Below are 72,089 nucleotides of genomic sequence, written 5' to 3'. Positions count from 1 at the left end.
CACACAAAACTGATTACCCTTGTATGTAAGTGGTTACTTATGTGATGTTTATGGCTACCCACTCTTCATGAAAAAAAAAATCATTTTTTTTTAATAAGAACCATATATTTTTTTTAACCGGTGTAATAACCCTACCAGAACTATCCAGCCATAGGTTCCTCCACATATACTGGCACATGCAAAACTGGTTACTCATGTGTCTGTAAGTGGTTACCTATGTGACGTTTATGGTCACCCATTCTTCATGAAAACAAATCAATTTTTTTTAATAAAAAACATATATTACATCAGTTAGATGGTTTAACCGATGTAAAAATCATATATTACATTAGTTTGATTGCTTAACCGATGTAGGTTTCTCCACATATATTGGTACACACAAAACTGGTTAATATGGGTCATATATTACATCGGTTAAATTATTTAACCAATATAATATGGGTTATTCTGAGTAAAAAAAAATATATTACACCGGTTGTGTCTGAGAATCAATGTAATATATATTTTTTTACCCTATTTTAGAATATATATCATGACTCTAAGATTTTTGTTGTTTTAGAATATAAGATAATAAAAAAATACACATTTTTGTTTGTCTTTCATACTAATTGAATCGAAAATCATCCAAATATCTAGAATAGAGAGCCTTGTTGTAGATGGTAGCTAATATGAGGAAAAGGCGACTAATACTTTTAAGCTTTCTCAGTTTGTTTTGATTCCAGACTGTGGGCATTTGAATTGTCGCTTTTCATTTTTTATTATTGAGTTTGATATGCAGAGAAATATAGTGTTATAGAAGGTGACAGTGACACTGCTATCTCTGGTCTTTTTTTTATTTTACTTTTATTTGTACCTTTTATTTGTGAGTATAATCGTGGATCTGATAGATCTTTCTGCTGTATCTGTAGTGTAGTGTGATGCGTCCCTAATTTGGCGTCGCGTTCTCCATTAAATGGACGTGGTTCTGAAGGCAAGCTACAATAATAGTAGGGCATCAAATTTTATTAATTTTTATAACACATGGTGGGACTCTTTGATATTCTATCAGTCTCTGGCTTTTGAGGGGTCTGATTCTGATGTGTCAGTCTCTACTTAGCACATGGCTCTGCTAATGCCCAACAACACATCTACCATTACCCACCTCATATTTGGCTACTTCTAGTTTTGCCACTTTCCATACACCTAATTCCAACAATCCAACCTATTCATCAATTCTACCTCCATTATGGAGGTAATCTATCATCCTGTCAATTACCAAGGGCCCATCTCCTTCTTCATCTTTTTAAGCTTCTTCTCTATAGCAACTAATAAATATCATCAACTTTCACAAAAGTGATTATTGATTGAACTAAGATCACCCCAAGTGGCACCCAACATCTTTTTTAAGCAACTTTAAAAACCTAAGACTTTGCAAAGCCTTGTTTTGTATTGAGATAATGGATAGGAGAAAGTGAGGCATGTGAATGAGTGGTTGAGTGAATAATAGTGTATTTTATTCCTTGTGCGCAAACCTGGATTTTATTCCAAAGAAACATGAATGTGGTGGTGGACTGAAAAGAGAAAAGAATGAAAAGGCAATTGAACAGGAAAGTGGGAAAAAAAGATGGAAGAGGTTTATGACATTTCAATCATTCCATTCCAATTGAGAACAGAAGTACAGCTTAAACCATGCACAACTTTCTTTTCTTTTGGTGACAGACAAGTCACAAGAGAAGATTATGTATTGGGAAAAGATAAAGTTATGAAATACTTCTGACAAAGAACACTCTCTTTGGATCTCTGGTTTATCAATAAACATGTGGGTCACTCGACCCACATCAAAAAATAATAATAATAAACTAGTCTATAGAAGGATACGTAAGATGCAAACTAAAGTGTTTACCAGAGTAAAAGTGTAAAATTGATATAAAAGTGACTAATTACCCAGTTGTAAGTGAAACTTTTAAGTATTAACGAGTAGAATTTGTAAATCTATGATGAGCATGAAAATAACTACCATACTTTGTGGATGAAATTTGGGATGATATTGGTTTTTGAATTCTCAACTGCATCGTTTAGGAAATTATCTTTTGTTCTTAGTTTCGTAAATAAATCAAATCTCACGTGCAGCAAGCCATGAATAACTCTGTAACCAACAGAAAAATACAAAAATGAGCAAAGCTCAACACCTTAATGGAGCTTTTAAAGGTGACAATCAATCACCCTATTCAGTTTACTTAAAAAACTAGTATTGGCACAAACAGTAACTAACATGGCTTTAAAATATTTGAAGTAATTTAAGTTTGGTTTTACTACTCCTATTATTATTATTATTTTATTTAATTAAAACAGTAAAGCAAGCATTATTTTTCATATACAACAATTACTTTATATTTTGGAAGTGGGTCCCAGTCCCCGCCTAAACAATTTATACTTACCGTTATTACTTTTTCATTTGGTAAAATAAATGTTAAGAAATAAAATTTAAAAGGTTTTGGAATCATTAGTTAAAGGCTTATTTAGAGAAACAAAAATAAGAAAAAAAACTAATATTAAAAATATTTATGAAATAAAAAGTTTAGTGTTGTTAGTTATTTTTCATTAAATACTTAACTTTTAGAGAAAATTACATTTATTTGAGATTAGGATAAATAACACACGAATCACATGTAGTTTTAAAATTAAAATAGATTTTTTTAAGTTTTAATCGAAAAATATTTTCTTTAAACTTATTTATTCTATTTAAAAGTAATATTAACTAAAATATAAATAAAATATATGAAAATATATTGAATTTTAAAACAAAAAATAAAAATATCATAAATAAATGAGTAATAAATAAATTGTTATTAAAAATATAAAAAAAAATTAATGACACAAAAATATTAATGTGTATTTAAATATTATAATTATAAAATAAAAAACATTAATGTAAACATTATAAGGAATTTAGATAATATTTGATTAAAGTGACAAGTGTGAAAAATAGTTAAATCTAGAAGATGGGAGTATCATTTAACATTATTAAATGATTATACTTAAGTATTTGATCTACTGAAAAGGTTTATACTTAACCATTATGCTTATTCTATTGGATGCATGAAGGGAGAATAAAGGTTAATGGTATTGGGAAGGTGGTACAAGCAATAGAGATCCTTTTTGTGAATGTGGAAGAAGGAATTGTAAGAAAAGAAGGGAAGAAGTAAAAGAGTGGGAAAAAGAGAAGGGCAAGTAAGAGGGAGGAAGCATCCCCTGGTGGTGGCACAAGAAAGAAAATGATGGGTATTGGTTATTGGACAATGGAAACTTTATATAAGTATGGTTGGTCGAGTTGTGTTATGATGACTTCTCCTGCAGAGTCATCTTCAGTGTGCAGCACCAATAGGGACTTATCTTTGTTTCCTTTTCACTCTCATTGCTTTCCCTTTACAGGGATATTAGGTCAGTCCCAACTTTTCAGACTTTTCCTACTAATTCAACCAACATAATCAAACCAAACAAAGGGAAAACACACATCACCAATTCATATCAAAGCAAACAAAACAAACCACTCATCGCCAATTCATACCCGTTTCCGGAATCGATGCCCACTTCTGCTGGTGACCATATACACACCACCTTTGACCTGTTCCCTTCGCCATTTCACACCCATCATCACAACAAAACAACTTTTTTACTAGTGGGATGGATTCCTCTCCACTTTTCTCATCCAACAATTCATTCACACAAAGTGGGGGACACACACCTCTTGCTTCCTCTGTTTTTCTCCTCCCATTTAATTACTTTCCAACCACTTTACATGTCAACTCAAAACAAAATATCATATACCATTCCTTTCTTAAAGCCACAATAAATGACGTTCACATACAAACAAAAATTCAAATTTCCTTTCTATTCAAATTTTCTTTCATTCAGATTAAAACAAATAATTTCAACTAAGGTATAAACAGATTCTAGAAAGAACAAGAGAATGCAATTATACTGTATGAAAACAACAAAAGAATTCTACCGTCTACCGTTTCTGATCTGTTTCTTCCTCCTTACAGTGGCTGTCCTTTGGACAATGGACAAAAAAAATACTGTAACTATTTTCCGTTGGGTGTAAAGGTAAAATGGGGTATATGGAAAATGCAATAAACTCCTAAGAGTAATTGACATGAACACTGGCATTAATGCCAGAGTGACAAAGAGGGCAATTGTGAACGGTGGACCCACACATTGTGCACAGACACAGATGCCTACATGGCAACAACAACACTATCGATTCTCTTACCCCACACTCATTGCACATCCTTCTTCCCGAAACGCCACCGTTTTGGTTTCCGTTTCTGTTTCCGCAGACTTCTTCCTCCCCTTCCTCCCTGCCGCGGTTGTTGCTCCCGCAACTCGACTCTGCGGTGGAGGCGCCGCCGTGATGGCGGTTCTCCTCGCTAACGTGAGCCAAAACCTGCTCCAGATTGTTCCTGAGCGAATTCGCGGTGGCCTCGTTGTTCTGCGCCAACTCCCTCCAAATCTGATTCTCCACGCTGAGACTCTTAACTCTTTCTTGAAGCACCCAATTGAGCTTCCCCACGCGCTGAATCTCCTCGTCTTTTTCCTTGAGTTTCTTCGCCACGGCCTCTTGTATCGCCTTCACCAACATTCTTGATTGCCTCACTCGCTGCTCCTCGAGTTCCATCCAAACTCTCTCTGTCTGAAAACGGAAAAGAAATCCATGAGCCACGCATTTTCATTGAGCTTATTTAAAGAGATTGGAAAAAGATAGAAAGCAGAGAGAAATTACGTGTTGCGCGATGAAGCGGTCGATCTCCGATTGCTGGTTCTGGAAATGGAAGACGAGGTCTTGGTCGAAAGAGGAGAGTTTGATTTTGTGCGAGACAGGAGGAACGTTGGATTCGGTTATGGAATCTCTGGAGCGTTTCCTCGGGAGGGGGATGTTGTAGGTGAGGCCGCTATCGGAGTTGTTGATGGAGTTGGGGTCACAGAGGGTGGTGTGGTGAAACGGAACCAGCGTTGAAGGAAGAGCCACAGCACCTTCGATTTGGGCGTTGTAGAAGGCGCGATTCGGTTTCGTCATTTCTCTGATTGAAAGTGAAAAAAGAAGGCCTGAGTGAGATATGTGGAAATGAAGAAACAGAAAGAGAAGAAAAAAAAAAAGGAAATGGTTTGGTGCGTTACCTGGCGGTTAGTAACTGCGCGGGGAAGAGATTCATGTGCTGAGCCTCAACTGCCATGATTGCGAGAGTTGGTTGTGACTTGTTACTGCTCCTTGCCCCGTTGGTTGGGTTCTCTTATAGTAGTATCAAGTTTTTGTGTGGTTTTGGTTTTCTTGCGAATGAATGAATGAATGAATGAATGCTGTGACGAGAAGAGTGAAGAGGAAATGAGGGAGAGAATAACTAGGCATGCAAATGAGGTGGCGACTACAAGGGAGCCTCAATGAATGAGTCCCGTTTATTTAAGGCTTTGGCTCTTGTGCCATTTCTAGAGAGAGAGCAACAAAGTCAAAACTCATACCATTTTCTCCCCCAAAATCTAAGCATAAATTAATTCTTTTTCACTTTTTCCTCCATTGCCAAACGCAATTTATTTAATATAACATTAAATGTACGTAATCAAAGTTACTACAACACACTGTAACGCGTGTGGAAATGGGAATCACTCCCCTTTCACTTTTTTCTTAACCTTTTCTTCTTTCACTCCTTTTGCAATTTGCTTCACTAAATAAATCAATTTTTTTATGTTAGGATAATGGCGTGGCGTATCGTATTATACAATCCACTTTTCGAAACCATACATCTTGACTCTTTTTGGCAATAAAAAATAAGTAAATAATTATCCTTAGGGTTCAGGTACTGAAGAGGTGCGGTTATTTTAGTGGTGGGAATGTGAATAACGCGCGGCGTGTGTGGCACGACGTGGCGTGCGGTGTGAAGAAGTGCCCTCGTGATAACGCACGTGCGAGGTGCGTGAATGGAGGTGGGGACATCAGAGGCTGACCCCTCAGCCACGTAGCGGTGGGACCCACCTCTGTTCTGGAGCGGTTTTCTCGCTGTGTTGCCTCCTCATTTCTTAAACTGTTGTGTCTGCGTACGGACCAATTGTCTGGGTGACTTATTCGGTGCGGTGCGGGTCCACGCTATCTGAACGGAGGACATATTCGTCAACGTTCATCCGTTTCTCACCTTCTCACCTCATCAAACGGACAAAACAAAACCACTCAACTTTCTTTTCAAACCTTAGAATTGGAAACGTTTTGAAGTTTATTACGGAAATCAGCTAACAGTTATGATATTTCCAATGGACCACATGTTTTTAACTCATTACTCTCTATTTATTTCAATTCTACTAATATTTATTACATTTCTTAACTTTTCACAATTTCAACAGTTTTTTTTTGTCAACTTTTTTAATCTTAAACAATTTAATTCTCTTTATTACTGATACTTAATACCATAAAAAACTATTTGGTACACTCAAATAACTCCGTTCAGTAGTTTTAATGCATATTTTTTAATTTTTTATTTCTATTTACAATCATAACCAATTATAATTAAATTATATATTCTATTTAAAAATCTATTTTTGTAACAGTTTTTGAAAGTTACACTCCACGATTACCAAATCTGTTTTGAATTCTGATAATCTAAATTTTGACTTTAAAAGCAAAACAGAATTTATAAAAAAAAGTTAATAATAGTAGTTTATCAGTTACAGTAAGCAAGAAACCAACATCACCCCTAACACACTTGTTGATGACAGGGTAAATCATATGATAATAAAAGAATGATGAATAATTTTATAATGTCAGAAGTTATATCATCTAATAATTCCACAAAAATTATAATCCACAGTGTGTTATTGTATTTTAATCAATTTGGACATATTTTAAGTTTTACAACATTTTCATATAACATGAAAAGCCATGGCTTCTACAGTTTATGAAATAAAACTGCACTAACCCTATTTTATATGATTGAAGGAGAGTGGTCATTAAATTTAAAAAGACAGAAGCGCAATCTCAATTAATTAAGACATTAAATTTTTTTTCCTTTGAAATCTGACCTAAACCATGTGCAGGGTAATAGATACATAACAGAGAGTTCTTAAGTTTGTGTCTCATCGTGCTACTTTTGTATGAATAACAAAAGTGGTAATAAAGAAGTGTAGTTTAACTTTCCAAAATAATAGAGAATCTGAAACTATTATATAAAATCAGGTACACATTTGCAAATAGATGCACACATTGCTAAAGGTTCTGTCCCTTAGTAGTCACAGTTACATATGTCTGTACGTAGATTTAGTCTCAAATTCTCTCATCATAACACCTAGACTCATTAATATTCAATTAACAATTAAATAAGTAATTAAAAACTGTATGTTTAAGTTGTTTCCCTATGCAACTTCCACTTGAGTAGGCATGTGGGTTTATTATTTATTGCTTAATGTTCAACTTTAGTATATAGTTATTCAATCCAAGAAACTTTGGGGCTTAATAAACTCAAGTGCATCATCCACTTCTACTTTTCTTTCGGCCTTAAGAAACAGGTTTGGTGATGCTACCATTTTTTTAAAATGCAACCTATTTCGATGGTCATGTTTGTCTTTTTACATCAAAATGTGCTTGGTATAAACCTCCATACAATGAAGCAGAATCACTTTTGTGCAAATAAAAAGAAAAGGTAGAATAAATTAATGTTACCTAAAACAATTGTATAGAGGAATATATTTTAGTTTTTATTGAAAAATATCATGTTGTTGGAGTGCTCAACATAGTTGTTTGTTTTCAGTTTTCATATATAGCTTTTTTTTTTTTTTAGTTTTTCTCCTTTTCTTTTTTGCTTTTTACATAAAGTCTTGGATGTATCAAGGTTTTTAGTTTTTATGTAAGGTTATCAGATTTTAAAGTCTACTCAGACTTGTGGGAAGTCCAGTGAACCCAACTCATAGACTCGTACTTCACATAAAAAATTTAACCAAAAAAAAATTCATGATACCAATTCCATAATATTGAAATAAACAAGTTCATACACCAACAAAATAACTAAATCAACACAAATGTTATCAAGTTTAAAAGTCTCAATCATCTAATCATCTAAGGAAATTATCTCCAAGATCTCCATCATCATCTTCATCACCATCTTCATCATCATCACCATCAACATCATCATCAAAAACTATATTATCAAAATCAATTGCATCTAGAATTGAATCATTTAAACTTGTTCCTCCAGCTAAGTCAACATTGATATCCCCAAACATCTTCCACCATTCTCCAAGGAACATAACTTTCATACACGCCTTTGCATTGTCCAAAGAAAATGTTCCTCTTGAATAGTGAAAATCAGTAAGTTGCAAATTCATTTTTGTCATTTCTACAACGTCATTAACCAATCTTCTTAGGCATATGTACAACCCCTCCTTCACCTCAGCATCATCATTTCTAAAGTTTGGTTCATAGTGTAATTGAGGGTTTAGGTAATAGGCAATTGCATGCAAAGACCTATGAAGCTGATTATTCCACCTTTGATCAATGATTTTCCAAATAGGTTCATAACTACGTACCAATTATGTTATATTAGAAATATTTACACAAATAAATAAGTATTTAGATTTAAAATGGAAGAAAGGTAGAAATGTTACCTTTTCTTGATATTATTAAAGTTGCTTTTAATCTTCTCTTTGGCGCAATCCATCTCCTCATATATAAATCTGATTGCGGGTTTTACATCTGAATCTACCAATCGAAGGATCAACATAAGAGGGGCAACAACTTTTAAGCTTATAGTTACATTCTTCCAAAATTGACTATCTAATACAATATTTTGAACTTTTTCCCTTCTTGTAAAGTTCCAAACTTGCTTGTTTTCCATTCTTCAGACTTAAACATAGTCATCAATGGTGTTTTCATTTCATACATACAAGCTAGAGTCAAGTATGATATGGCAAATCTAGTTATTCTAGGCCTTATCAAGTCCCTTCCCTTTGTAAATTGTTTCAAAATGGCAATTAGCATTGCTCTTCTATAAATGTAGGTAGTGATCCTTCTTCCCTTCTTGATAGTAGTTTCATGGACCTTTAATTGCTTCTCAAAATCTTCAAAGATTAAATCAATACAATGGGCAGCACATGGAGTCCAATATAAGTGTTCCCATTTTTGCATCAATAGTTCTCCAGCTGCCTTGAAATTTGCAGCATTATCAGTAACTACCTGCATTACATTTTCCTCACTAACAAATTCTACCGCATCATCCAACATTTTAAATACTTTTTCTGCAATTTTTGAGATGTCGGAGGTATTTAATGAATAGAGAAACACAGTTCCTTTAGGACTGTTCACCAAAAAATTACAAATTGAACATCTTTTCTTATTTGTCCATCCATCAGACATAATGGTACAACTTGTTCTCTTCCATTCATCCTTATACTCTTGAAGTTCTATATCAGTTCTGTCCCAGCTTGTTTCAGAAGCTTTTCTCTAATATCATGATATGTTGGAGGTTTATAGCCAACACCATATCTACCAATCATGTCAAACATCTTTGCAAAAGCTGGATTTTTAATAACGTTGAACTGGATGGCACTTGTGTAGAAAAATTCAGCAATTTGAGCATCAACTTTTTCTTTATCACATCTCTTGTATATTTGATTCATAGTAGATTGAACACCATCAGGAGATGTAGATTTACTTTTAAACATCTTGCTAGTAATACTTTCATTGTCTTCCTCACCATCAATTTGTCCAAGACTATTGAACTTTCTTTTCATTAATGAGGCATTTTTAGCTTCTCTGACAACTTTCAACATTAAAACTTTGATTTCTTCTGGTACTGATACACAAGGTTCAGAGTCATATCTTGTTCTGGCAAGATGATGTTTGAATCTGAAAAGGCCTCCATTAAATGTTTTTAAGTAGTACGTACCTGAAGACGAGATGCACGGCGAGATTTGACGAGCACCGGCGCGTGCAACGATGATGCACGCGAGGGGTGACGAGCAAGAGTGCAGTGCGACGAGCCACGAGCAGCAGTGCGGTACGACGACAAGCAGTGAGGAAGATGATTGTGAGCGTGAAAAATGGAACCAAGTAAGAAACCCTAAAATCTAACCTTATCACAATGAAACACACCGTTTTCGACCATTTTTTCGCAACTCGGTGACTCGGTCTTAAACTCGCGATTTTGACTGAGTCAACTCTGAGTTTACTAAAAAACGAGTTTACTCCTGAGTCGACTCGTCAAACCTCAGCAAACCCTTAAACTCGAATGGGTTTACGAGTTAACCTTAGGGTTTGATAACCTTGTTTTTGCCTATTTTTCTTGTCAGCAAAAAAATAATTAAATTAAAAGGAAAGACTTGAGGAGTGCTCCAAACCGTATTTTAACTCTTATATAAAAAAAAGAATTATAAGAGAACCAACAAATCCAACCTGAAACCCAAAAATAGTTGACCAATTGTGAACAGAAAAAATAGTCCAAAAAATATTACAAATAACACATTTCCATGGTACCCAAAACATAAATACATCAGACTTGAATCTGTGAAGATAATATGTGATCGTATATTGCCAAACAAGCATTATAGTAATATGTCTTGCACATTTGCCCTTCATGGTTCTTGTTTGCCTTACCTATGCCCCCTTATAATCTTTTCCCGCAATATGTTCAACTTTTCACTTCATGTTTTTTACACGTTTTTTTTTTTGCAGCCTTCCTTGCTACTGGTAGAGTCTCACCCATAACATTTAATCCAACAAACATCAACATCTTCCCACAATTCGTTTCTCTGACCGAAGATGTTGAACTACAACATTTTTTCTCCTTGCATAATATTCCACCTGCATGTTATAACTAACTGCCACCATCCTGACTTACCAACTTGCAAACCGGTTAAATTTCAAGAAAAGATTATAAATTATAGCAACTAGTTTACTTCTTTAATCTTGTTTTTTTAAGGTTTGTCGACAGCTTATAGGGTCCATGAACCAATTGGAGTATGAAAAAGAAACATTTTCATTTCCAGTGATCCAGAACAAACTTTTAATTGTGCTAGAACAAAAATTTCAATAGGGTCTAGTCTATCATTGTTAAAAATAATGTTGTTTCTCTACTTCTAAATTTCTCACATAATTGCAATCCACATACACCTTTAAACATTGAATTCAAAATATGATAACCTTATTACACTAAACTGCCAAAAATATTTTTTAACATATTGTTGTGTCGTACAATATATTTGACCTGTTAATGAAAAAGTTTCTTTAATTCTCTCTTTCTTTTGTTTTATGTTTCCTTCTCAATGCACATTTCCTTACACAAAAATGGATTCTGACATTTGTGCCATTGTGATAGGTTGTGCCTTCATTCCGATTTGTTTTCCTTGGAGATTTTGGAGGAGTGACGAAAGCTTGGTGTAGGAGATGGAATAAGGATGACTTCAGTGGAGCTATGGGTTACTTGAAGGTGCATGAAGAGTAGGGAGAGTGATTGGTTGGGCCATATCACTTGGAGAGGTGAAGAAGAAGACCAGAGATGTCTATCCTAAAGAGGTTTAGACAAAAGAGTGTAAGAGCTAGCAACATGGCAACATAACACTCAAAATTTATCTTATTAATTCATAAGCCAAGAACCCATTCAAATAGGTTTGAGGTTTGGCCAAGGCTTACAAGAAAGAAAGGGAAAATTCAAATGGAAATGGTTTGAAAGTGGTGCCTAAATGAAGTTACATTGCAAGCATGACCTAAGTGTGCTTCATGTGACTAATTTAGGTCTAAATGACCGGCCTAGGTTAATTAGGAGTCTTAATGAAACCCTAATTTAACCTAGATTGATTTTTAGAAGCCTAATTTCAACCCTAATTCAAAATAATGAAAATTACAACTAAATTTCTTACTATACTTTTAGTAAGAAAATAAATTCTACTTTAGAGAAATTACACTAAGTTGTGACATTTTTGAACATATATATAAGGGTGTCTCTACCTTCAGTAGTAGAGTCTCAATCTTCTTGAATCTTCCTTGCCATTGAACTAGTGATTGGTTCTAAGTTGGGCCTTTTGCCATCACATTTAGCTTTATTATAAGAGTATCTCATATCAGAGCATGTTGAATGACCTGTTACACCTTCATATGCTTCTTACTCTTTCTTGTTTCTTGCTAGATTTAGGTTTTGCTTTGCGTGTTGCTTTCTTTATGTCCATCTTATCATCTTTCTTGTTGCTTTCTTCATTTCTTTTTTTGAAACATCACACATAGAGCAAGGTTTTGTTATGGTTCATTGCACTAATCTCACAAGTCCATATTACTTACATCTTGGAGAGAATCCCATAACTATTTTTGTTTCATCTAAAATTAACGAGATAAATTATCATTTATAAACATGCGACATGCTCTTCTATCTAAGAATAATTGAAGTTTGTTGATGGCAATCTTGATGTTCCTGATCATGAAACTCATTTCTATGAACCCTGGGAATGGTGTAATGTTATGATACTTTATTGGACTAATCACACATTATCTCCTAACATTGTTGAAAGCATGACATTGATGTGGCTAAACATCTTTGGGAAGATTTATGGAATAAATTTTCAAAAAGGAGATCATTTTTGCTTGTCTGACCTTCTTCAAGAAATTCCTTCTATTAAACAAGGTGAGAGAAATGTCAAACATTTTTATACTTATTTGAAGATCATTTGGAAGGAACTCAAATCTCTCAAGCTCATACCAAGATGTGTTAGAATATATGGCCTTAAACGAGAGGGGGGTGAATTGTTTAAGAGGGATTTTCGCAAACTTTGAAGGTATAATGAAAATCAATGTTGAATTACAGAGAAAGAAATCAAGGAAACAAAGAACCAAAACTGTTTTAAGATGATATCAGAAAAACAATCGGTTGTTTTGTTGAAACAATCGGTTATTTTAATCAGCAGTTTATAAAAACAACTTAAAAACAGAATTTAAAGAGTTAAGGGTAAGAGATAAGCACACAAGCAGTTTATACTGGTTCACTCTTACACCAAGAGCTACATCCAGTCCCCAGAAACCACTGGGTATTCCACTATGCAATCAAAACCAGATTACAAACACCACACACCAAAGTAGTGACCTTGAACCCCTCAAGAAACACACTACCTTTGGCAAACCACACCAAGAGTGTTGATCTTGAACCCCTCAAGAACACACAACACTCCTTGGCAACACAACTACAAAAATACAATAATCAAGGAAGAAGGGAATAGAATACACCTGGGTATTACAAAGCTTAAAGTTCATAATTACAACCCAATCCTATTCCACACACTTAAGAATGATCCAAAGCTCTTTCAAATCTTGGAAAAACTGTTTTGATAAATTCTTTCTGTTACTCCAAGATTAGGAGCGTAAAACCACCTTTATATAGACCCACCAAGTGGTCAAAAGCATTTAATAAAGGAGCCAAGTTAGTTAGGATCATTTAAAACATATTAAAACCGCTTAATAGAATTCTGTTAAGGTTTGCAGGAAAACAATCGGTTGTTTTGTCGAAACAATCGATTGTTTTGGTTTGACAGCAAAGTCAACCAAGTTTTTCAAAAACAGCTAAGGTAAAACAACCTGTTGTTTTGAAAAACAACCTGTTGTTTTGAAAAACAACCTGTTGTTTTGAAAAACAACCTGTTGAATTTTGTACAGCTTTTTAGAAAACACATATTTTCAAAAGGTTAAAGATTCAAATGAACTTGGATCAACTTAAGGAGTGAATTAACAAGTTTCAAACAACTAGACAACACACACACACCCAGCAGCAAGGTCTTCAAGCTTTCCTCTTGGATTTGGAGACATCAAAGCATCTTGTTCAACAAGATGCACCTGTGACATTGCCTATAACTGTAATATGTCTAAAGTTACTAGTAAATATGGAGATCATGAATATGTTATGTGTTTTTTTGAAAGGTCGATGAGAATTATAGCACCATAAAAACTCAGGTTCTTCTCGTGGAACCTTTGCCTACCATTAATTGGATGTTTTCTTTAGTCATCCAAGAAGAAAGACAACTCGTTGACAACAATTTTATCGTTGAAAATAAGATGGTCATTGTACTATTAATGTTGCTGAAAAAAAAAAACAAAATTGGAATAATGCTCACAAGAAAAACTCTTGGAAATTGCAAGATCAAATTTCATGGAAAGCTCAAGGTAGAGGTAAAAATTGGAGAGGTCAAGGTAGGGGAAGAGGAAGATATTCAACCTAATGAAATCAATGCTCATATTGTCATTAACTGAACTATATTGTTGGTGAATGTTATTTCAAGCATGAATTTTTCCCGTGGTATAAGCAAAGAACAAAAGGTAATGCTGAGAAAAATAATGAATATGTATCCAACCTCAACTTCATAAACGAATATGCACAAGATAATAATAAGGATCATAGACAAGATTCAAATTCTTTTACCAGTGAACAAGTTCAATCGCTCTTGAGATTGCTGTAAAAATATATTGAACACACTATTAATCAGGTTCAACATCTTGGAAATGGTGAGCTAAAAAATCAGAAAGGTAATTTTTCTTGGATCTTAAATAGTGGAGCTACAAATCACATTACTCGTGATAAGTCTCAATTTTTTACTTTGTTTAGAATTAAATAAACTCATATCAATCTGCCTAATGGATCTTGTGTCATTACTAATTATGCTAGAACCATTCAATTTGACAAAAAGTCACATCATTTGCACTGTGTTATATATACCTTAATTTTTCTTTTAATTTGGCATCTATTGAACATTTGATTAAAAATTCAAATTGTAAACTAATATTTTTTCAAGACAGTTCTTCATATAGGATGATTGGTCATGTTGACTTGAGAGACAAATTCTATTACCTATGTAAACATGTGTTGTTCCTATAAAAAATAAATTTCCTCCCAATCCTGTAGTGAGATATGAGAAAAAAAAATATTTTTTGAAAATTGTAAAAGAATATGATATGGACCTTCAACATTGTAGATTAAGACATCCTGTTGAAAACATTATTAGACACATTTGCAAGAATTTTCCTTATATTTCATTCGACTTTTGATAAATCTTGTGATATATACCATTTAGCCAAACATCATTAAGTTTTTTTTTCCAACAAAGTGTTATTGTTTCTTTAAGTATTTTAAATCTTATACATGTTGATATATGGGGTTCTCTTGTTGTTACTTTTGTGCATGGTCACAAATATTTCCTCACCATTGATGATAATTTTTCTAGGCATATATTTTTCTTATGAAATCTAGAGCTAAAGCCAAATCTCTTTTACTCAATTGTGTTACTTATGTTAAGAATCAATTTAATCATAACATCAATATTATTAGATCTGACAAAGGAAAAGAATTTAATTGTGATAATTTGTATAATAAGTTAGGCCTTATTCATCAAAGATTTTGTGTTGAAACTCTTCAACAAAATTCCATTATTGGAAGGAAACATCGACATATATATAAAATGTTACCCGAAACCTTTTTTTTTCAATCGGGATTGCCAAAAATTTATTGGGTTTATGTTGTTATTCATGTTATCCATATTATAAACAAACTCCCTTCAATCACTCTTGATAAGAAAAATCCATATGCATTGTTGTATAATCTACCACCTACACATATTTGAATTTTTAGGACTTTCGATCTTTATGTTTTGCTACCACTTTAGAAAATGATAGGACAAAACTTGAACCAAGATCCAAGAAGAGTGTTTTTCTTGAATACAAAACTGGAATCAAAGGTTATGTGTTACATGATGTTAAATCTAGAGATATTTTGATTATAAGAAATCTGATCTTCTATGAAAATATTTTCCCTTATAAATTTAATAACAGTAACTCGAATAATAACATTAAATGCAATATTGAGTCGGTTCAATATAGTTAATTTTTTTGCTTAAGCCTATGAATGATTACATAAAGTATAGTAGTTAGATTGAGGACCCTGTCGCTTGCAATAATATTGATCATTACATTAGAGATGTTGTAGAACCAACAAATGCTCATAATACTGATGTAAGCAGTGGGCCTAGATGGTCCAATAGAGTTAAGAAAATTCTTGCATTCCTCATGAACTATCATCATCAAGTAAACACTTCTTCTAAGACTAGATTTCCTTAAAATATTGTTAGTATCCTATATTTTCACACAGTGAGCTATAAACATATCAAGAAGTGAATCAACATTCTGAGTGGATCTTGGCTATGAACAAAGAAATCAAAGTCATCCAAGATAACAAAACATGGTATTTAACTGACTTGCCTCCTAACAAGATTCTCATTGGATGCAAATAGAGAGACTCAAATCGTGTTTGGTTACCAAAGGTTGCCCGTTTGGTTGCTTTGGAAATTCTTGATGATTCTAGAAGGCTTGCTAACAAGCCTTACTCTACACCCCTCATGTGTGACCTAAAGGCCTTGTTCGAATGGAAAGTTCCTCTTATAAATCTTGATTCCTTCCGTAGACTCATTGGCAGATTATTATACCTCACCAATATCACCCTGACATCAGTTATGTTGTTCACTTCCTAAGTCAATTTGTTCAAGAACCCACCATTCAACATCATCAAGCTGGTCAACATATTCTTAGATACATCAAGACTAATCATGTTTATGGTTTATTCTTTCCTTCAAACCTAACATACAATTGAAAGGTTTCTACAATTCAGATTGGGCTTCATCTCTACTAATCAGGCGGTAAACTATAGGTTTTTGTATCTTCCTTAGTTATTCTCTCATATCATGGAAATCAAATAATTAAATCACTATGTATCGTTCTTCTTTTGAGGCAGCATATCAAGTTCTTGCTACTACCACCTATGAAATACAATAGATAAGTTATTTGTTTCACGATCTACACATCGATTCCAATGTTGTTATTGTTTTTTGTTGTGATAATAAGATCACTCATCATATTTCTTCTTTCCTACCTTCCATGAGTGCACCAAGCACATTCACATAGACTATCACGTGGTTTAGGAAAAAAATACAGGCTAATATCCTTCCTTTTCTTCCCATTCTCTCAAATGAACAACATGTTGATGTTTTTACTAAAGCTTTGAATCATATTGTTTTCAAGATCATCATATCCAAACTTGGTATAATAAATATACATTATCCAATTTGAAAACAGGGTATTCATAAATACTCGTGTTGTATGAATGCTCTACGTATTGTGTTATGCAACTGCTTGTTTTCCATTTCCATGTATAATTGCTTTTGTAGTTTTTTTGTTTTCTATTTCTTTTCATATAAAGCCTTGCGCGTATCAGGTGTTGTAGCTTTTAACTAGTTAATCATTTTCTTTCTCTCTTTCTTTTGTTATATGTTTCCTTCTCAAAGCACACGGTCTTACAGAAAAATGCACCTTGACATTCGTGCCATTAGCTCCACAATGGATTATATAACTATAAGCACGGTCTTGGATGAAGAGGAAAATAAAAAATTTTAGCTTCTCATATTCTGATTCGTTCTTATATTTTGTGACCTGCTTCCAATCTTTAAGTTAGCATGTTTATATATTTAATTCTGAGTATTCTAGTTTTTAATATTTTGGTCAGATTTAATAAAATATGATGTATAAATTTTAATAGGTTTTGCTTAAGGGTATTCTTTTTTGGCTTTTCAGGTGGAAGAAATTATGTAAATGGAGCAGAGCCAAAAGGGGAAGACAGGTAATGAGGAAGGATGAAGGACTTAATAGAGAAAGCAAGTTATTGAAGAAGGGTGGCTAACATGGAGCAGTAGATGCAGGGTATATAGGAGCTCAAGGTGCTAATGCAATATGGATGGGAACATTGGTGCAAATTATATAGAAAATCAATACAGAGTTCAAAATTCACGCATAGGAAGTTGTTAGGCAACAACAAAAATCTATTAATTTGGGAGTGGTGCGGAAATAAAAGCAAGATTCGTGGAAGACATGGTGAGGTAGTGCTAGAAAATTTGATTAATCAGCTACGCGTAAGGAACTAATAGCTAGCAGATTCAATCTCAAAAACTAAGAGTAGATTCATCTTATAGTGCAATTAGTTTGTCCTTAATGTAACAGTAAATTTAAAAGGTTTGGTGCAAAAAGACTTTGTGTGTCTTGCTCAATGGTAAAATGATGTAGGTACACAAAGTCATGGAACATAGAAAGTGAATAAGAGAAAATAGTTTCTGAAGGGTAGGAAGTATGAATTTTTTTTAGAGGATATATAACTTTTATAGTTATGTAAGAATGCTTTAAAGATTCTTTGGATATAACCTTGTATAAAGGTTAAGACATCCCTGAAATCACTATAAGAAAATCATCATATAGAAACCAAAATAATTAGTAGTAATAGTAACTAAATAGAGACCATTTTAGAAACTAAAAAAAATTATGGTTTCTAAATTAGTTTCTATTATTGTTAAATAGTTTCTAAATTGGTATCTAATTAGCTACCAAAGTTTTAATAACCAATTATTTAGATTCTAAATTTGGTAGCAAAAATCTTGGTTGCTAATTAGATACCCATTTAGAAACCATTTAACAATAATATAAACTAATTTAGAAATCAATTTTTTTTTTTAGTTTCTAGTATCTAATTTAGTCACTATAGCAACTAATTATTTTTTGCTCTAAAATTGGTTTCTATTTAATGATTTTCTTGTAGTGAATGCCCCATTAAATATATTTTATTCATTGTTTATTAAAAAAAAAAAAAAAAAAACATGTTCAATAGGTTGTATATTTTTGTTGTACTTTATGTATCCTAAGAAACACAACCTTCTAAATGTAATTCCACACTTAATTAACTTATAATCTTTCTGTTTTTTTTAACTTCTTGTTCAAAAAAATGTGTACACCCTCTTAACCAAAAAATACCCTCTCTTTGGTAAGATTTTTCTTTCTCTTAGTCCAAGCCTTTTCTGCTTTCAACCTCTTCCATGCTTTTAACTTCCATTGTTAGTTAATTGGTTAACAGTACAACAGTAATTGTCCACGGATAGAAAATGGTTGGTAATATAGTTCTTTTTTTATTATATAATCATAAAAGTCTTTCAAGATTTCATAATAAAAAACAAAAACAGTAATAAAATGTTCATCATACTCCTTGTACAATTCTCTTCCCTTTAAGATGTTAAAAATTCCTGCACACAAATTAGAAAATATTTGATAAAAATAATATACTACGGATGTTGCTAACTAGTGTGTTTAGGGCATTGGGTTGGCCAAGGAGTTTTAAAGGTGAAGTTTTTAATTGAAATTATATGAAAGTTAATAAACATACAAGGAAGTGTATTTCTCTACACTCAAATATATATTTTTTAAGATGGCATTTGTTAAATATTAACAATTAGACTAAAATATCATTATTTATTACATTATAAATCTTTAGATTTTATAATTTTAGTAATAGTTATTAAAAACTAAATGAGGATGTATTCGAGAGAGAAAATATTGATTAAACTTTAAAATTCTAAAATATTATTGACCTTGTTTTAATAACAAAATAAAATAGGTTAAAACATCTTTATAAAATATGAAATGAAGACAAAAATAGAAGCTTGTAGTATCTTGCATCCCAATTGCTTCTACTCATGACCACCTTTTGCTATAGTAACTTTCTTTCATTTTTATTAACAAAAAATAAAATAAAAGTAGGGTATTTGAGCAATACTTAATTAACCATGAAGGGTTATAGTAGCTCTCTAAAAGCAGCTAATAATGAACTAAATTACAGGTATGAGAGGTTTTCAAGCTTCAACAATTTTTAGGTCAAAAGTGTATGTAGACTAACTAAATAGATCTTCAATCAAGGTGTTGGAAGTGTTTGAACGTATGTATGCAAGCTAGCTAATGGTTGGAAAGCTTAAAATTGTAGGAAACGTGTGTTCTAGCTTATTACACATCTAGATGTTGATATGAAAGTTGATTTTTCATTACTCAATGCTTAATCAAAGAACCAATTAATGGTCTGAATAGCCTGACATTAGTTTTAAGAGCGTTTCACTTGAAAAGGACTTTTTTAGGTGCTTTAAGGATTTGAAAATTCTTTGCTCTCTAATTGCAGCCCTTCCAGAATCAATCAATCAATCAATAATAAATTCAAAATCTCAAATACGTAATACTTCATCGTTGCACACCACATTACCATAATTCTAATTGAGTGTGTTGAAACATCATGCCTTATCTTTGATTTTAGAGAATGTGTTTTGGATTCAATGCTGATATTTAAATCAATTTTTATAATTGTCCTTGAATTTTGTGTGAAATGGTGTTTTACTTAAAACAAAACCACACTATGTTATGTTGGTCAAATTTAATTGCAACGTTTTCGGCGAGAATATGTGAAGAAGATGTTTACCCTCCATTGCTGAAATCACAATGTTCGGAGCAGTTTCCCTAACGTACAATTGTCGTTTGTCAACCACACTTATCATCATCATCGTCATCATATTATTATAACTTGTAATAATATTGAGGTTCAACTTATCTAAAAAACTTGAAAAGAACATTTGTTAAGAAAATATTACTATCATCTCATGTAACCCAATAAAAGAATAATAAAATATGTCGTGAAAAAATCATTAAAAAAAATTAATTTAGAAATAAAAAATAATTAATCATTATATTAATTAAAAATTAATATTATTTTATAATTTTAAAAATTATTATTATTTAAAATAGTTTTTATTATTAATACAAATTTATAAAATAGTTTCTAAATTGATTATAATACCAAGATTTTACTTAATTATTTTAAATTTTAAATTAATGTTTAACTATAAATTAGTGATTAATTTAGAATCTAAAATAATTAGTAACTAAAATTTTGATAATTAATGTTAAATATCAATTTAGAAACTACTTTATAAATGTTTTAATTTATAAAGAAATATTTAATTTAGTGTAATTAATTATTTTTGTTTATTAGATGAAGAAATAATTATTCTATTATTAAAAAAATATAAATATTAAAGGTTTAAAAGCTAGAAGGTAGAAACCCTAAGTTAATGTTATGAAATATTTTATTTAGATTCATTGTTTAGTTTTTATAAAACATGTTATGAGTTGAGTATAATATTTATAAATCCTGTGTTTTTGTCTCCTTGGAGTACGGTTAACCTAGATTTTGACGTGAGATATTTGGTATAGTATGGTATCCATTGCATTGTCATTTTCAAGGAATCAAACAAAAGAATAGCTCTCCCATGCAAGGTCTACCATCAAACCTTCAACTAATATATGGACCCCAGACACCATTTTCTGAGCACATAATTTATTATTTCTGTATCATATATTACGAAAATAAATTTTCATCATAACGAATATTTGACAGGTAGGTTGAATCAAAAGGAAGAACAGTCACCCCACCTTGTTCCTAGCCATCTACCATTTCCATATTTAATTTCCCTCACAAACACGCATAATATGAAAAGGGTGCACGAGATAAAAGTAAATAAAAAGTAAAAGGAAACCATAAATGTGACACATGATTCCTTCCTACACCTCCCCCAATATCTTCCTTCCTCTCTAAATACCTTGGAAGATACAAAGGTGTATATATATCTTAAACAATGAAAGAAGCTCGATTGAAAAAGAAAGCATAAAAAGGATCATGTACTCTTACAACTAGGCATGGTAAACTAGATTACTTGTGCATGTACTATTAATTAATTAATTAATGACTACTCTTACAAAAACTTTTTATTTTATTTTATTTTATCTCGCAATCTCGTGTATCTAATATGTTATTTGTTAGTGTTCACCCAAGGTAAGCCAATCTTGGTGTGCCGGATATGTGAAGATAAGAACAATAATTATAAAATTTTGTGTAGAAGTTTCAAATAGTGAGGTTGAAACGTGCGTGATGATTGAGATGCGTTTAGTAGCTGAAGATGGCATTGTCCTTCACAACGAAAGGTCCAAAACCTAACTGTGGAGGCAAAGTTTGGTTGCATTTGTTTATTACATGTGGGCGTGAAAACTCATACATGGATACGACACAAGAAGCCAAGTGTCTTCAAATTAATTATATGTACTTTACTTCCTATGTCATTCTTACACACAACTTTTCCAATTGCCCATACAATGTATGGAGGATTATTCACATGGCGTCTAGTAACATTTATGTCTTCAAATGATGAAGGTTTATTTGAATAACATCAACGACCACTAATCAACATTTGTTTTTGCGTTTTAGGTTATATGTTTTAGTTTATCAAATGGATTTGTTTTAGGATATATGTGTTGGAGTTTTTAAAGTATTCAGAAACGTGATTTTTGTTTTTGTTGGTTGGTTTTTCTCATCAATCTTTATCTTAAATTTAATTTTGTATATGGACTGAGACAACTTACATAATTTTTTTATGAAATTATTTTTTATTGATAAAAAAATAACTAATCAACATTTGTGTTTCACTCTATTATCTTTATAAACAAATACATATGGGAGATGTATATGGATGTCAAAGAGAAGGGAAGAAAAAGTTATCTGAATTTTCATGTGTTTGGTTAGCCTTATTTTGTAGTGTTATACCCATCATGTGTGTGTGTTCACTAATGAAAAAGTAAGCAAAATGATATGGTTGTTTTCACTAGTAGGGTATAGGGTTTTATTTGATAAAAAAAAGCCTATTGGAATTTTCACCGATAATGTGATCTTTTGGAGTGGATTTTGAGTGGATAGCTAAATGATAGTAAAATGGAAGCCATCGAAAAAGTTACCTTGCTTTTATAGCTAGAGGAGAGAAAGGGTCTCAAAATACCTCAAAGATATAGAGTTTTGATTAATTAATTAATTAATTTGGGTGATTATTGACCAAGTCGAAAAGGAAACTGATCTCATTATTTTAATTGGGATAGTAATCAAGATTAACTGATTTGACCCCATTGTGTCTTATTCATTGACGCTGCCTCATACAGCATACATATATATATATTAGTTTAATGTGAATAAAAGGTAATGCTATAATAGTGCAAATCGATGTTTAGGTACCTAAATCTTCGTTGCTTTCACATGATCGAACATCACCATGTTAACTTTTCTTTATACAACCAATTAAGCTGTTCACGATTGAATGTTAATTTTATAAAAGCAAAAATGAGCAAGGTCCAATGGATCTTCTTTCTTTTCCACCTACAAAAATAATAAATAAATAAAACAATACCAAGATCAATAGGTAAGGAATTAATTAGAGAGATGAGAGATACCAATTAGGATTGATATTTTAATTGAAAATGTTGAACTAAAAATAAATATGTTTGTGAATTAATTTAATTTGAATGAACACTAACAACAATAAAAAAGTTTGAATGAACTCAAAATTAGAAAGATCAACCAAAACAATGATACAATTATTTTGGTACTTTTTTTTATGAAAGATATATTTATTTGTATGGAAAAAATCAAACAAATTAATATAAAAGAGGATTGCTATATGAAAAAGAAATAATGAAGAAAAAGGATACTATAATTAAAACTTGAAAGGATTTATGTGCAACTCAACTGATAAAAAAATTACACGTAAATCAGGAAAACAGAAGATATTCATGTGAAAATATACTTTTCAAAACTTAAATTGTATGCAAAATGTAAAAATAATAAGAAAATTACTAAGGAGAAACTACGAACTATATAAAAAAAATTAACAAGGTGAATAAATATAAATATAGTTCTTCTTATATTTTTTTTATTGTTTTAATGGTGTAATTAGTACATAATATTTGTAACACTTTAAAAGTACTCTTAATCTCTATATGTAAACACAATTTGTCTGGTATTTTATGTGTCACCTATATTTATTTATCATTTTTTTGAGATAGACAGTTGCACCTAGTTGATGAACAACTCCTTCCTAGTACTTTCATAATTTATTGAGAATAATAAATTTACTTTCTCTTTTTTCAATAGATTTATCTATATTCAAAATGTTTTTTTTTCTTTACAAATATTATCAAGAAACTTTAATTATCACCAACCACATATTATACGCACTACTAAATCAAAGAATTCACTAGATTTTACATCCATGTCATTTTTTTAACAATAGATTTTCATCTCCACATAATTTTTTCAATAACAACACTATTTTATATTTTTTTATTTCATTAATATTTCATTATGCCTAGTGTTTTTTCAAGAAGTGGTAAACTGAAAATAGGCAGTTTATATGAAGGCCACTTTACCATGGGTAGGATAACATATTTGCCAACTAATCACACAAATTGATTAAATAATCTTTGAAATATATTATAATCATTTAGTAATATAATTTCAACACTTGTGATAAATAAAAATATGTAGTTAATTATATTTAATTTCAATAGTTTTAATCTAATTTAATTATTTCTTATATTTAAATTATTCAAAATATTGTTTATAACGTTTAGATTCTAATCAATTTTATTTGTTCACAATATAAACAAAAATTAATTGAAATATTTTATCATTTTATATTTCAAAATACTGAAAATTTGCTATACAATTATATAAATAGAAAAAAAAAGATTTTATTTTTTTTAATATACACACACTCACATATATATATATATATATATATATATATATTATGAATAACATAAGTTAAACGCTATAGTTTATTGAAAAAAATGTGATCCAATAATGTTTCACACAAAATAAACCCTCATATTGTGATCCAAATAAAACGACAATTATTTTTAGAAAGTTGCCAAGACAATTGAACGATTAAGAATTAATATAGAAAAATTATTATAAATCATTTAAAATTATAATTTTTTTAGCTATTAATTAGTAATGCAAAGTCATTAAAAAAAACATTTTTAGTGAACTAAACTTGAAATAAAATATAAAAATTAATATTTTTATATTTATCAACAATAATTATTCAAAAATTTATACACGCATTGCATTTACCAATAAGTAACTTTAAATTTTGACTATAAAAAAAAATACTTCTAAGTATAAATAAATTCAAGATCGTTTTTAATACAAAAATATGTAATTTATTTTTAAGTGGATATCTTATGAAGAATCAATAAACAATTAAAGACTTGAAGACAAACAACAAAAGTGGAAGAAGTCACTTAAGTTATCGTCGCACACCAAAGTTTAAACATTACATAAAGAAACATCAGACAATTCATTGAAAAGCATAAGAAGATTGACGCATTAGAGAATCGAACAAATCCAATAACATATTGGATGCTTAACAAGATCATATATAAATTTTAGTGAACTAGACTTGTAACCCTTCATTGAAGATCCCGACACATGTATAACCTACTTATGAGATATTTATGCTTTTTATGGTACAATCCATACATAAAATATATTGTTGTCCTTATTCTCAACAAAAGAAGTATAATATTAATTGTCACACAAAATCCAAACAATGTTTAAAGATTTGATATCAATGACAACACACAAGCATTGAGTCATTATCGATCTTTTTGAGACACATATAAATAGAAGCTCGCCACACACATAATGACATGACAAACATTTATACAACACTTTTATGTGCATAAGTTCCCAAAATTTTCATTCTTTTATGTGAGAGTACCTATAATAAAGAGTATTTTCATTGTAAATTTTTCACATTTATGTTAAGTTAGATTCTAGAAAAGGAGTGTTGTATTTCATATTCACTCAATCGAGTGTGAAATCTTTTAAGAAATAAATTTATTGTATAATCTGAAGAGGATTTGTTTACTTATCTTGGAGAAATATTGTGTACTTTATGTCACTACCTAAGATTACAAAGATATAACACTGTTATGTATGACTCTTTTTGTATATCAGATACTTGGGTATCTATTGGAAGGGTAGCAAATTATGAATGTTCATTAGGATTAGTTTTTTTGACCCCACTATGGTTTGGGTTCTAAAATTTAGGGGTGATTTATACACTAGTTGAGGAGTTTATATATGTTTTGTATGAATCATCCTTGATTGGTTTCCTGTACATGTATAAGGGTTGAAACACCCTTTTATGCTTGCCATTAATTTATTCTTTTGTTGATAAAAAAATTGTCACTAAATTCATAGGTAGTTTAGTGGATAACATGGAAAGACTTTGTGTACTCGTGTAAGTCAAGTAATAGTAAGAATATTTGAAAATATTTTATTACTTAATAAAATCCTTTACGATTTGTACAAAAGAAGTAAATGTAGCCTTGGTTTAACGTAAACTAATTAAAACCTAAAATATTCATTATCTATTTCTATTACTTGCACATTATTTTTCTTAGACGTTTGTTAAACAAATTTTAAAAACTTTTGTAAATGTGTTTCTAAAGCCTTTAGACGACCCCTTTAATCGCCAAATCGGAGAATTTGCAAAAAAAATCTCTAAACAATGTTTTAAACTCTTTTCAACTCCATTATAGAGCTAATTTTTTCTTTCATAAATTATCTTTTTTTAAAACATGTTATTATTAGGATTATTTTATATTTTTTGAATCATTGCAATTCGGATTTGAATTTTAAATTTAAAAATAGATAAAACTAAAATTAAGATGATTCAAATTTGGAGAGAAGAAAAAAATGAAGGTTGAAAACTAGAGACGAGTCATCCTTATTAAAAAAGCCCAATGCTTCTTTTATAGATCTTGTTCTTTTATCTTTTATGTTTGCATATCTATGGTGTTTATGTTTATCATCATGCATTAAAAGATACGATAGGTATAAGCAATAAAAAAATATTTTCTTATGTGCTTTGAATCTCTAGTACATCTTCTTTGTTTCTTCTCTTCTATTAGTTAAGGAAAATTGTGAGCACCTTTATTACTCAAATATGTTTCTTTTTCTTTTGTTTTTTCTTTTGCTTACACACTATTTTTTTAATATTTTAGGGTTTAAAGATCAAAGAATGACCATAGACTTAGAGTTTCACACAATCTTGTTTTATAAAATGTAAGGTAAATTTTTCCACATTTTTTTTTATTTCAAGATTTAGGGGATTTGTTTGTTCTTCATCATGTCTCCTTTTGATGTGAGTTGATTTTAGGATTGCACATTTTTTTTGGTTGCTCTTGTTTATGATTTTTTATTTTTAGTAATGCAAAGTGAGAACCCAAAGAAGATCCTCATTGGACACGAACTTAACCAAGTGGTTAAGTAAGTGTGAAGGTTCACTTTTAGAGGACAAAAGGAAAAACACAAGTATATGGCGACTATGATGAATGGAGTAGAAATTAAATAACCAAGGAAGTAAATGATGAATGAAGGTGACCAAAAGAAAAAGACATAATCAGAAACATAAGATGGAAGAGTAAAATGGCGTAATGAAAGGATGGAGAAGAGATAAGGTGAAGGAAGCTTATGGAGAAATGGAGAAGATGATCACGCCACTTGGAGGGTGAGAAACTCAAAGATAAGTGAAGGAAAAACTGCCACTTAAAATGCTCATACACTCAAGATAAAACCCAAAATAATTTAGGAGACAAATTTCACTAATCACTCAAGCAAAGTTTTTTTACTATATTCAAAATCTAGGTGAAAATAGATAGGCAAGACACCCTATTTATAGGAATGGGTGCCTTGGTGGGAAAGATGGGGGAGGGGTAGAAGAGTCATAAGAGAGGGGCGACCTAGGGGTTGACCTAGGTCAAAGTCGCCCCTAGTCTTAGCTTATAGAAGCTAGGGCTACCTCCTAACCCTAATGAACTTGGCACAAGCTAAATTGATAAATACACCCCCTATTATGCTATATGGACCATACTCTACTGAAATTAAAAACAAAGAAACTAGTTGGTGCTCAGCTCCCATGGCTTGAGCTCTGCTCATGGTGATCCTCTAAGAAATGATGGACTCTGAAGCACTGACTAATGTTCTCACCGGCTCGAGGTCGGTCGGAATTCAGGTGAGTTCCGAGTAGTCTCCCTTCAAGCTCTAGTGATTTAGCCTCTAGGGAATGAGAGGGGCTCAACTTGCAGAAAATACTCTGACACTTAAGTCAATAAGAGCATTAAGTTTCTGTGTATAAAGTGAATATAGAGCTAAAATTTGAGTTGAGAGTACTCCATGTGAGTGGTCATCTATTTATAAGTCTTCATGGGCTTGGATCTTCAATATTGGTTTCTCCTAGGCTTTAATGTGGCATATTATAGTATTCTTTCATAAAATTTGAATATCATGTATATAAATCGGAGTATTATGTAATATAATCAGAACATTTATTTAATGTAAGCATGAATATTGTGCAAGTAAGTCAGAACATTTAAAGCGGTCGAGATTTTGTGCCTTAAAAACACGTTAGTTATGTTGTGACGAGATTGCTTATTCTTGATATTATTTTAACAAGATCAACGAACTGGGTTTTAGGCTCACCTTACCGCGTTTTAGGCTTGCTCAGTCGACCTTATCAGACTACCTAATGGGTCGGTCTATTCGGCCCAATTCCTAGCAGTCTCGTGACGGTACAACTAAATTAGAGACAATTTCATAACCTAGATAAATTATTGATATAGTTTCTATTATTAATAAAAAAATATAAAATAGTTTTTAAATTGGTATCTAACCATTAGTTACCAAGTTTTTAGCTACTAACCGCTCTATATTCTAAATTAGTCTTTTAGAGACTAATTTACAATCTAAAATATTAATAGTTAAAATCTTAATAGCTAATTTAAATACCAATTTAAAAAGTATTTTATAATTTTTTTTATTAATAATAAAAATCACTTTAGATACCAATAATTTTTTAGTCTTTAAAATATTATATAATTTAATCAATATAGTAACTAATTATTTTTTATTTCTAAATTGAATTATTATTTAATGATTTTCTTGTAATAATGTGGTGTAACTTGAAATGAATTTGAAAAGAAAATTTATTTTAAATTGACTATAATTAAGACTTGCACATTTATGGTATGGTTGCTTTTCTAAATTATTTTACAAACTAGACATCATTTAATTTTTGTCTTTTCGAAATAAAAGTTTGATCTGAAATTCTTTTTTAGTCTCTTAATTTAATTATATTTTTAATTAATAATACATAACTTACCTAAATTCTAAATCTAAACCTTAAACTTTTATATCTCTCACTTCTTACTTTGGTTTGGTTGGTGTTGATACTATATGATTTCAATTTGTTATTTTCGCAAATTGATTACAGTAGTATTTTAAAAAAATCATATTAAAAAGAGATTTTGTTTTTCAAATAGACAATATTTAGTCAGTTAAGAATCTTTTGGAATAGTCATCATGAATCCAAAGGTGTTATTTTGAATTTGTTTTTAGTTATGTAAAAAAGATTTATCCTTGATTGTTGTTGGTGATTTAAATTAAAGTAATATTGCTTTTAATGTAGGGAGATAAAATAGAAGTGGTAATTAAAAAAATTTTTACTGAAATGGAAGGATAAGTTAAAAAGAATAAAAAACACTTATAGGTATTGTTGATTAAATTACTCTTTAAGAAGCTGGTTTTCACTAGTGGAATATTTGTTAAGGAACAACATTTTCTTAACATGCACTAGTAGGTATAATATTTTTAATACATTTATAGATTTTTGTTAGTTTTTACTAACTAATATGTTTTGATTTAACAATCATACTAAATTATTGATTTTTGTAAAAATGTTGCAAATATAATTGATACTTTCCATATTATATGAGTAGCTTAAATGCTCATCCAAAAAGATTGTAATCAAGTTGAAATTGAAAGATCTTTAAGTAGTAATTTTTTTTAATGTTGTAATTTGAATTTGCTTTTAAACTAGTAGTGCCACAATTTAATGCTTTTAATCTTTGATTTCATTATAATGGTAATTTTCTTAATTGTATCATTTGGGTACAACATGAAACTAATAACATGACATATTATATGATCAAATACAAAATTTAGTTAACTACTAAAAAATCATTAAATAAAAAAAATTTAGAGATAAAATAATTAGTTGTTATATTTATTAAATTAGATATTACTTTAGAGACTAAAAAATTATTAGTATCTAAATTAATTTCTATTATTGATAAATAATTTTTAAATTAATATTTAATTAGCTACATAGGATTTAGCTATCAATTATTTAAATTTTAGAGTTGGTATTTCAAACTTAGTAACTAGTTAAATACCAATATACCAAAGTTTTTTTTATATCTAATTTAGTCATTATAACAACTAATTATTTATTATCTCTAAAATTTATTTCTATTTAATGATTTTCTTGTAGTGATTTATAACTATTATTTTGATGCAGTAAGGATAAAATATGCATAAAATTAAACATACAATAATATGTGAACACAATTTGTATTTTTAAAAATAACCATTATATTGATTATTTTAGAAAAATAAATTATATTGTTGTATTTTTATAATTAGTTAGATATTTTTATAATATCACGTCACTTACAAATCTTATTCAATATGATATTACCATATTTTGTAAATTAGTAGTATATTTCTAAATATAATATATCTATTATTTATTTACTTGAACTTAAATCTCAATAATTTTTTTATTGAGAGAATAAAAACTAAATAAATTAATTTAATTTAATACAATTAATTAATGAAAATCAAGTTTAGTTTTACAACTTAGCTACATCATTCTAATATTTACTAAACTAAAGTTTCGTGAATTTCATCATCATGAGATAAAGTTATAGTCAAGTTATTTCTAATAGTATTAAATCATTATTTAAATGAAGTTATTGTATTATTTTAGTTTGATAAACTTTGAGTAGTCCAATTAAAATTTAGTTTTCTAGATCAGTTTCTACGAAGTTCAATTGTACTAATTAGTATTTAGTTTGTTAAGGTGACAAACTATTAGAAAAAGTCAATGATTTCAATAGAAAACATGTATGGTGCATGAACGTTAAGAGAAGAAGAGAGAAAAAGACATCTTTCATGAAAAAAATTTAAATAAAAAGGTGAGTTAACTTTTTATTACTTAGTAAAAGATTTATAATGTTAAAAAAAATCACAATAAATAATAAAAACTATAAAAACAAGTAAAAAAAAATACATTTAATTTTTTATTAATTATATTTTTCTTTTAAATAATTATTTGACGAAATGCATCCGTGATTATTCGCGCATAATTGCTAGTGTTTTGGAAAAAAAAATTCTCTGGCCTCGAAACCCATTACACAAATTAAGAAGGTGATGCATTTAAGTTTCCCATTTACATGTATTGGGAAAGATCTTGCATAAGCATTTATAAAACAGATATGAAGAAAAATAAACCTAATTCTTCATAAAATTACATTAGTTTATACGTAAAAAAATCATACAAAGAATTTTCTAATATTTTTTTAAGTTTAATTTTCAATTCATACATTAATTAATTTTAATTTATTTAAACATTAATTTTTTTAGTTATTATTATTTTTCTTTTCCATTTAAAATCCCAACACCCAAATCAACTTACAATTCATTTATCTAATAAACCCACTTTCTCCTGTTTATCTAGACATAATCAATAAATTTATGTTGTTGAAGTATTTGTCTAGATCCACAATGACGAAAAAGCATTATTAAATTCCTTAGGCTTCTCACAAACATGGCCTTAGTCATCAATCAAGCAATTAAATTCCAACTTAGTGGCACTACAAGAACAAGAATGACTAGACATTTGAAAACCAATTTGTCGATTACCATTTTGGATGAATCTCTTCAAGCACAACCACTCAACATTTCTCCATCACCAGTATGCATAGGCATGGCTACAAATTCAAAAATAGCCGCAATATAATATAATTATAAATATTTATGAAAAAAAAAAATAGAAGGTGTATTCCTGGACCTAAATAAGCGGAGCAATATTCATTAACAATATGAATATTAACCGCATGCAATTAATTTTTTTTTATATATATATATATATTATTGGTAATCATTCTAAAACAGTTATATTCACATTTATGTGTGGGCAAGAGGTTTGGATGAACACTTCTTCTCTTAAATGACGTGTCGGACACAAATATCGATGTTAACAATTGTAGGATATTTATTGGTGAAGTTTTCAATTAAACAAATATTTGTTGAATTTCTAACAATTCTAGTACGATTCTAACACAATCTTAAAAAGAATAAATACAATAATTTTTTAAAATTTTAAATTTATTGTATAAATTTGTATTATGATTATAAAAATAAGGAACAAATTCTTTTGAACCAGTTATGAAAAACATTTTGCTGCTCCCAAAAATATTTGAAACATATTTGTGTACATAAACATTTATTATCAATTTATAATTATATAATATATATATTTGTATCTTCATATTCTACATTTTAGAGATTATACGTATCTTTGTGTTCGTGTCGTGTCAATGTCTATATCGATGTTTGTGCTAGATAGATGGACATTGTTCCTTTGTAACTGAAGTGATTATTTGTACAAGCATGATCTTCTCAAGTTAAGTCTATCAGTATAATTATAAAAAATATTTTTTACTTACTCAATATTTGATACTTGTAAAATACTCGAACATTATAATTCTCTTATAGATTCATATTGATGACAATAACTAAAATTTACCACCTCAAACATAAAAAGACAAGGAATATAATTTATCTATCATATCTGTTATGTATAAGTATGAGTATTGGCATTTCAGAAAGAGAGAAAAAAAGAAAATAAAAGAAGGATTAAGGTGGGGAAACAAGAAGCAAAGATGGAGATGGGGTGGAATTTTGTCTTTTATGGCGAGGAATTTGTGCGTATACCAGATAATTTGGAAAGAAATAATAATAGTGTGTTGTGAAGAGTGACGTACATTAGAGAAACTATTATGATAGACCCCACAAATGGACGAATCTCAACATCAATCTGTTGCAGTGACGTAGGTAAGGGATGATTGTTTTCTTTGTCTCCATTCTAAGTTTGAATTCATTTGTAAATTCATGGTAGAGTTGTTGGTTGGTTTTTAGTGACCAAATTGATCTCATTAGACATATATTATTTGTTTGTATAACACAAGTGGAATGCTCCACGCCCTCATTTTTCTAAGATTTGGCGGAATATATTATTATTATAGGTCTTTTTCATGCACAATCACATGGGCTAATGCATCATTTATTTCTTTAATTTCTATTTAAGCATAACAAACTTGGCCTCATCTTTGAAACCGTTTCATTTTATACAAAATACCTGCATGGATTCGGTAAGACTGTACCTATATGTAATATTATTTTTTAATTGAATATGACCCAATGAGTATGTACATGTACTTATTTATCTTAACTATTATCGTCTCATAATTTTTTCTCTTATAAATTATTAAAATACTTTTAGTTTATCAGATAATTTAACAAACTTGATTTTATTAATACATTTCGTCACTTGTTTCACTTTATTTGAGTAATTCTTTTTCTATTATACTATTTTCATTATTACTTTTATTTTTTGGAGACTTTTTTTTCTCAAATAATACTATTTCTACTTTTATTTTTTCATCTAGGCATTCTTCTGTTTTTATTTTCTTATCTAGTACTATTTTTTATTTTTTTTCTTAGATAGTACTATTTTTACTTTTAAATATATATAAAATTATAGTGAATTTAAATATTTATAAAATTGAAATAGAAGAAAATTTGAAAATTAAAAAATTAAATATATAAAAATTTATGAAGAAGTGTCAATACAAAACAAATGAAATAAAATATTTTATAGGTATTTTGATGTAAGTAAATATTATGGGTAAAATAAATGTAAATCCAAGATCCTAAACCCTACACCTGAAACCCCAACCTTAAATCTTAAACCCTAAACATTATATCATAAATCCTAAACCGTAAGAAATTATAAGAAATATTATATAATCATATTTGTTATTATAATTTATGACATATATTTATATATAACTCATTATTTACATAATCTTTCAATTTAAATATCATTTTTTCTTAATTTTAATTTTAAAATTATAATTTATACATTTATTTTTTTATTAAACCTAATAATAAATTTATTCATTTAATTTTTTTTATTATTACATACGTATCATCAATGAATAACTTAATTTTCATTTATAATTTTTTAAACCATTTAGTTAATATATTTTTTTATAAAATATCCAAACAATTTTATTTAATTTTTACTATTACTTATTTTTATATCTTTTTAAATTTTCTTCTGTTTCAATTTTATAAATATTTAAATTCACTACAATTTTATAAATATTTAAAACTGAAAATAGTGCTTTTTGAGAAAAAAGTAAGAAACAATACTAGATAGGGAAATAAAAACAAAAAAGGGTGCTGGATGGGGAAATAAAAGTGGAAATAGTGTTATTTGAGGAAAAAGTTCACTTTTGGACTTATATAATGTCTAACAAGTTCACTTCAATCTTCAAGATATTTTTTTTTCATCAAAACTTCAATTACACATTTTTTTTATATTTTCATTCAAATGATATATTACAATTCAGAAAATGTATAACTCAGATTCATCGAATTAAACATATTGTAAGACACATGTTTGATAATTTATGTTTTTTTTTTCCATATTTTTATTTGATATTTATTTTTTTCATATAAAAGTGTTTGATAATCATTTTTGAGTATTTAATCATGTATACCCTTAATTTATTAGGTAACCTAAAAAACTTATCTTCTCTTTTTTTGTTCTTAGTTTCGTTTCATTTGAAGAACCATTCTTTTGTTACACAACTTTCATTCTTGCACTTGTCTCATCCCATTGTCATCCTTATTTGAATCATATTTTCATTTTTTATTTTTTTATGTGTTTTGATGTGAAGTTTCATAAAATAATATCGTTGCAATCAATTACCACATTTGAAATATTATTCACTTTTAAGTTCGATGACTTTTGTCATTGTTCCACCCTTAAAACACACATCAATAAATAGAAGAATGATGTACATGAGTAGATATGTGACGTCAATCCTAGTAGTAAGTTCAATGTAACTTTAACATACACTACAAGAAAATCATTAAAAAATCAAGTTGAGAGACAAAAAATAATAAGTCACTATATTGGAGACAAATTGGTTTCTATTTTAGAGACTAAAAAAAATATTGGCATCTAAAATAGTCTCTATATATGAAGCATTGTATAAAGAGGAATGGGACTCTTGGAAAAAGATGTTTGTCTTAGGTTTGGAAGTTAAGAGTCCAACCTAAGAAATTTTTTGGACATGTTTTAAAAACAAGTTACTAACTAAAGACAACCTTTTGAAGAGAAATATTCTCTGATGACTCGAAGTGTCCTATATGTGATGATGAAGAGAAAACATTAGTTCATATTTGTTTCACCTATCACAAGGTGGATAAAATATGAAAAAGTGTTATGCATGGATAGAATAGACAATTTTTCTTATAAAATATTTAGCTCGTTTTGCTAACATAAGTTGGTAATGGAATCATTAACTAAAAAGGAAAAATGTTATGTTTTTATGCTATGTAATTGTGTGTTGTATTTGAAGAAAGAGAAATGATATAGTGTTATAAAGGGATATCTTTGTGAAAGTAAATTGATAATAGTATAAGTTTTATTATGGCTTGGTCTTGGAAGAGGTTGAAGGTCAAATCCTTTTAACTTACATTTTTTTATGGCAATCCAATTTAGGGTTATACCTTATAATAAGGTAAAAGAGGTTAATGGAGAGGGGACATTTTTAAGTTGATTTTAGGTTATGGTAGACATGGTGTATGTGGTAAGTTGGTTTGAAATGATGATGAAAGACATCACAGCGCTACACATATATATTTTTTTTCAGTATAGAAGATAAAAAAGTGAAGGTGAATTTGGATAGTGGAGTAAATCAAGAACCCATGCTCATGATAATATGATTTACATATGGTATATATAATGTCATGTCAATACCTAAAAAGGAAGTTTATTTTTTTGATGTTGGATGGGAGATTCTATTACTTTCCCTAAAGACTATCCTTCAAGTTTGAGATTACGAGGTTCATGTGACATTTGTAGGTTATTAATATTGGATGTATTTATTTCAAATCCATTAGAGGGACTGAAGTTGATTGTGACTTTAAATATGTGATAACATTTAGCAGATGAACACATTCAAGCATAATGTAACATATCACTATTTTAAAGTATTAGTGGAAAAACATCAAAATGTAGTGGCAAAAAGATAAGGTATATAAGCAAGAACACCACACAAAAATTTGTTCAAGTGTGTAATGTATGATTGACCTTTCAGTTATATTTTTCTACCACTATATTGTTAGGCTTTGACATTTTCTACACTAAAATTTGTGGTTTATGTTTTATAGTATGTTATAAAAGTAGGAAATGGTGAATGGAATTGATTGGGATATTGAATTTAGAAATTATATGATGTAACTAAAGGACTTTTATGACATCTCACATGAGAGTGTACTAAAGCAACCTATTAGATGTAGAATGGATTGAGAGGGTGAGATTTTGAGCCATGTTGATGAAGATGCAAACTATAGCTAGATGTAAGAACCAATAATTTTTTTGGTCTAAGTGTAGAAGTGGTTCAACAAAAAAAAACTTGAATATTTTATTAGTTAAGTTAAAATAAAGGTTATAAATAGAAAAATTACTATTTAGGCTTCATTTATATAAAACTACCATCTATCTGTACTTAAAAATCATCTACCTTCTCTCTAAAGTATCTTACCCCTTATTCATATTTTCATAAATATGAGACTACCTTAAAGATCTTGTTGGAGAGTAGAACATTTTTGTTTGATTAGAATTTGTTTTTTAGAAAGGTCCTCTTTACCCATTTTTCTTGAGTTCGTTTTATGTTAAGAGTTTGCATGTGATGTTCCTTGGTCATCAATGAATATTTTCTAATACAGAAGTGTAGTGTTATGTTTACATTGTAAATTAGGGTTTTCTATGTACATGTTTAACTTTCATGTGAGAGTAGTAAATTTCATAACTTAAACTTTGTTAAACAAGTTGTAAAAGTAAGGGGAACTAATTAATTTTTTTTAGTACTTTAGGGTAGATGATTTGGTTTACGAGCATGACTTGGTCATAATATTTTGAGTTTTGTTCAAGGAAGATGTTATTTAAAATATTCAAAGTGTTTTATGTTTAGATATGGATAATATATGTAATAAGGATTTTTGAGAGATTTGTTAGAGTGATTCTATGTTTGGAATATAGTTCATATTTATAATAGCCATTAGTTAGTAATGTATTGTATGAATGAGATATTGAATTGTTGAAAATGATTAATTTGTACAATTTGTGTTTCTGAAGTTCTAAATGGTTTGTAATATGACATAATATGTTGGTAAAGAGATGAAAATGAGGATGATTATATTTGTTCTTGCAAGTAAGACTATAATAATGCTTGAACTAAAAATATGCATTACTAGGATATTTTGAACAATATTAATTAAACTTGAATTCAGTTAGATGAGTTATATTGCATATTTTGGTAGTTAAAAAATGTAAAATCTTGCAAGTGAGTCAAATTAATTCAAGATGGTCTTATTTAGAAAGAAGTTCTCAATTATAAGAATAAAAATTGAACTAGAACAATGTCAAACCAATTTAAAACAAATCTATGCAATTTTAGTAGAACTGATTTTTTGTATTGCGTAATAGTAGTTGGGTGACCATTTTTTCATTAAGCGAAATTCGTTTATTTAAAAACTCAAGAGATTTGGTCATTAAGTGAATTTCATTTTAGTGAAACCTAAGAGTTTTATTCGATGGATGAAAAAAAAGTTGTTGGGCAAGCATAATTGGTGGGTGAGCAGAGAAAATGTTTTCCAAACTCTAAATAACATGTTTTGAAATGTTTCTAAATAATAAAATTGTTAATATTTCACTAAATTATTATAGTTATCAATCTATTATACTTTAATATTATTATAGTATGATGTATGTTATATTGAAATGTTTTTAGTATTTATTTTTATGTTAGAATGTTTTGATTTTGAATGATAAATTTTGATTATGAATTGTGTGTTATTATATGATTGATGATGCACATTATGCGATGTAGAATATGAAATGCATGATGTGGAATGAAATATAAATGGAGTTAGAAAATATATTATGATTATGTTGTGATATGATATGTAGTATTTTTAGACAGTTATTTCCAAGGAAAGAATACTATGTTGAGATATTTAGGTTGTGTATTTTATTTGAGATTCTAAAATTGATATCCTAACTCTACTATACTAGAATCACACAAAAGAAAGTATTAGGTGGTGAGAGTCAAAAGAGGTTCTTATGACATAGTTTGCAATGTGAAAAAGACTTATGTCTGGTCGATTACATGGATTCATCCTATCACGTGAGTGTATGCATTGCAATTAATGTAGCCTTTGGGCCGAGAGCTAGGTATTTTAATATATATTTAGTGAATGAATTGGATGTGTTATATGAGCGTGTATGGATGGTATGTGAATGAATTATATGAATTATGAATATATATATATATATATATATATATATATGGTTTTATATATTCATATATGTGAGATTACACTAGTTTATTGTGTTATGTATGCTTGTGTGTTCTTTTCAACTGTGTTGATTATGTATTACACATTAGCATATGATATTTCAGGGAGGAAAATTTCAGCAGAGTACTTTGACAAGATGGGCAATGAGTTTATTTATTTTTTTCTTGATATGTATATATATGCAATTTTAAAAAAAAATATTTTTTGAAGAGAGAATTTAAGTGTAAGGTAATGTGGCTCTTAGTGGGATGTTATTTTTTTTTTTTTTTGTATTAGAACAAGTTGTGCCTTAAGTTTGGTTGTTCATGGTGTGTGTTTAATAAGTTCATATGATTGCTTGAGAGTTTTGAGATAATTTTTAAACCCTTCTCTTATGTTATATAAAATTGCGCCTAAACTTTCTACTCACCCAACCATTTTCTGAAATAAGCCAAATAGTAAAGACTTTCGAAATGATGACTAATTTATTCAACAACAAAACATGGTCTTGACTTATAAACACTAAGTGTTTATGCATTATTGGGAGATAATCAAGATGATTGCAATGACTCCATCTTTTAGTCATCCCTAAGAGTAGTTGGGACAAACTAAGTTCACAAGACACAATCCTCCAAAGTTCAATGGCTATACCACTCTTGACTACATCACAAAAAAGGATAAGATTTTCAATGGAACGTTCTGTCATAAAGATAAGAAACTGGTTTTTACAACCTATTTGCAATCAAGTGAAACAAAATTTTGGTGAAGGGGATGATAAAGGTTAGGAACGAAGTAATTTACTAGGAGATATTTAGAGTAAGGCTCTTAGAGAAATACTTCCCAACAAGATTTGTAGAGGACATTGAGTTTCTTAAGCTTGATGCCATATGTTCTTATCGAAAAGGAATACAACTCTATCAAGGTGAAAAAATAGTATTTCTAAGAAATCGAGTTTATACTCTAAAGTTTGATCACCGAGTTGTTGATGAAGTTTGATAGGAGAATCACCTATAGAAGATTTTTCGATGTTTAAGTCAATAAGAGCTAAAGAAATTATAAAATATAAGTATATAGGTGAATAAGAAAATTGAATGAGTACTTGTAAAAAACCGATATGTATTTATAAGCTTTTGAATCTTAATTAAAATATTCAAAAAAATGTTTAAAACAAATAAAAAATATAATTAATTATTGAATATTTGACCATTCAATTAATTATAACTACATATATGAGTTATACGGACATAAGTACCTAGCCAAATTCTATACTTAATTACTTTTAATGTTTTTTGTTTTTCCTTAATTAAATCTTTAACCTTTTATGTGTGATGAAAAACTTTTGATAATGTGTAATAACTATTAATAATGTGTAAAGTGAAACATATGGTATATTGGCATGCGGTGCAAAGGATCATACTCTCTAATTTAGAGGTGAATTAATTTTGACTTGCCCAAGTTATTACACAATAGAGATAAAGAAAAAGAGAGTTATAATTGAGTGGAGGATGCAACTAGTAAGATTGTGATTGCTATTGGATAATGCATATATTCGTTCTTGATAACATTACCTTAATATGGAAGTGAGAGTAAAGAACCTTTTAAAGATTATAAAAATGAAAAGGATCCACCATCCCCAAACTTCATCATTTTGCCAATGCTTTTATAATTCTTTACTCCGTTTATAATTTTCCCACCACTCTAGAGTGTTGTATAAGAATTATCAAAATTATCTTAGAATTTAGAGGAAAACAGTTATTATAAGACTAAATTGTTCCGTTTGTTAAAAAAAATGTCATTAATAATTCAACTATAAAACGATAAATAACTTATCTAATTTCACAAGCATTAATAATTTAAAATAAAAACTATAAAATTGTAACTGTCAACACAGTAAACACTATACAGTGACATACAATTTACTTTTTATTGCTTCAGTTAGACAATAAGCAATAAGTATTGATGTAAAGGGAGAAGGAAAGTTGTAAGAAAACGTTATCTTGTTATTATGAAATATTAAATAATTAAAAGAAATATTTTGCAAACATGTTATCATTACTTTACAATGTAAAAAATATTAGGTAATTCTATAGTATAAAATCACGAAGCCGCATTATTGAATAACGCACTTTAAAGAATTATTTTATCCCTTACATGCACGACTTCTTCTACATTAAACATTTTTTTTCTTAATTTGTAATTTTTATTCCTTTCAGAAACATTATTTTATTTATCTATTAAATCATTTATCACAGTTTGAATCCTAATTTGAATTAATTTTTTGTGACTTAAATTGTTGACATACTATATTAATGAAATTGATGCTGATAAAAAAATTATTAATGAAATTGATGTATTTTTAATTTCATGATTGTATCGACCAGTCCTCGAGCGTCGTTGACCACTAATACTATTGGTGTCACGTAAGCAGGGTCCCACGAGCGGCGTGGGCCAGTGTCTCACAAAGTACGTGCACCAAGGAACCAAAGAGTGCTCAGACATCAATATTTTCCATGTTGACTCATGCTTTCCATGTTTAGCTCACACCTTTCATGTTAAATCCTCTCCACTCCTAGGCTGCCATGTGGACGTCCATGTGCCCCATGCCAAGGTAATTTTCATCCTCTAATATACCATAGACGTTTTAGGGTTACATTGGGCTCAAAGAATCTCAATTGTTACCATAACTAGACACTTTTAACCCCAACTAGACCTATTTTACTATTGATCCAAATACAAACCCAAAAAACCTATGCTACTTGGCCCAAATATTTGGTCAAATTATTTTATGCTATTAGGCCCAATACATGGTCCATGAAATCGTAAACAACTTTATACAATTTATTTAAGCTAAAGCTTGACCTAAAAATAATGTTGACTAGTCAGTCAAAACTCAGTCTTCCTGTGTTTTTCTTACCAAAGCTTTAGTTTATATTTTGATGAGTTGGAAGTCTTTCTAGATATGTTTGTACATTTCTTCATCCTAGAGTTGACTCTTGATAAAGCCTACAAAAATAAACAAAAATCCAATTATATCCATATTTATAAATAAATCCATAAACAACCTCTAGGTCTTCAGCTTAAAATATTCTACCAACTTTGGACTTCTTTAATTTATTTTTCAGAATCACAGTGATCAACGAATAAAGAACAACGATTAGAAAATACTAGATTATGATTTTCTCTTCTCTAAATAAATTTTAAAAGAGATAAGAAAATTAACTTTTACGGTTACTTTACCGACTTTGGACTTCTTTAATTTAATTTCCAGTATGACAGTAATGAAGGAACACGGAATGGTATGCACAATACAATACATGTTACTAATTTGCCAAGAATCCGTGGTTATTTAGCTAATGTTTGTACAACTGAAAACTAAACAAAGAAAGGCCTTAATAATAGGAACATAGGAAATAAGATTAGAAAAAAGTGAAACAAATTATAATTTGAACACAAATAAATAAGTGATTGTTGTGAAAGGCAGGTGTTAGTGAGGCAGCTCTGTCGGGCTTTCTGGCTGTCAGCCCTGTAGCGGTGGCGGCATCTGGATACGTACATGTCTGGGAACCTGCCACCCCACACACACAATACTTTTCTCATTAAAGAAAAAAAAAAAGAGAACAAAGGAGTGTAGTAGAACACACAAGAGAAGAGAACACCATGCACATTGAATTTTGAATAACAGAACTTACTAGGGTCGGTGTAAGTGATGAGTCCGGTGTGGCCGAAATCGCAATCGAAATCGTGACCACCAGATGCTTGGTAATATGCGTTCATGGCATATGCCGCGTGGGACCTAATTGTATTGGGCTTAAAGCATGGCCCAACGTCCTTAATGGGCCCACACTCTATTCCACTGCTGCTACAAACAAAGTCAATGTTTGCCTGCAACGCTGCTTCACTCGCATCCCTTCTTGGTACGCACCATTTCTTCTTTGAAGACGACGAAGAAAGAGGTGACTCTGATGGTGTTAATGCAGTGGGTCCAGATGCTGGACCTGCTGCCTGAATTAGACCAATTGCAAGTTTAACTCTTAAAATCTCTTCATCCATTCATTCTTTATTTCACATCGTTAACAAGAAAAAATAACTCAACCAATGTATTCAGTATTCATCAGTAACAGAATTCTAATTTAGAAAATCCACATTTTTATTCCTATTGGAAACATTTTAAAAATGCATTAAAATTATACTACAAAAATGTAAACAACAGACTTTTATAATTTTGTTTTTACCTTAATTAATAGTCTTAGGAAATTAATTGTGGTTATAAAAGCCATTATTATGTTACAATGTGATGCATTACTTAATACCATAAATGAATGATGAAGGGGACCATCGTGCCATTTCTAGTTAGTTGTAGAAACTATAAAGTTTCAAGAGAAAAAATGGTTGATATATACATGCTTTTAGTTTTATTGCTTCTTCATATAATTAAAATATATTGCTGATAAAAAAAAAATATAATTAAAATATAATTTGTCCTCTTGAAGTAAGGTGTACTGCATATAGAGTGATGAAAAGTTGGCATATTTGTAAAATGGAAAAAAAAAAAAAAGTACCTCTCTGGCAATGAAGTCGTCGAGGTGGTAAACAGGGGTAAGATCGGGATTAAACAAGCCATAATTACGCTCAGAAACTGTGGGCTTGAGATTCTCATTGAAGAGGGAGAAGATGAAAGTCTCGAAAGTCCTATTAGGCATGAGAGGGGTCCCTTTACCAGAGTTAACGTGCTTCATAAGATTCCCGTTATACGACGCCGCATTGTCAAAACTCGCACCCGCTTCGTTCGTCTCACCAACAGAGGGCCAACCCGTTTCGGCCACCACCAGTTCCACGTCCTCATACCCAAGTTTCTTCATCGCCCAGAAAATCGCGTCCATTTGCGCGTCGAACATGTTCGTATAGTTCACTGACGTCGCCGCATCCCAAACGCCGCCGTTTGGTTTGAAGAGCGCGTAGTTCAGGCTCTCGGCTCGGCTCGGGTCGAAGCCGAAGAACGGATACGGGTTGACCATGAAGGGGGACTTTGTTCGCCGGTGGAACTCCAGAATCGGTGCAAAAATGGCTTTGTCGTAGCCGCGGCGGAACGAGGCGGCGCTAGGAGGCTCTGAAGAAGCCAGGATCCCGAGTGAGTGAGGGGTTGAGACTTGAACGGCGGTGAGGTTGGCGAGGGAGAGGGCGTCGTGGAGGGATTTCATAGTTGGAAGAATGTGCGCGATTAGGGTTTTGTCGGAGGTGGCGAGAACCTCGTTCCCGACCGCAATACGCGTCACGGCGGTTTGCGGGAGGAAGGGGAGGATGTTTTCGGAGAGCCACGCTTGCGCGGCAGGGAGCGTCGAGAGGGAGGGGATGGCGGCGTTCGGCACAGTGACGGTTATGGAGATTCCGGTGCCGGCGAAGGCGCGGAGCATGTCGGGGTTGGCGTCGAAGAGTTTAACGCGGTCGATGGTTGTTTGAGATTTGATGAAGGCGGCCACAGTGGAGGGCGGTGGGAGGTTGTCTGCCACCGTGCCATAGTTGACGCCGATTTTGGTGGTGTAGGAAGCGTAAAGTTGTGGGAAGAGGGTGCATGCTAAGAGAAGCAGAAGGGAGTGACGTGAAGATGGTTGAGTTTGAGCCATGAAAGAGAGTGTTCGTGGGAACGATGTGTGCACGCGCGCGTTGTTTCATTGAATAAATTGAGAAACTGTAACATTCGGTGGATCCCAGTTTAGGTTCCAACACAACATCGTTCCAAGATTTTGCTTTCACAACATTCTGCCGCTGTTCGTTCTTCTGTTAGATTTTCTACATAAAATGTTGGTTTATTAATCTTACTCAGATACCTTGTTTTTCTTTAAAGAAAATGATAATTCTAATTTTTTTTTTTATGTGATGAGTTTAAAAATAAAAATATATAATAAAAAGTAAATTTATAATTAAATAATATTAAAAATTATAATGTTATTGTATAAAAATTATAATTAGTTAATATATCATTGTTTTTTTAATGATATTTTACATACGAGATTTTGTTATTTTTTTTTCTACGTCGAAGAACTTATAATTTTAAATTCATTAAAATAAAATTTGAAATTGTTCTTCAATGGGTGTTGGGGCTTAGAGAACGATTACTCTGCTTTTTCCTTTGGCTGGTCATTGTCACTCTCAGCTTCCTGCTCCGCCTTTCTCCTCTCGATCGTCTGATCTCACAGGCTGGGATGATACTTGCAGAAGGCACTCCGACGATCAAGTTAGTCAGAGTGTCGGCACTCGGTTGTCAGAGTACTGTAGATAATGACGTACTTGATTCTTGGAATTTGTGCTATTTATATTACCTTAATGGGCCTTCGTTGGTGGGCCGGATTAGGAGGTTGGTTCATGTTTAGGATTGTGCTAAAAAGCTCTTCATGTTTATGGATTAACCCTGCTCACTTGCTCAACCCATGGTTCTTCATCATGGGTCGGTCGGCCACGCGTCGTCACGTGACCTTTTTATCGTGGTTGAGTGGTCAAATGGCTTGGGTTCCTGACCGACCCACTGGTTCGGTCGTGCCAATACACTTGCCCCCCAGACTCAAGAGCTGATACATCCGAAGAGTCTGAGAATTGGGTGTCGTTCAGTGGTGTGATGATGGGTGATGTGACTGGAGGCGACACCTAAACGGGTTATGTGACGCACATTTATGAGGGGGTTTTTGGGCGCCAAATGACGTGGACCGTTGGATCAAGCACATCCAACGATTGAGATTTTTGTGACGTTTGGGCTTCTGAGACGTCCTCGAGAAATAGGGTCTGTCAATAGTAGCTTCTCACACTTCATTATTGACATTGTGCTCTAAGTCCCGAACGGATGTTGTCGATTTGTGCTGCTATCTTCGTTCTCCTAAGGTTAGTGATGTCTTCTCATTCTCGTCATACATCATCCTCTTCATCTCAGCCAACTTTTTCTGTAGGGTCATCAGCATTGCCGCTTGATCTGCCTCTAACATCCTCTTGCTTGCCATGCTTCGGGTTGATACCATCTACCAATGCTTCTTCACACTTATCCTCTCGGCCCCACGGTGGGCGCCAAATGTTCTCAAACGGGTGTTGGGGCCTAAATAACGATTGTTCTGCTCCTCCCTTCAGTCAGTCGTGGTCACTATGAGTTTCTTGCTCCGCCTTCCTCCTCTCGGTCGTCTGATCTCACAGAGATGGTACCTACTGAAGGCTCTCCAACGATTAAGTCAGTTAGGGTGTCGGCACTCAGTTGTCAGAGTACTGTAGATAATGACGTAACTGATTCTTGGAATTTGTGTTATTTATATTACTTTAATGGGGTTTCGTTGGTGGGTCAGATAAGGAGGTTGGTTCATGTTTAGGGTTATGCTAAACAACTCTTAATTATGGATGAACCTTGTGACTTGATCAACCCATGGCTCGTCGTCATGGGTTGGTCGGCCACGTGTCGTCATGTGACTTTCTTATCGTGATTGAGTGGTTGAGTGGCCCAAGCTTCTTGTCAATCTTGGGGGGTATCTTCAGCCTCTCCACTATGTTGCAGATAGCGATGAGGTCCTTCAACTCTACCATGAAGTCGTGCCTTGGTGGCACGTTCTCCCTTTCACGCCCCTTGGTTTGAGGCTTTCTTGGTTGATAGGGCTGCTGCTTCGCGGGGGCCTTCTTCTCTATCGTTGCCTCATGCACCCTTAGGGTTTGAGGTCGACCTGACGCACGCGGGCGCATGGGAACCACACACGTGCGCTTCTCGTCAACCTCCCTTTCCCCCGCAATATGTGCCACCGCGCGATGCCTTATCTCGGCGAAAGTCTTGGGACGGTTTCTGATGAGCGATTTTCGCTGAAAGACCCTGGCACAATGCCCTTTCTGAATGCGGGCACCATCATCGTTTCGTCCTTGATGTTCAATCTCACCACCTGTGCTCCGAAACGGTGAAGGAACTCCTTCAGGGACTCCCCCTGATATTGTCTTATGTCAAAGAGATCATAAGAGTGTTGAAGATGGATGAAGCCTATTCTCTACCTAGTGTTAGTGTGTGTTTGATGTAGAAAATAGCTAGTTTGTTTTGAAGTTTGTAATAGGTTTAAATGATCTTGTATGTAGGCTTGTGTATGTGTAAGGTTGCCTTTTGCTACATGATCTATCCTAGATGCCTAACTAAGCCTAGATCAAGCACATGAAATGGTTAAAAGTTTTTCCAAAAGCTTTTTAGAGTTTTCTCCTAAAATCAGGATACTACACAAAAATAAATCTGTTTCTCTGTAAAAGAACATGTTTATTCTTTGGTCTGCTGAAAGGATTTTCGAAATTTAGTTAGGGCACCAAAGGTACAACTCAGACAGTTATTTCAGTTAGCTGAGTTGGCAGTTTTCACAAAATAAATCTGTTAAGTTCAAAACTGAATCTGTTGTTTTCATAACAACTTTTCAACTGTTTTTTGAAAAGAAGTTAGAAACTGTTTTCTATATAAAGAAAAGTCTCTCTCACATGAAAGGATGCTGAGCAATTACGTTTTGACAGAGATCAAACACTTTCTGTGTGAGGAGAAGGATTGAAAAGGTTTTTGAAAGGTTTTCCAAAGGGATTTTTCAAGTGCGCTTGTTCTAGGAAACCTTTGATCTTGGTGAAGGTGCTGGTGCAGTTCTGCAGCAAATTGAACTACTGGTTTTGAGTTCTTGCATCTTCTTTTCAGGTGTAATCTTTCCTTTATTTTGGTTTGTAAAGGTGTAAGTGTTAGTCACTCCTTGATAGGGTTTCTTGGAGTGCAAGGTGTGCTGAAATAGGGTTTTTTCAGCATTGGTTGTGTTGTTCTTGTAGTGTTCAAGAACTGGTGTGATTGTAAGTGATTGATACTGTTTCTTAGTGAATTCCACCTTGGAGTAAGGTGAAACTGGATGTAGCTCTGTATAAGTGAACCAGTATAAAAACTTGCGTACCTTTTCTTCTCATCCCTGCACTCATTTCTGGTTTTGCTTAATTCTGTCAAGAACTAAATCTGTTCTTTTGAAATTGAATCTGTTAATTATGGGTTTAAGTAAAAACTGTTCTTCCTGATTTGTTAAAGCTCTCTAATCATAAACAAGGCAGTTGTATATGATGTTTTAATTGATCTGTGAACAAATAGTCTATTCATTAAAACCTGGGAAAGATTCATTCTCTTTAAAACCTTGTGTTGAATGAATGTGATTGTTTTCTGAGCATAGCTGTATTCTTCATACTCATAATATCCAACTAATCTGATTCTGTTATAATCCTGTGTTGATCACAATTTCAATTTGAGCAAATTCAAATTGTGCCAGACTGCTCTGAAGAATCAATCTAAAAACAATATGTTCTTTAGAGACTGCTATGAAAATTGTGTGTTCTTGTGAAAATTTTATAAGCTCAATTCACCCCTCCCCTCTTGAACTTAGACACTAATAGACCCAACAAAGAGATGGGGGGGGATTCGTGATGTACTGTGCTCTAAACAACTTAGTGAGTTGTGGGAACGACGTCACGTGGCCATCAGGGAGGCTGATGAATCAATCCATCGTTGTTCCCACTAGGGTGCTCATGAACAGCTTGCATCTCATCGCATCGGAGCCCCCAACCATCATCATCTGCGTATGGAAAGTCGTGAGATGGGCCTCTGGGTCCTCCGTACCAGTGAAGGTAACTTTGGGTCCTACAAACGTGGCTGGTATCACGACATCCATGATGTCTTGCGAGAACGACATCGGAAACTCCCTGGGCGGCGTCATGGGTTCTTGATCTTCCTCCTCGCGTTCGCCTGCCTGATTTTGCAGATCCCTACGCAATTCCTCATTCGATCGGCGTGGTTCTTCATTTGTTGCTCGCGACGCAGCCAAATCAGCCTGGATGCGTTCTTGGTTTGCTCTTGACACAACCACTTCTTCTTGAAGGGCCTGCATTGTTTCCATAACCTGTTGCAGGGTGAGCCTTTCGTCCCTGTTTGGTGCAATAGATCCCTGCCTCGTATTTCTCATCTTCTCGATCTTTCTGGTTCTTGTTGGTGGGACAATGTTTTGTATCGTGCCCAACGATGGCCCCAAATGTTCCCGTCGGTTGACCGAAAACGTCTTCGTGCGTCTACGATAATCTCACGCCCAAAAATCCCTGCGTCCACTCGTGCTCTCCTTCCTATTGAACACCTGAAAACACAAAGACAAAGGGCGCCCTAGAGGTCGTTTGCACTCCGACGCTCAAGTCAATCTTAGGGCTAGGAAACACCAAAACTGTTTAGCGTAAGGCTCTGCTGTGTGTGTTAAGAGGTGCAAATGAATAGCGTACCTTACTAAGTTTGTTACTTCCATTTATATAGCCTAGGGTTTCCACTGTTTCCGTTACCCAAAATCAGCTTCCTCAGGGGGTGGGCCCCAGTGCCTCTGTTACCCACTCTTAGGATAACCTAGGGCGTGGGGTTCCCTAACTGGAGTGCAACCTCTGACAGGATGACCACTAGTTGTCAACGACGCCCAAGGACTGGTCGGTATACAAGCCACCCAGTCTCGAGCGGTAACTTGTTCGGCGAAGAGAATAAGTTCTCGCCTTTGGCGACCTACGTGAATAGCGCGCCGAAGTGACGCCTCTCTGAGCCTGTTTTAACTGCGCACACGTGTTTTGAACAACGACCAAGACTTAACGTCGCTTGTGCTTCTTAGTTTACATTAAGTATTCAAAAACGCGCGCTTCCAATCACTGTTCCATCATTCTCTGAAACACCCTTGATTGCTTCGTCTTTTTCCTTGAGCGCTCTCGCGTTTCCCTCTACAAACTCCATAACTTTCATCCTACTTGATCAAAAGGTACGAACTTTAACCATTGATCACCCTTATTTATCGATTTTGATGCTTGATAACTGCTTGTGATTGTTTAAACTCCTTGCATTTAAGCTCTCTTTGTTGTTCTTTGTTCCTTTGTTCTTTCAGGTTTTCTTTGATGGAGTTTTTCTGGGTTTTCACTGAGTTACGCCACAACCCCTTTCTGAACCTTCGTTTCCTTCTTTTTCTTGTTTTCTAACTTTTTTAGACATGGCTCGAACGAAAACGACATCCAACCCTCCACCCCAAGTACATTACAAAGTCTTGTACCCCTTGGCCTCTACGGAGCTTCTCGGCGAGACCTCTACCCTCACCTCTAGCGAGGATGTGAGGAAACATAGGGACAGAGAGCCTGACTGTGTAGGGCGTGTCTTCGGGCATGAGAGCGACACTTATGTTTCCGTTCGACCCTGTACTAAGGGAGTACCCGTGTGCTTCGACGAACGGACTAGCAATGGAGAACCCTACCTTTTCCTGTACCAAACTGTGTGCGTCTCCCCCTCACTGGCTTCGAGAGGGTATTGTTGACAGAAATCAACATGGCCCTCGCTCAACTGCATCCCAACAGCTGGGCCTTCATGAGAGCCTTGTCAATTCTGTGCAACCACTTTAGGCATCCTCTTTGTGTGGATGTCTTCCTCCATTTTTTCGAGGCTAAAAGTCCGGGGAAGAATCTCTAGGTGAGTTTCATTGGTGTGGCAGGGAGAGTTCTCCTCACGCTGTTCCAACAATCTTATAAGGGCTTCAAAGGGAAGTTCTTCAGAGTGTGTTGCACCGACCACGATCGCATCCTCTTGGATGGCTTCCCACTCTACTGGGTGAGGAAGTTAGGGTACAAGAAACCCAGGACTCTTGAGGAACTAACTCCTTATGATCGCGAATTCTGTTAGGTCCTTGCTAGCTTGGGAGCGGTGTTCAACATTGTCCAACTGATCAAGCATGAGTATGATGTTGAGGCCCTCAAGGGCTACATTGGTATCGTCTTCACCCTGTCTTGCTTGGTTGTGCCTGTTACCGTACTATTATGCTTGTACATTCTGCCTCTTTATATTCGTATGTTTACTCTCGTGTTCTGGATTTCTAACCTCTTGTATTCTGAAATTTGTACATAAGGATGGTGTTAAAGGAGGAGAAACGGGTCAAGCTGGCTGATGCCCTTACTCACCGTCAAGGGGTGTCTGGGGCTGTGGGCACCTCTACTCCTCACACCTTTGTCTCTGCCACTGCTGCACCCTGCCCTAGTCCTTCCACTCCTATTGTCGCGGTCCCTCTTGCCGCTGCCCAAGCATCACCCGCTCCACCTCCCTGTTAGAGAAGGGTAGTGGAGATCGAATTTGATGAGGACTTCGCTGAGGGGTCGGTCTTCAAGAGGCTTAGGCCTATGACGGCGACGACCTCCCACTCCTCCACTGCTGGTCGCCCGACATCGCTCCAAGACCAAACGCCAAACGCTTCCTCGCCCCCTAGCCTCTTCGCGCTTGAAGATGGTGGTGAGAGCGCCCCTACAGCCTCATCCGCCCTCGAACTGTCTGATGTCCTGCAACATGCCCTCAAAGGCTTCCAACTAGGGGTGACGGAGAACTCGGATGAGACCGCGGCGAGGGAAAGGCTGGGTCTCAAATTTAGCACTCTCCTTGCTTAATCCAACACCCTCATAACTAGGATTGAGGCGAGGGTGGCACTGATAGAGGCCAAAGCTAAGGAGGAAACGAACCTGCTGGCCCATGCTTTCACTACCCGCGAGACTTCCCTGAAGCAGGAGTTGACTAGCCTCCGCCAAGCTGAAAAGAACCTCTCCAAACGAATTCATGATAAGAGCCAAGAGGCTATCGAGCTGAAGGCAAAAATCCTACCCCTGCGAACCCGGGCCATCGAGTTGGAAGAGGCGACTGAGGTATCTAAAGCCAAGATGGCGAGGCTTGAAGATAGGTCCACCAATCAAGAAGTGCAACTGGGTCATGTAGAGGCCGAGCTCCTTCAACAAGCCGAGAGGTTCAAAAAGGTTGAGGCTAAGCTGACCGAGGATGTTGTTGATGCTTATGTCGCGGGGTTCGAGGACGCCCTTGCTCAGGTTGCCTGTGCGTACCCCGAGATGGACGCCTCACCCTTCGCAGCGTCAAACCGTGTTGTAGACGGGCAGATCATTCCAAGGGCTCCTCCTTCTTAGCTTGTACTTGGTTACAAATGAACAATTTCTATTATTCGCTTGTAACTTACTTGCTCGGATGCTTAACTGCTTTAACTTCCTTGATCTTGATTTGACCAAAAATTTCTCTTTTATCTTACTCAACTGTTAACTTGTGGTGCCTGGCACCACGATGCTTCTACTAGCACCTTTGGTACCCTGCCCTTGCTGTATAAAGCTAAATGGGCGTTTAACTGTAAATTAGGTCGTGCATCCTTGACGTTCTCACTCGAGGGGGGAGGTGTTCTCTACGAACCTACCCTTCCACTCACAAGACTTCTAACGCAAGGGAAACGATTCCTTAACTGGCCTCAGCTTCGCTCAAGGGAGAGGAGGATTTATCTGGTGAACTATTTTGTTCAACCTCGGTGTTCTCACTCGAGGGGGGAGGCGTTCTCTACAAACTTATCCTTCCACTCACAAGACCTCTAACGCAAGGGAAACAAGTTCTTAACTGCATTGTACAAACTCGGACGGGACAACCATGCGCCTCATTAGTGCGCACCTTTCTGGGTTCGCTTCCATACCACGCTCAGTGAGCAAGAAACCCAGAAACTTCCTTGCTTCTGTTCCGAACACACGTTTATTGGGGTCCAGCTTCAGCCTGTACTTAGCTATCATCGTAAATAGATCTTCTAAGTTAGCTCGGTGTCGTTCCTTTGCTCTCTGGTGGACAGGTCGAACCTTGGCACTTCGATCCTGCGCCGTTTGGTCGAGGGTGCTGCCAAGCTTGGAGACCTTTCCTTCAATCTCTCTTTCCCCTGCATTGCCAACCGGTTCAGGTCGGCTCTCCCAGGTGATCTTTGCGCGGACGATCTCTACTTTGACCCAGGCGATTTCGGTGTGATTGATCTCAGGCTGGACGACCTCCTCTGAGTGCGGTGGGCGCATAGTGACCATGAATACCCATCTCTTCGTTTTGAGGTTGATCTCATAACACCTCTTGGCCTCCTTCTGGTCTAACTTGATGGTAATCACTTTTCCCGCCAAGTCAGGAAGCTTCATCTTCATGTGCCTCGTCGACGGCACCGCCCTCAACCTATTCAGCATAGGTCTACCCAGCAGCATGTTATTAACGGAGGGGGCATTGATGACGAGATACCTGATGTTCTCCTTACGGGACGCATTACCATTCGTGAAGGTGGTTCTCAACTCTAACTGCCCACGCACCTCCACCTGGTCTCCCGCGAAACCGTACAGGCAGCCAGTGTAGGGCCTTAGCATGTCAGGAGACAACTGCAACTTGTTGAAAGTCATTTAGAACATTACGTCTGCCGAGCTTCCTTGATCCACTATTACACGATGCACAATGCCCTTTCTGAACGCGTGCACCATCATCGTTTCGTCCTTGATGTTCAATCTCACCACCTGTGCTCCGAAACGGTGAAGAAACTCCTTCAGGGACTCCCCCTGATATTATCTTATGTCAAAGAGATCATAAGAGATGGGTGGGGGCCCGATTCACGATGTACTGTGCTCTGAACAACTTAGTGAGTTGTGGGGACGACGTCACGTGGCCATCAGGGAGGTTGATGAACCAATCCATTGTTGTTCCCACCAGGGTGTTCATGAACAGCTTGCATCTCACTGCATCGGAGCCCCCAACCAGCATCATCTACGTATGGAAAGTCGTGAGATGGGCCTCTGGGTCCTCCATACCAGTGAAGGTAACTTTGGACCCTACAAACGTGGCTAGTATTACGACATCCTTGATCTCTTGCTAGAACGGCATCGAAAACTCCCTGGACAGCGTCTCGGGTTCTTGATCTTCCTCCTCGCGTTCGCCTGCCTGATTTTGCAGATCCCTGCACAATTCCTCATTCGATCGGCTCAGTTCTTCGTTTGTTGCCCGCGACACAGCCAAATCAGCCTGGATGCGTTCTTGGTTTGCTCTTGACGCAACCACTTCTTCTTGAAGGGCCTGCATTGTTTCCATAACCTGTTGCAGGGTGAGGCTTTCACCCCCGTTTGGTGCAACAGATCCCTGCCTCGTATTTCTCATCTTCTCGATCTTTCTGGTTCTTGCTGGTGGGACAATGTTTTGTATCGTGCCCCATGGTGGACGCCAAATGTTCATGCCGGTTGACCGAAAATGTCTTTGTGCGTCTACGACAATCTCACGCCCAAAAATCCCTACATTCACTCGTGCTTTCCTTCCGATTGAACACTTGAAAACACAAAGATAAAGGGTGCCCTAGAGGCCGTTTGCACTCCGACGCTCAAGTCAATCTTAGGGCTAGGAAACACCAAAACTGTTAAGCGTAAAGCTCTATGTAATTGTGTGTGTTAAGCGGTGCAAATGAATAGCGCACCTTACTATGTTTGTTACTTCCCTTTATATAGCCTAGGATTTCCACTGTTTCCATTACCCAAAATAGGCTTCCAGAGGGGGTGGGCCCTAGAGCCTCTGTTACCCACTCTTAGGATAACCTAGCGCGTGGGGTTCCCTAACTGGAGTGCAACCTCTGACAGAATGACCACCTGGATGCCTCCTCGTGCACCTGATCTCTGGGGTCACCCGTCTTGGGAGCACCCTAGCTGTTCACGTGCCATGCATGCAACTCACCGCTGGAACGTGACCCTCACAGGTCGTATCCTTTCTAGTGGCTATATACTTGTGTTACGCCTAAACGCGTCATCCACTCCACACGCATGCACTCTCGTGACCTAGGCTTCTCCCTTACTGATAACTGGTATGTGGTATGAGATCCACCTCTCGTGGCCCAGCTCTGCTGTTCGAGTCCCCGATGTCCGACCTCTCCACACTGCCTAGTGGCACGTCGGTAAATCTTGGTGACCGATGTCTGACCACACTTTGGTTCCTTGACGCACGTGCCTCGCGAAACACTGACCCACGTTGCTCGTGGGATCTCGCTTACGTGACCCCAACATTACTAGTGGTCAACGACGCCCGAGAAGTGGTTGAGTAGCCCGGAATCCTAACCACCCACCGAGTGGTTCGGTTGTTCCAGTACAAAAATGTTTTATTTATTTTATCTCTCATATTTAGTTTTTTCATTTCATATTTTTATTGTTGCTTTTCAATCCATCCGCATATTCACGAGTGAAATTCGTAATGGACACTAAATCGAAATGCATAATAAATATATGTGAATATATTATTTTAATTACGATTTAAGATTTAGAGTATAAACATCAATATTTTAATTATTCGTGTGAATACACTTTAAGTATTGCTAGTAAATTTTAGTTATACTTTGGTATTATTTATTTATTTTGTTTTTTAAAAATATCAAATTTATTTGTATTAATATTTTAGTATATAATTTTATTTGAATTGTAATTTTTATGTGAGTTTATATTTTAAAGATCTGTTTTAAATTAATTAATTAAAATTAAAAAGGATAAATATTTTTAAAAAACTTTATTACCAATGCAAAATAACTTAGTTTTTTTTTAATTTGATTAATTTAAAATATGTTTTGTAATAATGAAATAAAATATTAAAAATAATAATACTATATAACCACGTTTAAAATGTTTAAATTATGTGAATATTTTTAATTATATAACTTAATTAAAATAAATTATAATAATTTATTTAAATAATAATGAAGAAAAAGGTTAGATTAATATATATATATATATATATATATATATGTATATGTATATGTATATGTATATAATGAATTTTTTGGGTCGAAATAAGCCATGGTATACATTTTTGAGTGGAAGACTTTGTTTCCTACATCCTATAATTACTAATTGCACCCTATACAAAGGGAAGTAGATTTATACATACTTTCTCGTGCAACGCATGCTATCACGATCTATACCTGCATTCTTCATTCCACACTGTGAAGTTAGTAGTGAAATCAATTTTAGTACAAGATGTTCACTTATAGATCTTAAATACAAGATCTTGCATTAAAATCACATTGAAGATTTACAACATGGAAGATGAATTTTTGCAGAGGAACTCTCAAGATTTCCAGAAAAATATATTTTTAAAATAAAAAGCAGATCAGATAAATACAATGAAACAGGTAATAGAATAGAAAAAAAAAAACTATATATACATGTGTGGGCGGTGGGTGAGAGCGTTAAGGTGTGTGTGAGTGGAGGGATGTTGGTGCGATTCGGGAGAGGGTTGAGGGATCGTGGTGGAGGGTATATATATATATATAACTTTTTCCTTTATGAGAAATTCCCTCCCTTGTAAAAATGTTTAGTTAAAAAATATAATTCCTGACAATGTTAGAATTGTGGAAATGATATTTAAATAGTGACATCATACACGTGTTACAATTTATATAACATTTTTTTTTCTCTGTTACATCATTTATTAGTTTACAATTTTCTCTTAAAAATTGTTATACAATTTGTTGGAAGTAACATTTATCTTTAGAATATTCATACAAAATATAGAAATTTAACATTTTCAATCGAAAATTTTAGAAAACTAATTTTTGTATTTGCATAGAAATTCCAAGAATAACAATATTTTTAGAGATATGATAAAGGAATATAAGAAGAAACAGAAGTTTTAAAAATCTCTGAATGAATTTTAAGTACTTTAAATCATAAAATTTAAAATGTAAAAAAATTAAAATTCTTCCTATTTTTTCTCTCCCGCCAGTGTCGTTTCATCTCTATTATATTTTAACTCCTTGCTTTTCTCTTTTCTCAAATAAACATGTCAATATTATTATATTGGCACATTATTAATATTTAATATTAATTTTGAAAAAGTATAAACTATACATACAATTTAGCCGATATCTAATTTTATAAAATCTAAAATTAAATTTTAATTTTGAAATATGTATTTAAATAATAAATTTTACATATAGAAAAAGAAAATTATTTTACCCAGATTAAAAATTTTGACATAAAAATTATGAATTAATTATCCAGATAATATAATGTGACAGTCCATAATTGGAAGAAAATAGTGTACTCTGAATCAAGTCGTCCATTTAATAATGTTTGGAATTGATACAAGACTAGCAGTCATACTAGGCAATACAGAATTGCTATGCTTTAGTCTGTGTACCAGAACCAAACTTTCCAAAAGGTTTTTAAAACTAACCAATTTCGGAAGATTCTAAATTTTGTTTTCATGACCAACAGTTGAAAATATATTTTAAATTATTCTGAAAACATTATTCTACAATTAAACATTATATTATGAGATGTTTCACAGTAATTAATCTGGAATGTGAAAAATAAATTCCAAATTATATTCTAAATGATTTCAAAATTTTCATTCCAAAATATACAGCATTTTATGAAATTCGAAGTCCGGTTGAAAAATAGTTGAAATTGCAGTCCATGGTGTGAACATTTGTATGAAATCTAAATAAAGTAAAATTAGAAGAATGATGATGAGAAGATGGGTGGAGTGCATGAAAATGGAACTGCAATAGACAAACAAATTAATATTTCCAAAAGCATTCTCATATCGCACTGTAAAATCTTTAAAATGAACAATTGAAGAGATCCCACATTTTTACTACATACAAAATCACGTCTTCTATTCATTCCACATCTTTTCCTCATATATAATGACAAGAAGCTAAAATGACTCTGTGCTTAATTTTTTCCACAATTGAACCCACGGCAAACAGAGAGGACTATTATGAGGATCAGGGCTATCAAAATTGCCAACACAATCAGCTTTACCTTCATGTTTTGCAGCCACATTTTTCTACGGATTTTGGTCCCAGAATTCCTGAAGTCTTGTGCCTGCCTCAAAAAATGGCGAAAAGTAAACAGGAAGCAAAAACAGTTCATTTTTAAAATACCAATAATATGTTTTATTCCGTTTCGATCTCCACCCTTTTTCTTTTGAGGTGGAGAGGTGGGGTAGATCTTACCAGGTACAGGATCAAAGCAAATAGCAGTTTATAATAAATAAATAAAAAAATAGCCCACAAGATAAGAAAACATTCATTTATGATCTTGAAGCATGGAAGAAAGTCCTGAGTTCAAGACCTTTGAAATACAATACAATACAAATAACAGGCAGATATGTATGACATACTAACCTGGTGATGAAGATTTTCAGTCTTGTCTACCAGAAGCTCTATCTTTTCCCCTCTGTCCAGAACCTACATAAATTACGACATGTTAACATAACCTCCATACATATCCTTCTGCATTACATAATCCAATCAAAGGTATTGCATTGCAAAAAACTGACTACTTTATCTTTCCCTTTACTTATTTTCTGCTTATATGTATCGGGTTTAATCTCTGATTTTCCGTACATGTTATAACTTATATCATAATGGCATAGAAATTAGAAAAGGCACAGAACACTCCATTTTTTAAATGCACAATTTACGTATGCAGAGGAATAAGCAATTGGTAGTTGTTGAAGGGATTAACTACTACAAATCCACGAATAAATGATATGATTATGTTGTAAAGGAACTAACATGGTAGATTCTTATTGGATAAAAAATGTGTCTTTCCTCTCCAACATGATCACATCCTGTTTCTCTCCAAATTTCAATTTTTGTGCCTTCAAAACTTTACTGAAATATAGATTACAAACTAAGCGTTTGGAACTGGTGTCATCGTAGGTATTACAAGATCAATGATAGAGCAGTGTTCTAATTACAGTACAATAAAACAAAGAAAAACTGGCAGAGGCTGATGGAAACAAAGAGAAACAAGAAAAGGAATGGAATGCCACCCTGCCCATAGGCCAAAGCTTTCCAATAATACCCTTCACAGATTTAACAAATCCCCCTCCTCCCACTCTCCCATTGATATCCCCCTCTCTTCCTTGCTTCTCACACACTTCTCCAATGTCTAGCTGCCACCTATCCATTCTGTTCACTCCTTCCCTTCCCCCAAAAAGGATTTCTCAGACGTTATATCCTTCATTTCATGCTTCCCCTCTGGTAAAAAAGAACTATAATTGGAGGCCTATCAAAGAGTCTAGCTTTCAGTCAAACTAATTTTATTCACTTTAAGAAAGTAATAGGCTAATAGTCTCAAGGAATTTAGAATAGAAAAAAAGAATACACATGTCAAAATCCTGCTTCAAAAGGATTATAGAATCATCAGTAAACCAGAGGTAGGACATGGTCCTTACAAATAGAGAACCCCTTTGCCCAACTTCTTGACGTCCACAAAAGAAAGCCCATGGCTCACTAATCACAATCCAAGAAAGATCGCTAGAGATATCTGCATTTAGGTTCTCAATCTAGAACTGAAGTACTTCCCATTCACAAAACTTCATGTATAAAAAGTTTAACTTCCCAGAACATACGGCTCCTCATAGTCAACTTCACACTCAACTACATATTTTTTCCTTCTATAACATCATCCACTACTTCATTTTCTATTAAACCATAAAATTTTAAATTCATTTGCAAATGAAGACGTTTTGATTCTTTGAATTGGTGTCTGATAAAAAAGTGAGCACTAAAATATGACAACCAATATGGGAAATGAGGTTCAACGTGAAAAGGGGATGGAGAACCTACTAAGTTCAAATCTTCTTAGCTCATCTTTGGCTTCACTTTGGATGAACCTTCCTTTTCCCCTTAGATAGCCAACTATTTGTATATCAATAAAAACCCCATTCATCTTTCAACTTTATATTCATAAAATTTCAAGGTTTCAAATATGAATCCTAGTTCATTTGCTTTTTCTTCCTTTCAAAAGTTTGGTGGTGAAAAGAAACTTTCATGTCTACCAGAAATAGTTCATATCTATCCTGGATAGTAGTGTGCAGCAACCAACTTCCAAACTGCTATGATAGGATAGTGGATAGCAAGATGACTGCTATACTGAAGTTTTTACATACAAGTTAAATATCCATATTAGATGTTAAATAATCTATACCAAACATAGACAAGCTCAAAAGTATAATATCTGGTACGATAACAGCCACAAATCATCACAACTTCTGGTACATTAATTATGGCTCACAAATTTCAATAACCATCCAAAAATGAACTGAAGATTATAGGGATGAAACTATCCTAGATCCCCATCTGATAAACCTAAACTGGACTTGTAGAAATATCAAGACTTTAGAACTTTAAAACAAATCATAATTCAAATTTTGTCATTTGTGAATACCAAATTATAGGATTTAAAGACACAATGAAAAATAGTTTGAAATATATTGTATTAAATGGTGAATAGTTCTCAATGTTAAAATTTTAAACTGGAACTTAACAAAATTCCCTTAACCATAAATCTCAACAAAATCATTAGTCATAACCGAGTCTCACTATGAATCTATAGAGAAAGTAATACCTAAAAAAGTCAACATAAAACATAAACAACCACCTCAATTCACAAGTCATAATTCCTTGTGTTCCTACTAAATGGTGGTTCATCCTATGATACCACCCAATATTGAATGTGGGCATTGAACATTAATTACATTTGATGTGTAAGTGTTGCCTATTTAAAGATATTTCATCAGGTAAGCATACAAAAGGAAGCATTCACTTCATGCATCAAATCATAATTATTCGAGTGATCCTAATAAGTGTCCCTATGTTTCTTCTTTGCCTTTGGAACCACATAATTGTGAATGAATGAAGCCTTACTTCAGAAATTTATTAGCTTAAAACATGTTATGTTTCTTTTCTTTTATCAAATAAATTATGTACTTTACATAAAAGTTATTGTAAAAAAAAGAGTAAAACAGATAATAATGTCTTATTTTGTCCTAACCAACAAAAAATAATTCAAAACATTTTAGATTAGATCCTATCATAATTTAGAATAAAATTGATTGGATGCTAAACAAAAAAAAATAAACTTCTGAGATTGGATCCAATAGTCTTTCTCATTAGATCTCATATATTCCTGGAACAACCCCGTATGTGAAGATCCTACATGAAAACAAAGCAATGGCCTCTAATAATTTATAAAGGTGCAGTCGGTAATATTCATTAAGAGTTTAAGCTTATCTAAATTTGCATTTGCTTTTTTTTTATGAAAATTGACAAAATATAACAATGTGCTGATCTGTGGGAGTCGCCCTGGTTCATGCACATATCACGGCAGTTCAAAGTCAGTTTATTTAGAACCGTGCCATTCTAAACACTCCATCCGCGATACAGCACGAGCACAATTCCGTATATTCAACAGAATGCTGGCCAGACTATTTTAACAGTGCCATACATGAGGTTTAAGTAGTCACACGTTAAGTTTTCCATAGTATTTATTATAAGAAAAATTCAAAACAAAACCACAAGTATACTTTTCCCTCTAACACACAACTCTTGAACGTTCTCATTAGAACTAAACTTGACCTACAAAAGTTAATGCTAGATCTATTTAGTTTATATGTACACTGTTCTGAATGTGCATCTTTACCTTCTCAATGTTCTCCATCATGACACCTTTAACTTCAGAAACCTGAGCTTTCACCTTAGCAAGCTTGCTAATCTCTTCAGGGTGCTCAACACAGTACTGCATATGCTCCTTCAACTTGGACCTGCAGCAAGCACAAATCAGACCACGTAAGCCTTCCCCCAAGCAACACAAATCAAAATCACAACAATCAGCCATTATGAAGCTCACGCAGCAGAAACTCAATACCCGAATTCCTTGTTCAGGCTGTTGGCGGCTGCTGTCGCCGCCTTCCCGCCGCCGTACTTGGCAAGAAAATCATCCTTCACGCGCTCCAGAAAAGCCACAGGCACCTGTCTCCCAATCGACTCATCCGCAACAACACAATACGCTACACAAAGCGAGTGCAAGCGACAGATACTTTCAATTCAGCGTCGAGAACAATTCAGAGCAACATGAATTTCATTTCATTTCGTTTAATTTCAATTCATTTCACTAAAGAGCGTTTGTTCGAATTGAATTTCTGTTAAATCAATCAGCACGATAAGTACTCACTGAATCCGTTGTCGACTAGGTAATTGAAGGTGTGGCCGTCGCAGTTGTAGGTGAATTTATTGTTGGAGGCAGGGAGCTTCTGGAGGCACTGAAAAGCGATGGTGTTGAAGTTGCCGCTGAATTCAGTGTACTCGGCAAGAATCACGGTGCCGCGAGAGACGAACGCGTAGATCAGAGATCTCTGGTTCTGGTCGTGCCCCATCTTCTTCTCCCAGATCTGTGTGCAGTGCGTACACCTTCACTCTCTTCTTTTTCTTTTCTTTTCCTTTCTTTTTCTTTTCCTTTCTTTTTAGACAAAGGATGTAGGAAGGAAGAGAAATGAAGAGTGAGAAAAAAGAAAAGAGTTTACGACGCTTATAAAGCAGCTGATAACTCCGATGTGGCGTTTAATCCGTCAAGATTAAACACTTTTTAATTATAATTATTTTTTGATGGATTTAGTTAATTATTCCAATTTTAAAATGACGAGTAAATGTTAAATGATGAAATTGAAGGTTTTAATTTTTGGTAATTGAATGGTGGCGTTGGCGTTACGATGAGATGGAAGAGTGCAGAAAAAAAAAGGTAGAAAATGAAAGAAATAATAATTTATTTTATTTATTTACATTGGTCCTTTCAATTCGAAACATCCAACTCACCCTCCTGACTGCACCTGCTAATCCAACTACAACAACGACATCTCAATTTTCTGACATTCACTAAAATAATAATACGATTTGTATTGATTCATTTTTAGGTTAAATGTACTTATATAATCCCAATAAACACTTCTTTTTCAGTCTCTCACTTATAATTGTAACTAACTATTTTAAAGATTGTTGAATTATTATTTAATTTTAATATTCTTAAGTTGTTGTGAAATTTAATATAGAAAACTATGATTGTAAGAAATGGTTTGATGATTAAGAAAAATAAGAGGGTCCATGTTTGAATTCAAAAAGAGAAAGAAAAACCAACAGGTAAGTACCACTTTTATTCAAATGAAATTTGAATGATTGAAATAACTTTTCAACCATATAGCAAATAAGAGCAAACGGTTAATTTGAAAAGGAAAAGTAGAAGAAAATATGTCACCAAAGGATGAAAACATCTTAACTTAGCAAATATATTTCCACACTGGTGAGAAACAAGAATATTATTCGACACTTGTTTACAATTAAAAGGAGATTGGTATATTTTTCTTTTAAAATCTGAACAATATGATTTCTTGAAGAATTTTTCTTTGGATTCTAGACAAGAAAAATTTTCAGGTTAGAGGTGATATATCATGATTAAATTACATTTGAAATTTAAAATGAGACTCTTATTTTTTTTTTTCTTAGTATTTTTTAAAAATAAAATAAAAACAATAATAAAAGAGATATTAAAACTACAAGTTCTGTTACTATTAATTGTTCAACAAACTTTGTAATATAAATATCTCTTTCGACGAAAATAATCAACAAGAATTACTTTTTTTATAGAGTAAAGTCTTGATAGAGTTACCTTCTTGTACATAATTTTTTTTTCATAAATAAAGTTTTTATTCTACAATTTGCATTACATAAATGTTTACAGTAGATAATTATACAATTTTTTATCCGTAAAAAAATAATAAATAATTATACAATAATTGTATAAAGTTGACAAATTTACTAGAAAAAAAAATAACTTCAACGTATAAGAGGTGAAGATGTTAGCTCTTCTCATGCAACAAAAATATGAGTTGGCATTGGGAGGAGAAGCAAAATTATGAGGTTATCTTAAATATGAAAAAAAAATATGATACTTAAGAAGGTGCATGACATAATACTATTATCTCTAGGTGATGAAGTTTTAAGAGAAATCTCTAATAATTGACAAACTACTAGAGTATAAGTACATGATAAAATTATTTATAATTATCGTTACTTATAGAAACATTTATATACCATGTAAACGCATAACGTGACTTCATTCATAAATATATTGATAATTTCAACCTTAAAAAATCTTAGTTTAAAAGCATTGATATTGTGATGGATAACAATGACCAAACTATTTTCCTTCTAAGTGTTTTGCCTAAGATTTTATGATTGTTTTGTAATAATTTTTAGTAGAAGTGTATTGTTCATGGAGGAAGTGAAAACGGATTTATAATCTTGAGGATTGAAAAAACAAATTATCAAAAGGCATTAACTCAAGTGAGGATTGAAAAAATGAATTACCGAAAGGCATTAACTCAAGTAGGGATTGAAAAAACGAATTACCAAAAGACATTAGCTTAACTAAGGATAGAATGGAAGAAATGAAGAGAAGCTTCCAAAGAAGTTGCAATAAATCACATCAAAAAATGAAAATAACAGATGTTATAATTTTCAAAGAGAAAGATATTGAAAGAGAAACTACCTAAAACTCAAGAAAGACAAAATAAGTACTTCAAAGTTTGGTGGAACAATTGTGGCATTAAAAGAATCAGATGTTGGAAATATTTTATTTATCCCATCCAATATTAATCACAATGCCTTGATTCTTGATTCACTATGTACTTTCCATCCAAACTAAGATTGACCATGTTTCAAGAGATTAATGATGGTAAAGTTCTAATGGGAAATGATGGCACTTGTAGCATAGTTGGAAAAAGTACCATGCAAATTATTATGAGTGATGGTTTTGAAAGAATATTAACTAATGTGAGGTATGTTGCTAAACTTCTCAAGAATTTAGTTTAATTAAGAACTTTAGACTTTCTTAGTTGTACATATCAATTTGATGGTAGAGTCTTAAAAGTACCTTATTAGTTATGAAGGGTAAATTGAAAAGTGGACTTTATTTCTTATAAAGAAATACAATGACAGGTGTAGTTGTAATATCTTTTATTTCAAATATTGACCAAACTCACTTATGGCATATGAGGTTAGGTCATATGAATGAGCTTAGTAAGAAGGTCTTGTTTGGTGGACATCTATGAAGCTAGATTTTTGTGAGCATTGTGTTTATGAAAAGTGATGTAGAGTAAAGTTTAGCTCAAGATCTCAAAAATATGAAGACTCTTGATTATATCCATTCATACTTGTGGGGCCTATTAGATGTTCATTTTCATAGTGGAGCAAAGTACATGTTAACTTTTATTGATGACTATTCATGAAAAGTTTGGATCTATGTCTTAAAACAAAAAAAGTGGTATATTTTTCTAGTTCAAACCATGAAAATCTCTAGTGAAAAATGTTGAGATCTTGGACGATCTAGACTATCTTCTTACATAATTTGTTAAGCCCCTAGACTGTCTATTGAACCATTAGACGGTCTGATGACCAAAATATCATATGTGAAATTTGTGTTCTTATGTTTTAATGATAACAAAAACTAACAAAAAAGTTAAATCTAATCCACAAAACATGCATTGTATTTGTTAAGGCCATGAACAGTCTAAAATATTATAGACATCCTGTTGAGACACTAAACAATCTATGACCCGCTAGGCAGCTTGGTCACCTAAAGATTATATGAGAACTTTATGTTTTGATGATTACAAAAAGAACCTAAATGGTTTATTTAATTCTAACAATGATTTGCACAGTTGCAGTATACAGTAGACCCTTGAGCATTTACAGTTTTATTCATGCTAGATGGTCTGATGAACGTGATGATCGAGTAACAGAGGTTTTTTATTATAACAATTAAAATGAATCTTCTGAATACAAATATATACTAAAAATGTGTTCAACCACAGAGATGTTATACTAAAAAACGAAAAGATTTCAATTTGTGTATTTTGTGTGGAATGACTATATTTGACCATGTTTTTGTATATCTCTAAAATCTACCCCTTCCTAAACAGATTTGTCCAAATTAAGTCTTTGAAAATCTCAAGTACTCTATTTTTTATGTCATGTATTATCTAGTACGAAAATATTTTTTGATTATGTTTTGATTTATTTTTAGTAACCCATATTGCAAATAATTTTGAATTAGTTTCTTAAACACATTTTAAGAAAAACAAATTAAAATATTACAAATCCAAGCTTTCTTTTTGAGTGTCTAACACGAAAAAGGTAAAGATATGAAACTTAACCAATTCAAGTATCAAAGAATAGATTTGAAAAGCTATATAAAGGAATTAAAGGTGAAGAAGGAAGGCAAGCCAAGCCAAACAATTCAAGTTATTAGTGATCTTGTTGAGAATACAAAAGTTGTTGCAGTGTCTAGTCTTTTGGGTTGTGTGCGAAACCATTGTAATTTTTCACTTTATAAACTTATACCCGTGTGGGCTTTCTTTGTGCTTTCTCTATGAGTGTTCTTTGTTTTCTTTTAATAGTTTTTAATCTCAAAAGGAGGTTAAGAAGGTGTAATCTAGAAAGGTACGAATACTCGTTGTAACCTAGAGAGGGGAGAATGCTCATTGTAACTTGAAGAGGTGGGAATACTTGTTTTTACAAAATTGTGTTGATAGTGGAAGCTATTAAGCAGTTGTTTAAGGCGAATGGATGTAATCCGAGTTTGGATGAACCAAAATAAGTTTTTGGGTCTAACCTCTCGTTACTTTTGTTGTTGCTTGTGTTTTGATTCTTGTTGTTATACGATTAGTTAGGCGGTCATACAAAAATGTCTCTCTAAACGATCTCTTAGATGATCCAGTAGACAGTCTACTAGACAGTCTAATTTGTTTTATCCATTGTGAAAAGAGTATAAGGCTTGATCTACAACTAATACCTCATCCAAAACCTTACAAACTTCAATGGATAAATGAAGATGGGGAATTAACTGTAGATACACGAGTAAAAGTCCCTCTTTCTGTGGGAAATTATAAAGATGAAATTTTATGCGATGTAGTACCCACGGAAGCCTGTCACATCTTATTGGGAAGACCATGGCAATTTGATAAGAAAATTATCCATAATGGTCTTACAAACGAGATTACTTTTACTCATAGGGAAAAGAAGTTTGTACTTTATCCTGTAACACCCTCACAAGTGATAAAGGACCAAGTACAAATGAAACAAAAAAGAGAAAATGAGAAAAAGAAAAAAAGAAAAAAAAAAGAAAAAATCAAGAAAAAGCCCTTAGGGACAATGCTGAGGCATGGGAGAAGATTATTCCTTCCCACGAGGTCATTCTAATAGAAGAAACATTTAAAAAAAAAGTAAAGTTAAAAAAATACTTCTATCTGAACAACCTTCAAGCCTTCTTTTTTGTAAAGGAACTGATGTGAGTTGATTTTATGATTGATCATTTTTACGGTGACACTTTACTTAGATTTGGATTTTAGACAATTAGGGGTGATAACCTAAGAAAAATCCCCACTGGACATTAACTTAACCAAGTGGTTAAGTAGATGTGAAGGTTCATTTCACAAAGTGATGAGGACCAAGGAAAGAGGGCGCCTGAGGCCCAAGCCCAAGCCTAATCTGAGGCTCAAACCCAACCCATGATCTCATCATCCACCATGTCTCAGAGGATTACTAGGAGCAGAGCACAAACATTAGGAGATTAGCATCAATTGATGTCTCTTTTTGTAATTTCTTTAGAGTAGATTTAATAGAACATAAAAGGAAGGTGTGGATAAAAGTTTAGGGCCTATGAGAAGAAATGGCAACAAGTCACACCTTCCATGTGACTCTCTTTTAGGCTCCATTTTGAATGGCTTTTCTTTTAAATTTCCCACCTTTTCTTTGGGTGAAATCTGGCCCCCTCACACTATAAATAAAGGTGTTTGGCTCATGTAATTTCAAGTTGAATGAACAGTAAAGTTACTATACACAAATTGTGTGAGATTAGTGAGACTTGTTTCTCTTAGCTTAGTCTTATCTTGTGAGTGTTTGGGAGCTCTCAAGTTGCGGCATCATCACTTATCTTGGAGCAAATTCACCATTCCAAGTGGCGTGATCTTCTTCCCAAGCTTTAACCACATAAGCTTTCCTTTCCTTCATCTTCCAATTCCATTTCAATTTCTAAATATGTCTTGTTCTTGTGTTCTTGTTTCTATTTGGTTCAATTGTTTTGATTAGTGTTCTTGTTTCCGCACCTTGTTTTGTCATTCATAATCACCTATAATTGTGTTTTTCCTTTGGTCTTATGGAAATGAACATTCACATCTACTTAACACTTGTTAAGTTAATGTCCAGTGGGAATTTTCCATAGACTTGTGACCTTAATTGTTTAATCAATCTCAATTCTAATTCTAAAAGTGTCACCTAAATGAATCAATCAAAAATCAACTTACATCATGTGGTATCAAGAGTTATGGTTGTGTTCATCTTTTTGAGTTGATTTTGTTAGAATATATGGTCTTAAACAAGAGGGGGGTGAATTGTTTAAAAGGAGTTTTTGAAAACTTGTTCAGGTTTAATGAAATTCTTTGTATAAATCTAGAGAAGGAATCAAATTAGCCAAGAACTCAAGCAATTATGCAGCAATACACCAAAAAACAATCGGTTGTTTATTCGAAACAATCGGTTGTTTATATCAGTTAAGCTTTAAACATAATTAAAAAGAGTTTAGCGTAAGAGAGAATCACACAAACAACTTATATTGGTTCACTCTTAAACCAAGAGCTACATCCAGTCCCCAGAATACCACTGGGTAATCCACTAAGTAATCAAACCAGATTACAAAACACAAACCACCAAAGTAATGACCTTAAACCCTTCAAGAGTATTGATCTTGAACACCTCAAGAACACACAATACTCCTTGGCAACACAACACCAGAAATACAGTAGGTTTAGAAAGGATTACACCTGATCACAGTACAATCTGAATTATATACAATTGCAATCCTATTCCACTCTCTCTTGAAAATCCAAAGCTTGATGTGAATTTTGAAATCTTAAAATCAAATCTGTCAAACTGAATTTCTCAAAGTTGTTTTTCACTTATTTGAAACCATAAACAAACCATTTATATTTTCCAAATATTGGTCAAAGCATTTAATGAAGGAGCATATTCAGTTAGAAAACATTTAAAACAGATTCACCATTCAAAATTGAATTTTGTTAGGATTTTCAAAGAAAGAATCGGTTGAAACCACAAAACAATCGATTGTTTTGGTTTGACAGTTAAATCAACCAAATCAAAACAGTTTTCAACCATTTTCAAAACTCCTAAGAGTAAAACAACCTGTTGATTCGATAAAACAACAGGTTGATTTTCACTTAGTTGGAAAAACACTTGATTTCAAAAAGGTTTTAATTCACATCAGTTTTAGATTCAACAAAGGAGTGGATCACACTTTATTCTACCCAGATCCCACCCAAACACAACAGCAACACCAGTCTTTCATCAAACACCTTGGATTTGGATTCTTCAAAGCACATGATCACACTTGATCAACATATTTGGCACTTTACATTCAAGCTATTTACATTCTAGCACCTTTAATTCTTGTCTTTAAAGTCAAGTACCTTTACTTTCTTGTTTTTAAATTCCAGCACCTTAAATTTATTTTTTAAGCCTTTCTTATATTCATAACATTTTTTTTTTTGAATATATTCTTGTGATGTATGTAATTGATCTTGCTTTTTACTTTGAGTCATATTTTCATTAGTGTTCTAAGTGTCCTTAATTTGATTCTTCTTACTTGCTTTTAATTGTGAAGTTTACACATTAAGTAGAAACTTGTTTTAGTAGAAGTTGATGTTAAGTTCCAAACATATGATTTCAAGTGTTCAATTATATTGAATCCACCAAAATTTTTGTGAAAATTGAATGTTCTTGAAAACTATGCATGATGCAAGCTATGTTTCTTCTTTGCCATAAGTCACTTTAGTATAAAAAAAATATACAAAACAACAAGGTATTTACCAAAACAGAAACAATAATGTTTTGTGCTAGCAAAGTGACGTTAAAAACAGCAAAGCAATTGTTTCAAAAGGCATCTTGCTTATCTTTTGGTTAGGAAAAATCATTTTCACACTTATGGATTCAACTTGATTGGCAAATTGTTTTCAACTTTGTGGAATTTTTTATCCTTTTTCCTTAGCACTTTTCTATTTACAAAGTTTCATAGTTAAAAGTTTAGTTAGTTTCTTAGAGTCTTTTTTTGTGTTTTTCTTGATTGTCTTCTATTTAAAGTTTTGTCACATTTCTTTTCCTTCAAATTTGGTTTAGCCTTTTCTTGTTTTAAGTTTTTCTTGTTTGTCTTTTCTTCTTTCCTCAAGTTTTGAGGTGAATTGCTTTGAGATAATGTTGAGGCTTTGTCCTTTTTCACTTGAAAGTTGCTCATACCACAAGAGAGACCTTGGTTAAGGAAAGAAAAATTTTCTTTGAGTGGTTGAGTGCTTTTCTTCATATTTTGCACAAGATCTCCTTTGTTTTTAACTTGTTTTCTCTAATTGTTTGTTCTTTGTGTTTTGTGTTGTTTGCTATTATGGATCATCTTTCAAGTGGTGAATCATCTAAGCCCCATTCTCCTAAAAAAGCTTTCCTTATTGGATAATTGAAGGAGGCTAAGCGCACCATTGCACAAAAAGAGGAAGAGTTGAGACAAATGGAGGAAAGACTCCAAAGGCTTGAATTGGCCTATGAAAGACCCCACCATGGAAGAAGACATCATCAAAGGCATGAATAAAGAAGTTCTCAAAATTATGGTGGACATGGAGAAGAAGCCGAATGGAGGATGCACAATTTTGAAGATAGGCGCCAACATGTGGCAAAGCCTTATTTACCATTTGTAAAATTGCCTAGTTTTAGTGGAGAGGGTGATCCCAATGTGTATTTAGGTTGGGAGGCTAAAGTAGAACAAATTGTTAATGTACATGAGGTCCAAAATGACCAAAGAGTTAGGTTAGCCTCCTTAGAATTTTTGGACTATGCCATGCAATGGTGGCACAAAACTCTCATGGACATTTGGGCTAAACAAGAGGCCAGTTGTGGTCTCTTGGTAGGATTTAAAGTTATGTATACGCGCTAGATTTGTGCCTCTACACTAGTTGGAGCTCTTGTTGAAGCTCCAACGGCTTCATCAAGGAACACAAAGTGTGGATGCTTATTTTAAAGAACTTGAAACAATTTTAATCAAGATTGACATGCATGAAAGTGAGGAATCAAAGATGGCTATATTTGTAAGTGGCCTAAGAAGGGATATCCAAGATGTGGTAGAATTATATGAATATTCTTCTTTAGAAAAGTTGGTTCACCTTGCCATCAAGGTAGAATCCCAAATTTCAAAGAAAACTTCTTTTCAAAAATCTCACAATGATGGATTTTACCACTCTTCTTGGAAAAACAAAACTTCTTCAAATTTTCCCTCAAATTTTAAAGAGTCCACTTACAAACCTAGAGAGTCTAGACCTTCACCTTCCACTCCTAAATCTCCAACTGAAACTTCAAGTAAAAAATGTTTTAAATGCTTAGGCTATGGTCACATTGCTTTTAATTGTCCTTCTAAACGCAATATGATGATGCATGATGGGGTACTTCTAAGTGATCATAGTTCTCAACACTCTAGGTCTCCCAAATTTTCTAGATCCCCAAGTGAGGAAGAGAGTGAGAGTCCATGTGAAGGCGACTTATTGGTGGTGAGACGTATGCTAGGCAAAGTTTTGAAACCCTTTGATGAAAGTTAAAGAGAAAACATTTTCCATATTAGATGTCTCATTAATGATAAGTTGTGTTCTTTGATTATGGATGAGGGGAGTTGTCCGAATGTGGCAAGTACAAGAGTAGTAGATAAACTTGGATTGTCTACTATCTTTCATGCAAAACCCTATAAGCTTAGATGAAGTATAGGCATAACCATCAAGTATAGGCATCTCATTCCAAGATTAGATGACTTGTTGGATGAATTACATGGGTCTAAAATATTTTCCAAATTTGATCTTAAGAATGATTATAACCAAATCCGGATTAAACCGGGGGATGAAAGGAAAATCGCCTCTAAGACCAAATTTGGTTTATATGAGTGGTTAGTCATGCCTTTTGGCTTGACTAATGCTCGTAGTACCTTCATGCGACTCATGCACCATGTTTTAAGACCTTTCATTGGCAAGTTTGTAGTGGTTTATTTTGATGACATTCTTATCTATAGCTTGTCTTTAGAAGATCATGAGAAGCATGTTAGGCAAGTGTTAGAAACCCTTAGGAAGGAGAGTTTGTATGCTAATTATGCTAATTGTATGTTTGCACTAGATCATATAAACTTCCTAGGGTTTGTTTTGAGTTCAAAAGGGGTGCATGTAGATCAAGAAAAGGTTGCAACAATTCAACATTGGCCAACACCCACCAATGTTAATGAGGTACGGAGTTTTCATGGACTTGCTAGTTTTTATAGGCAGTTTGTGCAAAACTTTAGTACCATTGCAGCACCTCTAAATGCCATAGTAAAGAAGGATGTGGTTTTTAAACGGGGACAAGAACAAAAAGAAGCTTTTGAAATTTTGAAAGAAAAATTGACTAAGGCCCCAATTTTAGCCCTTCCTAACTTTACTAGACATTTGAAATAGAATGTGATGCCTCTAACATAGGCATTGGGGTTGTTCTCCTTCAAGAGGGCCACACCATAGCTTATTTTAGTGAGAAACTCAAAGAGAGTCATCTCAACTACTCCACCTATGATAAGGAACCTTATGCTCTTGTTAGAGCCTTGCAAAATTGGCAACACTACCTTTTTTCAAAGGAGTTTGTGATACATAGTGATCATGAATCCCTTAAATATTTGAAAAGCCAAAGAAAGCTTAACAAGAGACATGCCAAGTGTGTGGAGTTCCTTGAGAAATTTCCTTATGTGATCAAACATAAGCAAGGTAAAATAAATGTGGTTGCGGATGCACTTTCAAGAAGATATACCTTGCTAAATATTTTGGATGTTTAATTCTTAGGATTTGATCACATAAAGGAAATCTATAAAGATGACCTTGATTTCTCTCTTATCTATCAAGAGTGTTCCAAAGGAGGACTCAAAGACTTTTTCATACATGATGGTTTCGTTTTCAAAGGAAAAAGACTTTGTATTCCCCAAGGATCTTTAAGACAATCT

General features: G+C 33.1%; 4 protein-coding genes across 4 annotated transcripts; all 4 read right to left on the bottom strand.

Moving 5' to 3' along the window:
- Positions 1-3,930: 3,930 nt before the first annotated feature.
- LOC137810852 (BOI-related E3 ubiquitin-protein ligase 1-like) lies at positions 3,931-6,024 on the bottom strand. The gene is made up of 3 exons (XM_090298341.1): positions 5,158-6,024; positions 4,763-5,060; positions 3,931-4,672 (listed from the first exon to the last, which is right to left on the bottom strand). Exons 1-3 carry the CDS (start codon positions 5,211-5,213, stop codon positions 4,121-4,123), a joined length of 906 nt encoding a protein of 301 aa, XP_090154467.1. The 5' UTR covers positions 5,214-6,024; the 3' UTR covers positions 3,931-4,120.
- A 2,046-nt stretch (positions 6,025-8,070) lies between these two features.
- Positions 8,071-9,370, bottom strand: LOC137809159 (uncharacterized). Its single transcript, XM_068610296.1, has 3 exons — positions 8,902-9,370; positions 8,623-8,716; positions 8,071-8,536 (listed from the first exon to the last, which is right to left on the bottom strand). The coding sequence occupies exons 1-3, from the start codon at positions 9,368-9,370 to the stop codon at positions 8,071-8,073; spliced, it is 1,029 nt and encodes a 342-aa protein (XP_068466397.1).
- A 32,245-nt stretch (positions 9,371-41,615) lies between these two features.
- On the bottom strand, positions 41,616-44,098 carry LOC137810853 (glucan endo-1,3-beta-glucosidase). The gene is made up of 3 exons (XM_068612319.1): positions 42,878-44,098; positions 42,008-42,320; positions 41,616-41,883 (listed from the first exon to the last, which is right to left on the bottom strand). Exons 1-3 carry the CDS (start codon positions 43,937-43,939, stop codon positions 41,735-41,737), a joined length of 1,524 nt encoding a protein of 507 aa, XP_068468420.1. The 5' UTR covers positions 43,940-44,098; the 3' UTR covers positions 41,616-41,734.
- A 12,597-nt stretch (positions 44,099-56,695) lies between these two features.
- On the bottom strand, positions 56,696-61,545 carry LOC137810854 (vesicle-associated membrane protein 722). Its single transcript, XM_068612320.2, has 5 exons — positions 61,158-61,545; positions 60,852-60,993; positions 60,627-60,747; positions 57,320-57,382; positions 56,696-57,017 (listed from the first exon to the last, which is right to left on the bottom strand). Exons 1-5 carry the CDS (start codon positions 61,357-61,359, stop codon positions 56,865-56,867), a joined length of 681 nt encoding a protein of 226 aa, XP_068468421.1. The 5' UTR covers positions 61,360-61,545; the 3' UTR covers positions 56,696-56,864.
- Positions 61,546-72,089: the final 10,544 nt, after the last annotated feature.

This window comes from Phaseolus vulgaris, chromosome 2 (assembly GCF_051622355.1).
Source record: "Phaseolus vulgaris cultivar YP4 chromosome 2, ASM5162235v1, whole genome shotgun sequence".
In the NCBI taxonomy this organism is placed as follows: domain Eukaryota; kingdom Viridiplantae; phylum Streptophyta; class Magnoliopsida; order Fabales; family Fabaceae; genus Phaseolus; species Phaseolus vulgaris.
Note: the sequence above shows the minus strand (reverse complement) of the source record. Positions and strands in the feature narration are given on the sequence as shown.

What these genes read in the sequence shown, in the direction of transcription:
- LOC137810853 (XM_068612319.1), bottom strand. Translation starts at nt 43,939, where the DNA reads ATGGCTCAAACTCAACCATCTTCACGTCACTCCCTTCTGCTTCTCTTA. An exon ending in ACGACTTCATTGCCAGAGAG is followed by an intron (nt 42,321 to 42,877) that starts GTACTTTTTTTT and finishes GGTCTAATTCAG; the next exon opens with GCAGCAGGTCCAGCATCTGG. An exon ending in CATCACTTACACCGACCCTA is followed by an intron (nt 41,884 to 42,007) that starts GTAAGTTCTGTT and finishes GTGGGGTGGCAG; the next exon opens with GTTCCCAGACATGTACGTAT.
- LOC137810852 (XM_090298341.1), bottom strand. Translation starts at nt 5,213, where the DNA reads ATGGCAGTTGAGGCTCAGCACATGAATCTCTTCCCCGCGCAGTTACTA. An exon ending in GCGCAGTTACTAACCGCCAG is followed by an intron (nt 5,061 to 5,157) that starts GTAACGCACCAA and finishes ACTTTCAATCAG; the next exon opens with AGAAATGACGAAACCGAATC. An exon ending in ACCGCTTCATCGCGCAACAC is followed by an intron (nt 4,673 to 4,762) that starts GTAATTTCTCTC and finishes TTCCGTTTTCAG; the next exon opens with ACAGAGAGAGTTTGGATGGA.
- LOC137810854 (XM_068612320.2), bottom strand. Translation starts at nt 61,359, where the DNA reads ATGGGGCACGACCAGAACCAGAGATCTCTGATCTACGCGTTCGTCTCT. An exon ending in AGCCTGAACAAGGAATTCGG is followed by an intron (nt 60,748 to 60,851) that starts GTATTGAGTTTC and finishes TGCTTGCTGCAG; the next exon opens with GTCCAAGTTGAAGGAGCATA. An exon ending in TGATGGAGAACATTGAGAAG is followed by an intron (nt 57,383 to 60,626) that starts GTAAAGATGCAC and finishes TAATTTATGTAG; the next exon opens with GTTCTGGACAGAGGGGAAAA.
- LOC137809159 (XM_068610296.1), bottom strand. Translation starts at nt 9,370, where the DNA reads ATGTCTGATGGATGGACAAATAAGAAAAGATGTTCAATTTGTAATTTT. An exon ending in ATCATACTTGACTCTAGCTT is followed by an intron (nt 8,717 to 8,901) that starts GTATGTATGAAA and finishes TTCGATTGGTAG; the next exon opens with ATTCAGATGTAAAACCCGCA. An exon ending in TTTAATAATATCAAGAAAAG is followed by an intron (nt 8,537 to 8,622) that starts GTAACATTTCTA and finishes ATTGGTACGTAG; the next exon opens with TTATGAACCTATTTGGAAAA.